Genomic DNA, 60,948 nt, shown 5'->3' on the forward strand with positions numbered 1-60,948 from the left:
CAAGAACTTATCTCCAGGGACCAATGATGAGACATCATCTCCAACTCTAAGCCACTTGAAGAACTTTAAATTCTCGATCTCTTTTAGAACACCTTGCTCCGACTATCTTTAGTCGTATGATTTCTTCTTTTCAGGTAAAACAAAATTGACCCAACTAAGTGCAGAAGCTGAATAAGTCATTATCCGATACTCTTAACTAAGTGCAAGATGGCTCAACGGCAACATATATAAGCATCACTCGTAATGAACATGGGGCTGATTTCCTTGAAGCACAAGTTAATTAATTGATTTCAAGAATTGAACGGAATGAAACGTTACCTAAAATTTCAAAGTTAAATAAAAGAAGTTTAAATCAAAATAAATGCAAACGTTAAATCAAAATAAAACACAAACGACGACCAGTTTACTCAGAGTCTTCGTCTGTCACTTCAATATCTGAATTCCCATCTTCATCATCTGAACCAGATTCATCGTTAACATTCACATCATCTAGGTCTTCTACTTGACCATGCAGATTTGTTAACGTCTCGACTTCCACGGAATCAACATTTATAATTGGAGAATCATTTTCAGACTGCATTGCAGTAAAATCTAAGTTTCCATCAACCAAAACTTTTCCTCTTGGTTGTATCACTATTGCTGCTTCCCATTGTTGTTCTCTTTTCCGAGTTACCCGCGGATATGGAACATAACACACTTGATCTGCTTGTGAAGCCAAAATAAAAGGATCATATTTTCCATAGCGCTTTGTAACATTAACATCGATGATGCCTGACTTGTTTCTCCTTATACCTCTTCCACTGGTTGAATCATACCAGTCACAAAAGAAAACCACAACTTTCAGCTCAACTGGTCCATGATAATGTAGTTCTATAATATCTCTTATTATTCCATAAAAATCAGGCTCGTCGCTCAATCCAGAAGATACTGTACCCTTCACACAAACTCCATAATTGGCAGTTTTTCTTTCTTTCCCATAATCATGTGTGTGAAATATGTAACCTCTTGAAAAATAAATTGGCCATGAAGTTACTTTTACCATTGGACCATGTGCGAGTGACTGCAACCAATTTGGGTACGATTTATCCGCACAATTGTCCTCCACCTATTTTCACCATCAAATACAAACATTTTTAGTATAAAATAAAATTTTAGCATGAATTAGTTATTGTAAAAAAAACTACTTATTTCTTACATGTTTTAGTAACCAGTTTGCAAAATCTTTTTCTTTAAGCTTGATAAGATTGTTATCACTTATATCCGGATGATCAGCAATCATTCTCTCATCAAACAACCTATATATGAATCTCTTTTAGAAACACCAAAGTTTTAAGAAATTGCTCTTGTTAAAATATAAAGTAAATTTAGATCTTACATACCTTTCAAATGGTCTTAACTGTTCGCAATTTAGCAACACATATGTATGTGCATGATGAAAGTCTTTTGTTTGAAGCCATATATCTTTCGCTTTACCGCTGCTTCTCCCGTGTTGGTAAAACATATCTGGAACATCACCAAGTTGGTGTGTATATTGATCATCACCTCCATCATAGTGTCGATCTTCTGTTCGACTCTTTGTTTTTATGTGCGACTCAAAGTAATGAGAACAAAATGTTGAAATTTCTTCATTCACATATTGTTCCACGATTGAGCCCTCTACCTTAGCCTTATTTTTGATCTTCTTCTTGAGGTGGTACATGTATCGCTCGAAAGGATACATCCATCTAAATTGCACAGGTCCTCCAAGTTGAGCTTCATGTGGCAGATGAATTGGCAAATGCTCCATAACATTAAAAAATGATGGAGGAAATATCTTCTCAAGATTGCAGAGGACCATAGAAATATTCCGATGCAACATCGCAACACCATCTTTATGTAAAGTTCTTGCAGAAATATCCCGAAAAAATGAACTCACGCCTGTAAAAAATAAATAATGATTGTATTCTAGAAGTTATAGCATAGGATTTAAAACATCAAAAGCAATAAAAACTTAAACGTGTAACGTAGTTCTAGTATAACATGGAGATCAAGCACATTAATACTCTCACATTAAAAGGAATCTGAATTCTACTTAGAAAACAAAGCTGCGTGTTCTTAATCACAAAACATTAGTTTAACTATAGAATAATAAATTAATAATATACTTACTAGATAAAGCTTCATGTACAGATTTATCCAACAACTCAGCAAATGCAATTGGAAGTAACCGTTGCATTAAAACATGGCAGTCATGACTTTTCATTCCGGTTAACTTTCCCCCAGATAGATCAACACAACCAGATATACTTGACGCATATCCATCTGAAAATTTAACATCTTCTTTCAGCCATTGAAGAAAAGTCTTTTTCTCATCAGCTTGTAATCTGAAAATTGGGACTGGAGCCTTTCCATCAGATGTTAAATGCAACTCTTTCCGGTTACAATACTCTTTCAAATCAAGTCGCGATTTGATATCATCTTTCGTCTTTCCTTGCACATTAAGTAACGTATTGATGATATTATCCCAAAAGTTTTTTTCGATGTGCATTACATCAAGGTTGTGAAGAAGTTTATGAGATTTCCAGTAAGGCAACTCCCAAAAAATGCTCTGCTTGTGCCAGTTGTGAGTATCACCATATCCTTGCAACCGTCTATGATTCCCTTCACAGTCAACTGTTTTGGGCAAACCGTTGACACTCTGCCACAGCTCTTCACCTGATAGCAAACGAGGTGGACAATCAGTCACATCCCTTCCTCTTATAAAATTTTTCTTGTTTCGCCGATAACTATGATCTAATGGAAGAAAACACCGATGACAATCAAACCAACTTGTTTTTCTACCATTCTTCAGCTGAAATGCATTTGTCTCATCCATACAGTAAGGACAAGCTAACCGACCATGAGTGGTCCATCCCGAAAGCATACCATAAGCAGGAAAATCGCTTATCGTCCACATTAATACAGCTTGCAATAAAAAGTTCTGCTTGGTAGAAATATCAAATGCTTGAACGCCGTTAGACCACAAATCTTTCAACTCATCTATCAGTGGCTGAAGAAAAATATCAAGACTTCTCTTAGGATGATTAGGACCAGGGACTAAAACTGTCAAGAACATATATTCTTGTTTCATACACATCTCTGGTGGCAGATTATACGGTGTCATTATAACATGCCATAATGAATAATTATGTCCTGACATACCAAATGGATTGAAACCATCTGTACATAACCCAAGATAAATATTTCTGGACTCTTTCGCAAAATCAGGGTATACCTCTTGAAAGTGTTTCCATGCTTCTCCGTCTGATGGGTGAGACATTTCTTTGTCCCTGGTCAAGTGCTCGGCATGCCATCTCATGTGTACTGCTGTACTTTTTGACTGATACAATCTTTTAAACCTATCAGATATCGGTAGATAAAACATTTGGCGATACGCAACTCTTTTTCTTCCAAGCCTTTTAGTTGGACGAAATCTATCTTTTTTGCAGAATCGACAAGTTTCTTCATTTTCAGCGTCTTTCCAAAAAAGCATGCAATTATCTTGACATACGTCAATCTTGTGGTATGGCAAACCCAGAGAACGCATAAGCTTCTTCGTTTCATAGTAAGAATCCAAAGAGATATTATCTTCTGGCAAATATTCTTTCAATATTTGTGAAACTGAGTCCATACAGCTTTGAGGCAGATTATAATCTGTCTTCAAATTCATCAACCGTGCTGCCAAAGAGAGTTGTGAAAAGCCTTTCTTACATCCATCATATATTGGATGCTTTGAAGCCTCCAAAAGATCATAAAATCTTTTTGCTTCGGGATTAGGTTCTTCTTCCATGTTCTGAACATCTGAAATCATCTCCATATAAGGATTTTCTTCTTCTGAATGATAATCATCTCTCAAAGTTTCTTCAGGCACGAAACTATTGTTGCCCAAAATATTGTAGTCTTCCCCATGAGAAATCCAAACCCAATAATTAAGCATAAACCCCCTGTTATATAGATGTCCAGAGACTGTTGTTTCTTTGCATAGTTTTCCATTCTCACATTTAATACATGGACAAAAAAGCTTCCCAGTCTCCAAAAACAGTGGCTGATTCATCGCAAACTTCATAAAATTCTCTAAACCTTGACAAAATTCTTCAGAAACTTCATTAGACGTTTGATTGATTCGCTTATACATCCAACTTCTCGAAGAAAAAATATCGCCACTAGAACTCATTGTGTTATTTAGAATTCACAAAACCATTCGAGATGTGATGGAAAATTTTGCAGAGGTGTGGAAAACGATGAAAACAAAGAAGATTTGTTTGTGACCTAAATATTTAGTCTATATTATTGGATTTTTTTTAAATACTATTTAATCACAAAATTACAAATTAGTTGTATTTTATAAACTCACGTGTTTTTCATATTTATGTTTTGAAGTAAACATTTTTTTGTTACCATCAGGATAAATAGAATTCCTTATAGGTCATAAAATATTTAACGTTAAAGAAGCCCAAATTATTAGTTTAGTTTATCCTCACGATAGAAACTATGCAATAGATATAATGACTTTACTAATTTTATTATTTGATGATTATTTTAGAGAATCTCATGTTTACAGATATAAATAATGGCTTTTTGAAAGTGAGGGAAAATCTTTTGGAATGATCCAATAACTGTCCACTATACGATATTTGTGTGATTAAAAATCACGTGTTTGATAAAAGTAAAAAAAATTACGTTTTTTTTTAACTTTGTAACCAAAATAGTCAGAAAATGTGATGAAGCTGCTTCACTTTTATAACACTTACTATCGTAATTTTAATCACAAAATATAGTATAAATTAGTGACAAATTCTGGTCGCAAAAATACTAGCAATTTGAACGACGAAATTTTTCGTCACTAATTTGTCATCAATTGTGACATTATTTTGTTACTTTTTATTATGTCACAATATTATGACAAAATAGTAACCATTTTGTAACATAATAATTTCGTCACAAATTTGTCAACAATTCGTCATAATATTGTGACCAACTATTTTGACACAAAAATTGGTCACAATAATCACATTTTCTTGTAGTATGTTTCCTTATATGAATGAATTTTATGTTTTTCTTTTATTAATATTTATGACAATTTCAGAAATGGATCAGAATACTAATGAAGCAAAATCCAAGAAACGGATTCGTGAAATATGCATACCAGATAGTGGAACAACGCACACTATTCTGAGACAAAAGAGATATTTCTCTGATATAAAACCGACAAAAATTGTCGTCAATACAATATCAGGTCCTGCAGACGTGATTGAAGGAACTGGTAAAGCAAACTTTACTTTACCGAATGGAACAAAATTTTCCATAAATAATGCTCTATATTCTCCAAGTTCTAAAAGGAATTTGTTGAGTTTTAAAGACATATATCTTCGCGGATATGATACTCAGTCTGCAACTGAGGATGGAAAGAAATACATGTATGTAACTTATGAGAAATGTGGCAGAAAACACATATTGGAAAAGTTTCCAGAGCTTCCTTCGGGGTTACATCATACTTATATCGATGAGATCGAATCAAATCTTGTAGTAGAACGGAGCCCAGAAGAGTTCACGTTATGGCATGATCGCCTTGGCCACCCAGAAACTACAATGATGCGTAAAATCATAGAAAGTTCACATGGTCATCCACTGAAAATCCAGGAGATTTCTCAAGGGAATAAAATGACATGTGTTGCATGTTCTCTAGGAAAATTGATCGTAAGGCCATCGCCAACCAAAATCGATAAAGAATCACCAAAGTTCCTTGAAAGAATTCAAGGCGATATATGTGGACCTATACACCCACCTTGTGGACCATTCCACTATTTTATGGTATTAATTGACGCATCCAGTAGATGGTCACACGTTTGTCTATTATCATCTCGAAATGTGGCATTTGCGAGATTTCTAACTCAGATAATCAAACTGCGAGCACAGTTTCCTGATTATACTATTAAAAGAGTTAGACTAGACAACGCTGGTGAATTCACATCCCAAGCATTCAATGACTATTGTATGGTAATGGGAATTGAAGTTGAACATTCGGTTGCTCATGTTCATACGCAAAATGGTTTGGCTGAATCTTTAATTAAGCGTCTGCAATTGATTGCAAGACCATTGATCATGAGATCAAAACTTCCAACCTCTGTATGGGGACATGCCATTTTGCATGCAGAAGCACTCATTCGGATCAGACCGAGTGCATACCATAAGTATTCCCCACTACAGTTAGCGTTTGGTCGAGAACCAAACATTTCCCACTTTAGAATCTTTGGTTGTGCGGTATATGTGCCTGTAGCACCACCACAACGTACAAAGATGGGACCACAAAGAAGATTGGGAATATATGTTGGTTTTGATTCCCCATCAATTATAAGATACCTAGAACCACAGACTGGTGACGTCTTTACAACACGTTTTCCTGATTGTCATTTTGACGAAAATGTATTCCCAGTTCTAGGGGGAGAAAACAAAAATGTTGGAAGTGATATAAAATGGAGTGTACCATCATTGTTATATCTTGATCCTCCCACTAAAGAGTCAGAGCTAGAAGTTCGACGAATTATGCATTTACAGAGTATAGCTAACCAGCTACCTGATGCATTTGTAGATACCAAGACGGTAGCTAAATCTCATATACCAGCTGCAAATGCTCCTGCTCGTATCAAAATGCCAAATGAACAAGAAAAGGAGGATGACACACGAGAGCCAAAAACACGCCTGAAGCGTGGTAGACCTGTTGGTTCTAAGGATAAGAATCCTAGGAAACAGAAGAAAACTGAAATATATGATGCACCCAAAATAGCAGAAAATATTTTGGAAGAAATAAATGATAAGGATTCTGATGAATCAGAGCATCATGAATCAGAGCATCATGAATCGAAAGATAATCATGAGATTTCTATTAATTACATCCATAATAAAAGGATATGGAATAGAAATGAACAAAATGACCTTGATGATGCTTTCTCATATATTGTGTCAAGTGAAATAAATGAAGAAATCGATGATCCAGAACCAAAATCTGTCTATGAATGTCAAAAGAGACATGATTGGGAACAATGGAAAAATGCAATACAAGCTGAACTTGATTCGCTTAATAAACGAAAAGTATTTGGATCTATTGTGCTCACACCTGCAGATGTGAGACCAGTTGGTTACAAATGAGTTTTCGTTCGAAAGCGAAATGAGAAAAATGAGATTACGAGGTACAAAGCTCGTCTAGTGGCTCAAGGTTTTTCTCAAAGACCTGGAATCGATTATGAAGAAACGTATTCTCCAGTTATGGATGCAATCACGTTTAGATTCCTGATGAGTCTAGCAGCTGATAAAAATCTAGAGATGCGTCTCATGGATGTTGTTACAGCTTATCTATATGGATCATTAGATACTGATATAGCTTATCTATATGGATCATTAGATACTGATATCTACATGAAAGTTCCTGATGGATTTAAAATGCCAGAAGCATTAAGTTCCAAACCTAAAGAGTTATGTGCAATAAAATTGCAAAGATCATTATATGGGTTAAAGCAATCTGGACGTATGTGGTATAATCGTCTCAGTGATCATTTAACAAAAGAAGGATATGTGAATGATCCTATATGCCCATGTGTTTTCATCAAGAAAACAATATCCGGATTTGTAATAATCGCGGTATATGTTGATGATCTTAACATTATCGGAACTCAAAAGGAAATACAAAAGGCATCAGACTATCTCAAAGGAGAATTTGAGATGAAAGATTTTGGACAGACACAGTATTGTCTTGGCCTACAAATAGAACATTCACAAAATGGTATATTTGTGCATCAATCCACATACACTAAAAGAGTGTTGAAACGATTTAACATGGATAAATCAACTCCTCTTAGCACTCCAATGGTCGTTAGATCACTTAATATTGAAAGTGATCCATTTCGACCACCTGAGGAAAAAGAAGAGATACTTGGTCCGGAAGTACCATATCTAAGTGCAATTGGAGCACTGATGTACCTTGCAAATTGTACACGGCCTGATATATCATTTGCTGTGAATCTTTTGGCAAGATTCAGCTCATCCCCAACTCGAAGACATTGGAATGGGATTAAGCATGTTTTTCGTTATCTCCAATGGACCATTGATTTAGGCTTGTTTTATCCTAAAAGTTCAAAATGTCAAATGGTTGGTTTTGCAGATGCAGGATATCTTTCAGATCCACGCAAAGCCCGATCGCAAACAGGATACGTTTTTACGATCGGAGGCACTGCTATATCTTGGCGTTCTCAGAAACAAACGCTCGTGGCTACTTCTTCAAATCATGCTGAGATCATTGCACTCCATGAAGCAAGTAGAGAATGTGTATGGCTAAGATCAATAAGCCGACACATCTGTTCAAGCAGTGGAATTGACGAAAATATAGAGCCAACTATTTTATATGAAGATAATGCAGCATGTGTTGCTCAAACAAAGGACGGATATATCAAAAGCGATAGAACGAAGCATATTCATCCGAAGTTCTTCTCATACACTCAAGAGCTCGTGAAGAAGAAAGAGATTGAAGTAAGATATGTCCAATCATGCGACAATGCAGCTGACCTCTTCACAAAATCACTTCCGACTTCGATATTCAGAAAACATGTTCGTAACATTGGAATGCGTCATCAGAAGGATCTATGACTGCTCATTCGAGGGGGAGCTTACGTAGTTGTACTCTTTTTACCTTACTATGGTTTTTCCCATTGGGTTTTCCTAGAAAGGTTTTTAACGAGGCAACAAAGACGTTAAGCGAGAGCGGATAGTGACACCGGCCCCCAAGGGGGAGTGTTACGAAAGACAAGAAAAGATGAGCCGCTTTCGTTGAAAATATAAAAGATGTGGGGCCCGCTGCGCTATTTGCACAGTAAATTTACTTCTATATATACGAACGTTTGCGTTCGTTTGTAAACACACCATCCTTCTACTTCAATAACACATCCTCTCTTCTTATCAATATTATCTCCTTCGTACGGGTATAAAATTTTGCTTTATTTAAATTCCTGCGATATAATAAAATTCCAGTTCTTTTTATAACATTTATTTAATTTTTCAATAGATAAAAACCATGTAATATAGTGGTTGACTTCATCGTTACTGTATGAGTGGACTGTATCACTAATTCACCATCCGTATTGAAGTTTGGTAAACACGTAAAGTACGTGTGCGAGTTATTAATAAAATAAATAAAATAAAATAATACGTAAGTAATAATTACTTAATTTAATAGAAGATTCAGAAGTTAAAATTTTTTACCATGACATTGTGTTTATCCTGTAACATTCCGGTTTGGTGCTATTTAAAAATGTTTAAAAATTAATTTAATTATCTATGTAACCAAAATACATGTACTTTGTCAGTTATACATAAAAAAGCTCCAGAATTAAATGTACTTAAACCGAAATAGTGAAAAAATGAATGATTTACGGTAGCCCTGGGCATTTCGGATATCGGTTCGGTTCGGTTCGGGTATTTCGGGTTTTGGGTAGTTCGGATAGGGGCTAGAGGATCTATTTAGTACTTGACATATTTTCGGTTCGGTTCGGTTCGGATAGTTTCGGGTTCGGTTCGGTTCGGATAGTAAATGTAGGAACCGAAAAATATCCGGAAAAAGTTCGGTTCTCATTTGGATCCGGTTCGGGTTCGGATAGTTCGGGTAGTTCGGATAATTTGGATAAAATATCGGTTATTTAGGGTAAAATATCAAATAATTAGGATGATTTAGATAAAAAATTTGGATATTTCGGATTACTTTGGATATTTCGGATAAAACTATCTAGATAGTTTCAGATACTTTCGGGTAGGTTGGATACTTTATAATAATTTAGTTATCATCAACTATTTTCATATACTTTTAATAGAATTTTAAATTAAAAATATATATTTAGTGATGTTATATGTATATATAATTAATATTTTTATATATTCGGGTACCCGTTCGGTTCTCGGTTCGGTTCCGGTTCGGTTCGGTTATTTCGGATATAAAAATATAGGAACCGTTCGGATATTTGAGGGTATTAGTCCGGTTCCGGTTTCGGGTATTTCGGTTCGGGTCCGATTCGGTTCTTCGGTTCCGGTTATTTTGCCCAGGCCTAATTTACGGTATCTTGTGACTAAGCCCAAAACATGAAGAAAAATTATATGATGATTACGTAGTAAATAAACAAATTTATTGAGCATTCGAAAAATTAAAGTGTCACTCGTCACACAAAATGAGATCCACGGGCCAAGCGAAAAACCGTGGAAAACCTATTAGCTATGAGCCTTCTCGGCGTTGTACTTTTTTCCAGAATAAACTTGTGAAGCTCTATCTGGAATCGCGTTCTTCCACTTTGACATAACCTAATAATTTAAGTGTTGCCAACAATATATATTACATACCTCTGCCAAAGCAACGCGGAGCCAACCAATAATGCAGGGAATAATCCATCCACAAGGTTATATTTAAAAAAATATATAGTTTTGGAAAAAAGAAACGAAGAATTCTAAAGATACGGTTAGGGAACATGGAACTGGTTGAATAATTAAAGGAGATTTACATACTGGAACTGGTTGACAAGTCATAGCTTATCCACATTAAAAATGTTGGCCAATTTACTGTAACTAGTCACGTGTTATTGTCCCGTACATGTCCTCTGCCTACTGTCACTTGCACTATTATTTTACAAAACAGTTTTGAACCGTACGTGAATATTGTTCGCCCCTTTACAGTGTGAACATTATAAATAGTAAAATAGAGTATCTGTATGTTCAAAATATGAAAACATGAACAAGAAGTATATCATTTATATATACATAATTTTTTTTTTAAATCAAGATTCTTCTGATTCAGTTTTGGTTTATCTAAGAACACATATAGGGTCCGAATGGTAACCACAGTATTGATAATATAAGCGGTGCAAAATTTAAGTGCAGTACGGTTTAACTGCGGTTCATGCGGTTTGCAGTATAAGTGCAGATTTGATAGAAAAAGTAATGCGGTTTTGATAAGAAAAAGAGAGCGGGTTTGATAGAAAAAAAAAATAAAATAAATTTATTAAATTTTAGTAAATATTAGATTTAAAATTTTAATTATTCAATAAAACAGTGAAATTATTATTTTTATTGTATATAGTTAAATGGTATCAAATGGTGAAAAAGATATGTATATTATACTCCCTCCATTTCAAAAAGTTGCATATTGTAGAAAAAAAATTGTTTGCAAAAAGATGTTTTTTTATATTTCCAATACATTTTTTTGTCAATTACTAATGAAAAATTGTGAACTTCTAAGAACATTAATTGCATTTTCTAAAATTTTATTGGTTTAGAAATATAAAAAATATATAATTACAAAAAACTATGCATTAATAACTAAGTTTTACTCATCCTGTATCATTTTAAGTGGGTTTTAAGGTTTTTGCACAAAAAATAAGAAAATATAAAAAATTATGTAGTTTATCTTGGTTGCATAAAAGTAGTATTAAATAATAGTAGTTTAACCAATAAAAAAAAAATATAATATTTTGTAATGGGTCACAATTTTTAAATACATTAAATTTTATTTAGAATAGTGAGAACATCACTTATTATGAAACAAAATTAAAATCCTTAAACATCATTTAAAGTGATACGAAAGGAATATTATGTTTTATTAATAAGAGCGAAAATCCTTTGCTAAAATAAAGAGCGAAAATCCTAAAACATATATTATTATGGTTACAAAGTAATTTGAGGTACAAAATACACTTTATTTAATACTAACTTATTTAATTTTGAAATGAACAGAAAATACTTGTACATCTTGTATATTTATATGATATGATGGTGTAGCAAATATTGCAGTTAAATTTATGTACAAAACTTTACTATTTACGTGATATTAAAAATACACATTTATTTGAATTTTAAAATGAAAAGAAAAATCTGTACTTATTAACATGTTGGAATTGTGAATGAGTATCTTAAGATAATGTACAACATATGTATTTAAAACATATTTTTATTGTAAAAAAATAAAGAATATAATTGCTCAGTGCATTTTTTGGTGAAAACGCTGCTTATCCATTCAAGTTGGAAAGGAACTACTTCAGAAGGGTATGGTAGTACAGATTGCTGATGGTAATGATACTAGAGTATGGGAGGATCATTGGTTACATGTTCTTCCTCCGATCATTGGTTACATGTTCTTCCTCCGGGAAAGCTTCAATCTCCTTGCCTGTTGCCTAACATGAAAGTTTCAGAGTTTATTGATCAAGAAACTCGAACCTGGAATGTCACAAAGATTAGAGATTACGTAGCACCTGAGGAAGTGGATCTTATTACTGGTATGCGCTTGTCTAGATATAGTCAGTGCGATAAGTATGTGTGGCCCTACACTGCAGACATGAATTATACAGTTAAATCAGGATATTGGGCTGCTACGCATTTGTTTTCTGAAGGGGAGCCAATTCAACAGCCTCCAGAGTCTTTGAGTATCAAAAGAGAAATTTGGAAATTAGAAATATTGCCTAAAATACATCAATTTTTATGGAAAGTGGTTTCGGGTGCTCTGCCTACGTACGTTCAGTTATGCACTCGGAGGATAAACACTGATCCAGTCTGCAAAAGATGCTGTATGGAAGAGGAGTCTATCAATCATGTGATGTTTCTTTGCCCACACGCATTAGCTATTTGGCATTGCTTCTGCTCAAGGTATTCAGTCACTGGATCTGAAACATAACTTATTATCTTTACTTCATATTCAGAAGAGTCCGACGACCCCTAAAGAACTGTCAAATCTATCCTTTTGGATGTTATGGTACATATGGAAATCGAGAAATGAATTTCTCTTTGATAAGAGAAATGTACACCCTATGTAGGATGTTCAAAGGGCTAAGGATGCTAATGAGGAATGGAATCTCCATTATATGACCTCAGAGTCGTTGAAAGTAAGAACTTCTAAATGCTCACAGCGGGAACCACCACCTCAAGATTGGCTCAAGTGTAATTTCGACTGTAGTTATAAGGAAGGTAATAACTATGCTGGGATTGGTTGGATAATCATAAATCATCAAGGAATTCATATTTGCTCTGGAATTGTGAAAGTGGATAATGTTAACTCCCCTTTACAAGGTGAAGCATTGGCTTTTTTATATGTTCCTCAGTATGTATGGGTTAAAGGATGGAGAAAGGTCTGATTTGAAGGTGATAATAAAGAACTGGATCGCATTGTTAATGAGATTGTGGTTAATCACGTCCGGTTAGAAAATATCTTACATGATATACGCCATTGGATATCGTTGCTACCGGATTGCTCACTAGGAAGTGTTAATAGAGAAAGGAATATGGCGGCTGATTCATTGGCAAAGCAATCTTTGATTGATCCTAATATTGTTGTTTTTTATACGATTCCACCGATTTGGTTGGTGAATTTCTTGTATTGGCCATATACCATTTAAAGTGCTAATAAAATCAATTGTTGTTAAAAAAATTACAGACTACCTAATTTGAAGTGCGTTATTAACTATTTATTGAACAAATTGTACAAGTGCGGATTTATCTTTTGGTTTTACAAAACCGCACGCCTCTTTGAAGAATGTTACGAATGGTGCAGTTTTACCAAAACAGCTCAGAAATCCGCACCCACTAAGTTACCATTCATAACCATAGTTTCATGGTCACTAAAACAATTAGCTGGTTGATCAATCATCAAAGCAGAATACAATTCAATCTCATCTAGACTCCATTAATGGGTCACATCACGTCTTAGTGAGCTCAGTGTTAGGCCAGCATTAACGCGGGTTTTGGATGGGGTTTTTACGCGTGGCCCCCCCAGATTTTGACAAAATACGGTTCCAAAGTTGCCAGATAAGAAACGGTGTTGAAAGGTTTTTTTACTGTTTGCGGACCCCACTGACACGTGGCAGCTCGCGATCGGTTCATTTTTTTTTAAATCAGAAAAAGAATAATAAAAAAATAATAATAATAAGAAACCCATTTTGGGTTTTTGCGTTAATCATGCCCTTACGCTCAGAAGTACATCAATGACCTACTACAACGACAGATAAGATAACCCATTTCATTCCATTCACATATGAAAGACTTAGAGATTGACAATCAATTTATCTGAAAGCTGATCCTGTATCATACATATGTATATCAAATTGGCAATACATTATTGAAGGCTCTATCACGTTCTAATTTGACTTGCCCGATGTATATGTGTGGGTCAGACGAAATATCGATAAATACGATTTTCAAATGTTCTGATGCCCTTCATTTCACGGTATTTTTAATATGTACTAGGGACCACGGTTTATTCAATTATATTATGTTGTTTATTTGCCATGACATGACACAGTGATTGACACAGCAAAGAAAACACCAAAGTTTTTTAAATAATGATAGCCAATTTCACAATGCGCCACTGATCATGACCTAACCTAACTGATGGACTCGCTTCAGTATTTTTTTGGCTTCTGTTTTTCGACGTCTTGTTTATGTTTTTGTTAAAGTTAATTGTTAAATGCAGTTTCTCTTTCTTTTTTTTAGTTCACCTTTAAATGCAGTTTCTAGAAATCAAATATCATATATCACTTTCACATACGCTAAAGACGCATGTTACAAAATGACCAATGGTAAAAGTTTTGTCGATGCTACATTATGATAATTGTATAGTTGCATAAGTTGCCCCACTTTAATAATTAAATTTTCATATATTCAATTGTTTTTGACGCCAGAAATTTAGGCTTCACTTATTTCGTATAAATCAATAATAAATCGTATTCTATTAACTCGTTATTGCGAGTCAGGAGAAGTACATTTGCGATCAAGATTGCTTGACATGATATGGATAGGAGACCGTGTTTTGTTAATCATATTGTGTGTTGAGAGTAATCTACTTGTTGTTTTCATTTGCGTATTAAATATATTTTTATATTTTCAGTTTGATTATCAAATTTTGTTTTTATGATCCTAGCTAGTAATCTTTTTAGTTATTAGTATTGACTGATATACAACTTATAAACTTGACCCCGCCACATACAAATAGTAAAAAATATACTGAATGATAAAATACAAATTGACAACTGGTTTTAAATTTATCCTAATATTAGCATTTTATAAATAAGTATTGAATGATATTTACATATTCAGTTTTCATGTGAATTGATATGCAGCTTTTTCACGGTTTTGTATTTTTCAGAAATATGACTAATCCCCCAAATACATACAACAGTTAAACATATACCAAATAAGAACAGAAGAAAACTTATTTAAACTAATTAATCTCACTAGTTTTATGATACGGCGATGAATGATATATCACTCATATTATCCACGTTCACGTTCTAAAACATGATTCAGAAATTTTTATCATTTATAATATCCTCAAATCTGTATGTTTTAACGTTTTTGAAAAGTACTAGTAATTTCACTAAATCAAAAAGGGAAATTTGAACGCATAACAATAGGAACACACGAAACAAAGATTCTAACCATTGCATACTTTAGGCTACGATATAGTCGCTATATTTATGTATAATGGCAAAAATACCCAACATGCGCGTGAAAAAACGTTGGATCCACCACTTCTTCCAATTTCACTTACCCCTGGCAACTGAACAATGTCTTCTCCCGTTCTACACTCAATAAAGCGATAACGAAGACGGATTTGGAGAAAGTTCACCTTTGTTTCACCTGTGAAACAAGGCGGACTATTTGTCATATCGTTGTGGGTTAGAGCGTGAGGCAACACTACTTCAAATTTTGGGTAGTAAGTGTCGTTGGTGGCTCCAATTTAGAGGAGAAAAGGAGGACATCACAGGAGGTAATTTTGATTTCATAGCATTATAGCACCCAGTTTCATTATCCGAGAAAACCTGATCGGGTTTTTGAAATCGATACCACCCTAGCCAATATATTGCAGATCTGTGGTTGAGGGGTGAATGGCTTCGGAGTATAAAGAAATGTACTTTAAAACTGTTTCACCGTTCGATCATACAAGAACAAATTAATCTTCTAAATTACTAGACTATTTGCTAAACATAAGTAGTATATACGTTGTTTGTTCTGCATATTTGGTAACTTGTCTTCGGCCAAGTTCTGTGTAGTTATTTGTGGCATACAAGCTGTCCTTTTGATTTATACATATTTGAAGTATACCATGGTCCATGTTTGTATTATGTATTGTCAATATTACGAATAAATTGTATAGCCTAAAATTCAGCAGATGTGGCCCAGTGACTATACTATTGTCATTGATAATGTAGTATTCCTTGACATGGTCAGCTAATGAACATTTGACCGATTGCCAATTGGCCTAGTTATGTTGTTGCATTTACTTTCTTTGTGTCTAATGTACATCCGGAAATGGGTTCGTTGTTATAATAGTCCTGATATTTTTTTTATAATGTATGAAAATTGTTCTACCATGTATACTGATGTAAAGACATACATACTAGATGAGCAAAGTATATAGTATAGTCACCATGGTGTCAAAAAAATGGTTCGATTATAGTCTACAAGCTAGGTGTGTCTCTTAGCATAGTTTACTACGCTATATGATATATGTGCATAGTATAAAAATATATATTGAATTGAACATTTCGTGATATATGTGACCATATTATATGCATGTTTATCGTGTGTTGCATTGCTTGTTCTCATTGACCTCAATGCCACTCAGTGCATGCACCAGTGTGCGACCGTAACGAAAAGAGGCATTTTAAACTGCAGTTATGCCATATGCAATTGAAGCATTCTCCACATTTAACCCACACCAACTCCCGTAATAATCCACTTGATGCTTGATATCTTGCATATTTCCATTGTCTTATCCATTCACCCATGTGCATTTTGATCATATAGACTAGGATTTAGCCATGTTTAGGTTGCATTTTGCATACATGAGCCTTTATTAGGTATTGGAGTACCACATGGAGTTCTTGGAGACATTTGGATGCATTTGGAGCTCAAAAGAGGTGATCTAGGTGATCATTAGACGAGCAGAGCATGGGAGCGACATCACGGAGCGACGCCATGAGGTCACTCCAAACTACCTCTCAGAGCGACCTCGCTGGAGCGACCCCGAGAAGTCGCTCGCCATTTCATCCCGGTGGAAGCAACAAACTGACCCGGAGCGACCTATCAGAGCGACCACTCTAGATCGCTCCCGAAGCCCAGAGCGACTTGGCCAGAGTGACACCCCGAGGCCGCTCGCATTTCTATCGCGTGACGACAACACAATGGAGCCGGAGCGACCTCTTAGAGCGACCCACTGAGGTCGCTCCCAAAGCTCGGAGCGACTTGTCGGAGCGACATGCCGAGGTCGCTCCGCGTCTATTTGTTGGCCGAATTCATGTTTTCTCAAGGGCCTTTTGGTCATTTCATTATGCACGTTTTTACTTTTCAAAACCTATGTTTTAAGTACCTTTCGTAGCCACCAAGGAGGATTATCTTTTGTTCTTAAGAAAAACCTTTGGAAAGTTCATCTCTTGAATCATTTTTGTTCATCTAGTTATTACAATTCTGTGTTTCCAATTCATTGTTGTATCCCTCTGTATGATGAATCTGAAATCTAAAATGTGTTTAAGAGGAATCATGAAGAGTAGTGAGTAATCACCATTTGAATTCATGGGTTAGGAAGATTAAGGGTGATTAAGTTAGAGCTAGGATGTTTTAGTGTAGATCATTCCAAAACCTTACTAGTAGAGTAATCATAATGCATCTTCTGAGTTAGTTTCTCAAAAGTTGATCTTTAGGCATTTTCCACCGAAAAGGTGTTCGATGAAATGCCTGAAACAACTCTTCTACTTTTAGCATATTTTGCCAAAGACATTTGTTGTTAGAAGTGCTAAGATAGCCTTAGACCTGTTAGCAATGATTGCTTTCATATTATTCAACCAAAGACATTTGTTGTTTGAAATGTGTTAGTAAATGAACATTCATCTAGACATAGAGTTTGTTTAGAATCGTGTCTAAGCTTAAGGTTGATAGTTTGATTGTTCGTCTGACATCCTTAGTTTGAAACTTGATCACCCAAGGTCTAATTCCTATGCTCATGAGTTCTCATTTTCTTTAGTTAAGAAAGTCAACTCATTTACCACTTTTATTATTCTGAAACTGAATCAGCTTTATTCATTAGCTTAGAAATCATTTGAAATCACTGGTTGCACTTAGATTGAGTGAGTACTTGCATTCTCATTGCTTCGAATTCTCTTAGAATTGGGTCGACAATCATTTATACTACAATATTTGTCTTAGGAGCCTTGAAAACTCCTAACATCAATGCTTCCCCTCTGTTTAACTTTCTTCAGCTGAGACATTGAACTTATCGCATTTTCTTAACTTTTTCCCTAAGCGCGCACTTTGGACTTCTATGTCCTCCGAATTTCTTGTATTATTTCGGATTTATTCTTATTTTTAACTAAGCGCAACGTATTTGTTTATCCTTAGCCACTACCAAGGCTTGATGGTTTTATAAGTCAGTACGGCATAATGCAAATACAGAGACTATTACATTACTAATGTAGTATAGTATCGATCATCTTGCTTGTATAAAGACATCTGAATCTGATGCCATACTATATTAAATATAGTATAGTTGCATGTCCGCGTTTTTCATACAAGTACATGCGTACATATATGTTCCCTCCGTCAATGATGTCATATTCCCATGTAACTCATGCCTCTTATTTTGTATTTTGCTCACAGTCTCTACGAAAAGATCTCCTTGGTTGGTTGACTATATGACCATATTATATACCATATAGTATAGTCTTTTGACCTTGGGTTGGTATAAAACAGAAAAAATAATTTCCCCAACATTACAGTCTGATTATTTGGTCCCCATTAATTGATTATTTGGTCCCCATTAATTCACAAGTTTTATCTCCTATTTTATTAGCCATGTACATTAATATACTTAGCTGTTTACACTGCTCGTATACATTTTATTCACCAACTGTCATTACCTTTATTTGCATTTGATATATGTGGGGTTCCATATTGGATCCGGTTAACTTTTTCCCTACACATACTCAAGTTTCTACAGCTCGAACTTAAATACCATATGTTTATTTGATTGTGCGACCATCCTCCATTGCATGAATCATACTTGTATTATTGTATTTTGTTTCTTGTGTGCCCATACTATATTACATATAGTATATATTTATATAGCAGAGACTAACATGAGTCACCCGAACACCATGGTCGGGAAATACCGATGGTTTAAATTTATTAAGTTAGTGGTTAGGATATAAAAGTGAGTATAGTTTTTGGTACAACACAATTAATCACATGGGTTCTCCTTTATTTATGCTTGCCCACGCACACGCGCTTGGAGGATTCTTTTCGGCAATTTTGGACCAGACCTGTCTCTTCTGTGGATCCGAACAGTAGCATGGGTATATTCTTCATTTTGTTGGCTCTTATGAATATCAGACAAATTCTCCCAATCAAAAATCTAAGACCAATTAATTGAGATGAAATGTTTGCATACAACTGATATTTACACTGAAGATGCCGAATTTATGATTTCACCTCATAGATAAACTTTGCAAACTGCACCAACCCATCCAAATAAGATTCCTACCTACGTTGTATGTTAAAGTAGCCATTGAAGAAGTTGTTCTACACTGGAAAACTATATTACATTAGGTGCATAGTCCCCGCGCAAGCGCGGGGTCGACTACATTATAGGTGTATTATATAGTTTTGTTTACGGAATTTTATTGTTTTTTTGTCTATAATGTGATTGATGGGACTTTGGATATTACATAGGTTGATGAGTTTGATATAAGAATGAACGACGGAGTCATATGTTGATATTTTTATATCTTATATGTTCAAAGTTGAAGGTGATGGAACTTGTTAGTGTTTACTTAGGTAGTTGTTTGTATATAAATCAAATAGTGCATGGAAAAAGATAATAAATTTGGATTTAAAATGTTAGGGTTTCAAAATAACTGGGCCTTGAATCTGTGGTTTAGTCTAATACTGAAAAAACTGTTAGGACTTCAACTCTTTTTTTTCTCTATGTCGGGAATGTGGGCACTAATTTCCCGATTCATGTAGGTAAAATTGTTTCTTAGTTTGTGAGATTGAAAAGTGTAGATTGATTTTAAGCATGATTGATGAGAGGTTTACTTGCATCAGCTTCGTCTGCCGTGGGTGTTGAGTTTCGTCGGCGCCAGATGTTAGACATGCAAGAGAGAAGATCTGAATATGTTAATTTCGTGTTTTGTTTTTTCTTCTCTCTTGTTTTGTGGGTTCCACTCTTTGCTCAGACTGTACAAAAGATGAAGTCTGGCTAGGCCGTCTCACTTCTCTGAAGTATTCCCTTGATTAACCTCCCACCAACATCTATCTTTTGATTCTGTCTTGAAGTCGAGGAGCTTCCAGAAAAATTAGCTTCCATCTGCTGTTCCGCTTGGAATAGAGAGTTCTGAAATGCCGCATAAAAAACATATTGGCAAATAACTAATGATTGTCAACAACTATCACTATACTAAATATAAAATAAATCAAGGTTTTTTGTTCTGCACAAACTAAAATCTTACAACAGGGTTGTCACGGTCTTTTTTCAGGAGCAAGATCTTTTTCTTCCCAGAAACCATAGTCAATGCAATTCTTGGGAGAGAGCTATCCATGACAGAGGCTAAAGTTGCGTAGATGAAAAAATAGACCAGAAACACAATAGATTTTTTCAGATAAGGAAAATATGGGATAAGTTTTTGACTAATTTTCAGTTGTTGGTATGTCATTCCACTTGAATTTGCCTGATTGTAATCTTGCTTGGAGCTGCCAAATATGCTATGTTTACCAATTTCTAGGTTTGTGTTCGCAATCACTTGGAGCACCTAGCAACCTCAAAACGATCGACTTTCACAATGGAATCTGCTTTCAAAGATGGCATGTAATGATTAGCACGTCCGACGAGAGTAAACCCATGAATCATGGAATCTGTAAATAGTATTATCCAACAAAGAATCAGGAAATAAATTAAAACAATTATGTTAAATAAGGGTGATAGATCGAAGATTAACTTACCTTTTCATCGAGGAAAAGAACCGTGATTCCCACAAACTCCCTGTCTTTCTTGAAGTTCAGGGAATCCCAGAAGCGGAGGAAGCCAGAGGCTATGCTCTGACTACTAAGGCCAAGACGGAGAGACTCGAAGGTTGAGCGACGGACGCCGGGACGCCGGTTTGACGAACTGGGAGGCAGAGAGAAACATTTTCTAGAAGATGGTTAAAGCTAAGAGGAATCAATGAGTTTTGTGGAGATGCAGATTGGGTTCATCAAAGATGAGAATCATATATATATGGTTTACAGAGGGGCTACAAATCAGGAACATTTATGATCAAGCGATTTAAGATGGGGACATGAAGAGTTCACCAGTGAAAAAATAGATTACGAACATACACACGGCGCAACTCTGTAACTCAGACTTGTTTGAGACAATGATGAAAATAACCCATATTAAACTACAACAGTTTACAATATAGGAAAACCATAATTGTTGCAACCTTAAGCTTTTTTCATATAACGTGATGAATCACATTTAAAAATGAAGCCCATAACACACTTGTAGGTCCGACCCTCAGAGGAAGTTGAAGAAGCAAGGGCTTCCGACCTTCATAAATATATATTAGGTTCGGCTATCAATGTACAAAGATATCAGTTAGCTTAGTGGTATAAATGTTGGTGTTTATATCTTAATAGCCCGGGTTCAAACCATGGGCTTGACACTTTTTTACACTTTTTAAAAGTGGGACCCACAAAACGATGACGTGGCACGCTGAGGAGTGAGCAAAAACTGATCCATTATAATATAGATTGTTGATGGGTTTAAGCCTTTGAAGGAGTTTTGAGATTGGGTTTTCAATGTTAATACTTCCCTGGATTGGGCTTTATAATTAGCCTTTTGTCTTTTCTTGAAGATGCAAACATAATTGAGCTGCAACTCCAGCTTTAGATCAGCCTGGCTTGTTAGTCGTTTATTCTTTTTTTTTTTTGGAGCAAGAGCTTCAAATGTAGTTTTAGGATACATATTTTAGCCAGGTTAATTATACTTAGGTATGTTTGTTTGCTTGTTAGTTAAAAAAACTTAATGGAGTTGGACCTCCTCTTATTTGAAAGCTGAGGTTAAAAGAATCCTTATTTGGGTCAAAGAAATAAAAACAAGAAACAAAAAGACTATACTTTCATGGATGATTAAATTTTAATTTATATAATTGGAATAGTATAACAAACCATAATGTTACGGTACACCATATACTAAACCAGTATTTTATAACAAAGGTTCCATCAAGAGAATTTGATATTGAGATGACGAAGGACTTTCAACTTCAGTAGAGCATCTATTCCTAACCTCGTTAGTTCTGTAAGAAACATGAGAAGGAAAACGCTTGAGTTGATAATAGCGAAACATCACTTTTCTAATCTCCATGCAGTATTGTTTTTTCAGTTTTTACTACTTTCAGACAACACTCTCTAGAAATAGTTTTTTTTTTCACGTAAGAATGTTTTCAATAGTATCTTCAGTGCATTTCTTACAACCACTTTCCATTTTATCCATACAGGTTCTGAGATACATCATGTATTTTGTTGGAAGGTTCTCGAGCATATTAAAATTGTAATCTTGCGAAGCCGGGAATACTGCCTTCGCAATACTGCCTCCACTGCATCCATCTCAGGACCGAGATTAACCAATGGTGGTTGTCACCATTTTCTTGGCCCAAACTTGGATACACAAGTGATACCAAAGATATGGAAAAAAGCCATGGAAATTTTCTTAAGCTCTATTATGTCTTATATTTTTTATAAACCTTTTTCTCCTATTCCTGTGATCTACAAGTGTGTATCTTAATATATAAAGTTGACTTGTGTGATGCGCACAGCCCTCCACCTCATCAAGGAGGAATGGGCGTTTTTCGACACCTGTCAGCTCCAGAGTAGATCCGTGTAGCCCACGCTCCCTCCCCCTTCTCGCGCGCGTCGTGTTGTCTGTACGCTCCTTCGTTGCTCGCGCGTCCCGGAGAGGCAGAATATATGGATGTTTGGGCTTAAGTATATTAAGATAGGCCCATAACATTTTTAAGGGTTATTTGCCCCTGCGTCATTCTTCTTCTCCCGTGCCTCCACCCTGCAAGAGAAACCATTGAAACCGTGAAGCCAAAACGTCCCAGAATCATAACTCTTACATTTAATCTGTGTTTTCCATTCAAAGCTCCACTCTTCCTTCATAATGATTTCGATCTATCTCTTCGTTCACCCTCAAACCGCCTCGGACTCAATCTATAAATATCGGCGCTCACACTACAAGAAAACACATGCTTAACGACGAAAATTAACGAGGAAAAACAATCCTCGTAAATTTGCGTCGAGTTTACGACGAATTTACGTGAAAAACTAAAGTCATCGTTATTTCCTCGTAACGTAACGACAAAACTGTTTCGTCGTAAAGTGGATGTAACTTTACGAGTATTTTACGAGGAAAAACTGTTTCCTCGTAAATACGACGTAAACTTTGCGTGGTATTTACGAGGGAATAGTTTACGTGTATTTAGCGAGGAAATTTTTGAATCCACCAACTTTATAGGTGTTACACGTTTTTTTTGCCCACCTAATTAATTTTCGTCGTAAATTCATAGCAAAATTACAACTACCAGATTCGAATTTTCCTATAAATATGGATGTTTAAACATCATTTTAAACACACCAACAACAAAAAACGTGAAAGAAAAAAAAATGGCTGGCTCTGGGAATATTTACGAGTTGCGGAAGTGGATGTATATGCATAGAGATGCTAACGGGAGAGTGACGAAAGAATACCTTGCGGGTCTGGAGACATTTATGCATCAAGCAGATTCAACACCGCTCGCCCAAGAAAGTGGTAAGATGTTCTGTCCTTGTCGGAAATGCAACAATTCGAAACTGGCAAACCGTGAAAATGTTTGGAAGCATTTAATAAATAGAGGTTTCACGGCAAATTACTATACCTAGTTTCAACATGGAGAAGGTTTTAATTATGATCAGAATGAAGCTAGTAGTAGTAATAGCAATTTTCAGGAAAAAGAACCGGTTGATCATCATTTGCATAATGAACATAGTTACCAGCAAGAGGAGATGGTAGATTATGATAGGGTTCATGATATGGTAGCTGATGCATTCGTAGCTCATGATGGAGATGAAGAACCTAATATAGATGCAAAAAAGTTTTACGAAATGTTAAACGCGGCGAATCAACCACTTTACAGTGGTTGTAGAGAAAGTCTCTCTAAATTGTCGTTAGCTGCTAGAATCATGAATATTAAATCTGATCACAATCTACCTGAAAGTTGCATGAACGAATGGGCGGACTTGTTTAAAGAGTATTTGCCGGAAGACAATGTGTCTGCTGATTCTTATTATGAGATTCAGAAACTGGTTTATAGTCTTGGGTTGCCTTCGGAGATGATAGATGTTTGCATCGACAACTGCATGATCTATTGGGGAGATGATGAGAAGCTAGAAGAATGTCGATTCTGCAAGAAGCCACGATTCAAGCCGCAAGGACGGGGACGTAATAGGGTACCGTACCAAAGGATGTGGTACCTACCAATTACAGACAGATTGAAAAGATTGTATCAATCAGAGCAGACTGCTGGAAAGATGAGATGGCATGCCGAGCATACTCAGACGGATGGTGAGATGACTCATCCATCAGATGCAAGAGCCTGGAAACATTTCAACAAAGTACATTTCAACGGGAGTTACTATTCTTGACCATATTAATACCTGGTCCAAACCATCCAAAAAGGTCCCTGGATGTTTTCCTACAACCACTGATAAAAGAGTTGAAGGATTTGTGGTCAACAGGGGTGAGGACGTATGACTGTTCAACGAAGACGAATTTTACGATGCGAGCGATGCTTTTGTGGACCATAAGTGATTTCCCTGCCTATGGGATGTTGTCTGGATGGACTACACATGGGAGATTAGCTTGTCCATATTGTAATGGAACGACAGATGCGTTTCAACTGAAGAATGGTAGGAAGACAAGTTGGTTTGATTGTCACCGTCGATTTCTTCCCATTGGCCATCCTTACCGAAGAAACAAGAATTTGTTTAGGCACAAAAAGGTTGTGAGAGACACTCCTCCTCCATATCTAACTGGAGAACAAATTGAAGCGCAAATCGACTACTACGGAGCTAACGAAACAGTTCGTTGGGGTGGTAATTGGCATGTCCCTCGTAATATGCCAGATTCTTACGGTGTTCATCACAACTGGCACAAGAAGAGTATATTTTGGGAGTTGCCATATTGGAAGGATCTTCTTCTGCGCCACAACCTCGATGTGATGCATATAGAGAAGAATTTCTTTGAGAACATCATGAATACAATATTGAATGTCCCAGGGAAGACAAAAGACAACATAAAATCGAGGTTGGACTTGCCGGATATTTGCTCAAGAAGCGAGTTACATATTAAAAGCAATGGACAAGTTCCCGTTCCGATATTCAGATTATCTTCAGAAAAAATGTCGGTGTTGTTCAACTGGGTGGCATCAGAAGTGAAGTTCCCCGATGGGTATGTTTCGAATCTCTCTAGATGTGTTGAAAAGGGTCAAAAGTTCTCCGGGATGAAGAGTCATGATTGTCATGTATTTATGCAACGACTACTGCCCTTTGCATTTGCGGAGCTACTTCCAACAAACGTACATGAAGCACTTGCAGGTACGTAGTGTATTATATCACAATAATTTACAAAATAATATATGACTAACAATGTGTTTAATTTTTTTTTGAATATAAAAGGCATTGGAGCATTTTTCAGGGATCTGAGCACACGCACTCTTAAAGAAGAAGTTGTGGAACAGCTTCAGGAGAACATTCCCATCTTATTGTGCAACTTGGAGAAGATATTTCCTCCCGGATTTTTTGACGTCATGGAGCATCTAGCTGTCCACCTCCCATATGAGGCATTGCTTCGTGGACCTGTACATTACGGATGGATGTATCAGTATGAGCGAGCCATGAAATATTTGAAGGGAAAAGCAAAGAACCTCGCCAAAGTTGAAGGTTCTATAATTGCTGGAAGTTTGACGGAAGAAGTTTCTCACTTCACATCGTACTACTTTGCGTCAAAAGTACGTACACGGAGAAGAGCTCCAAGAAGATATGATGATGGTGGTGTTGCGCCAACATATGCAGTTGCTGGTGTTCCAGACATCTTTAGCCAGATTGGGCGACTCGGTGGGAAGTGTAAAGAGGTTTGGTGGTCGAGTGAAGAAGACGCTCATAGTGCACACACCTATATTCTACTCAATTGCGAAGATCCATTGATGCGTTATTTTGAAAGGTAACATATATTGACACTTCGAAACACATATAAGTATAATTAATTGTATAATTGCGAGAGATTCATTCCTATAAAATGTGATTTTACAGCCTATTTGTTTCTCAAGTCGAAGAAACATTTCCTGGTATATCCACAAGTGACGTAGACAAAAGGAAAGATCAACACTTCATTAAGTGGTTGCGGAATCAGGTATTAACTAAAACTTTTTTTTCATACATTATCTGTATTTCATTAACATTCTCTTTATTTTTGCAGGTTGATTATGACGACGACGATGCAGATTATCCTAAGTGGTTACACGAAGTAATTCAATCTCCACTTGTAAAGGTCACCACATCACAGATGTATTTCACACGAGGCTATACTTTTCATACATATGACTATGGTAGACAGCGGGCGACCAGTAACTATGGAATATGTGTGAAAGGGGAAACAGATTTCTACGGGATCTTGACGGAGATTATTGAAGTCGAATTTCCAGGGATACTGAAGCTGAAATGCGTCCTCTTCAAATGTGAATGGTTCGACCCCGTCGTCAACAGAGGTGTTCGGTCTAACAAATTCGGTGTAGTTGATGTCAACGGTGGACGAAGGTACAACAAATTCGAGCCTTTCATCTTAGCTTCACAAGCAGACCAAGTTAGCTTCCTTCCATACCCTCGGATGAGAGATTCAGGTATAAATTGGTTAGCAGTGATCAAAGTTACACCTCGAGGACGAATCATCAGTGGAGAAGAACCACCATTGCAAGAAGAACAGATAAATGAAGTCGAGGAACCTGAACAAGAAATTGATGACATCCTTCTCATTGATCCGCATAATCACGAGTACGAAGATCTTACCGATGATGCCACAGACGAAGCTGTTGAAGACGAGTTTAATGAAAATGATGATGTTTCTAGTGATGACGAGAATGTCGATGTATCCGATTGACGTATTTGTTTTATGAATAAGATGAGGGAGTTTGTTTTATGAATAAGATAATGTGGGGTTTGTTTTATGAATAAGGTAATGCTGGGAGTTTGTTTTATGAATAAGCAAATGTGGGATATTGTGGTTTGGAATGGAAATAAAGATGGATTTTGGAATATATGAAGTAGAAAATAAGGAATATGGGGTTTCGGGTTTTTGGTTTCGGGTTTCGGGTTTTGGGTTTTGGGTTTCGGGTTTGGGCTTTCGGGTTTCGGGGTTTGGGGTTCTAGGGATATATGAAGTAGAAAATTAAAGATGGGGGTTTGGAATATATGAAGTGGAAAATTAAAGATGGGGGTTTGGGTTTCGGGTTTCGGGTTTCGGGTTTGGGGTTTCGGGTTTGGGGTTTCGGGTTTCTGGTTTGGGGTTTCGGGTTTAGGGTATGGGGTTTGGGGGTTGGGGTTTCGGGTTTCGGGTTTCTTATTCTAGGGATTTAAACATAACACTCGTTAATTCCACGTAAGCACAAATCGTCGTAAAGTCCACGCAGGATGAAATCGTCGTAAAGTCCACGCAGGATGAAATCGTCGTAAAGTCCACGTAGGATGAAATCGTCGTAAAGTCCACGCAGGATGAAATCGTCGTAAAGTCCACGTAGGATGAAATCGTCGTAAAGTCCACGCAGGATGAAATCGTCGTAAAGTCCACGTAGGATGAAATCGTCGTAAAGTCCACGTAGCATAAAATCGTCGTAAAGTCCACGTAAGACAACGAGGAAATAACGACGAAACCTAAAGTTAAATATGGGGTTTGAAATATATGAAGTAAAAAATTAAAGATGGGGGTTTGGAATATATGAAGTAGAAAATAAGGAATATGGGGTTTGGGGTTTGGGGTTTCGGGTTTCGGGTTTCAGGTTTCGGGTTTGGGGTTTGGGTTTCGGGTTTCAGGTTTCGGGTTTGGGGTTCTAGGGATATATGAAGTAGAAAATTAAAGATGGGGGTTTGGAATATATGAAGTAGAAAATTAAAGATGGGGGTTTGGGTTTCGGGTTTCGGGTTTGAGGTTTCGGGTTTGGGGTTTCGGGTTTCGGGTTTGGGGTTTCGGGTTTCGGGTTTCGGGGTTGGGGTTTCGGGTTTGGGGTTTCGAGTTTCGGGTTTCAGGTTTGGGGTTTCGGGTTTGGGGTTTCGGGTTTCGGGGTTGGGGTTTCGGGTTTCGGGTTTGGGGTTTGGGGTTTCGGGTTTGGGGTTTGGAATATATGAAGTAGAAAATTAAAGATGGGGGTTTGGAATATATGAAGTAGAAAATAAGGAATATGGGATTTGGGGTTTCAGGTTTCGGGTTTCGGGTTTGGGGTTTCGGGTTTTGGGTTTGGGGTTTGGAATATATGAAGTAGAAAATTAAAGATGGGGGTTTGGAATATATGAAGTAGAAAATAAGGAATATGGGGTTTGGGGTTTCGGGTTTGGGGTTTCGGGTTTCAGGTTTCGGGTTTCGGGTTTGGGGTTTCGGGTTTGGGGTTTCGAGGTTGGGGTTTCGGGTTTGGGGTTTCGGGTTTGGGGTTTGGGGTTTGGGGTTTGGGGTTTGGGGTTTCGGGTTTCGGGTTTGGGGTTCTAGGGATTTAAACATAACACTCGTTAATTCCACGTAGGATGAAATCGTCGTAAAGACCACGTAAAAAGATTTAAACATAAATCACGTTAATTCCACGTAAGCAAAATCGTCGTAAAGTCCACGTAAAGAAAAACACGGGCCTTTGTGATTCCTCGCCATTTCCTCGTAAAAAAAAACACGGGCCTTTGTAACTGCTCGCTATTTCGTCGTAAATTTACGACGAATTTGCGACGATATGTAATCTTATATATACACCCGACCGCTCACTCTTTCTTTCCTCTCTACTTCCTCTCTACTTCCTCTCCATTTCGTAGCAATGGTAAGCCTCTCTGATTCCTCTCTAATTTGGTTAGTTTAGGATAGATTAGGTGGTTAGTATAGGGAATTTAGATAGGTTTGCGGATTTTATGTTATTTAGTGTTGATTAGGTGGATAATGTTGGAAAATATATTGTTGATGTTAATTTTAAAAATTTCATTTTTTTTTCCAGGTTCGAAAAGGAAGACTTACTGCCCATTACAGAGAGATCTTCGGTGAGCCGGGTAGTCGTTTAGACCCGGCCTCTTCTTCCGCTCCCAGTTCTTCGGGCCAGGAGACTGTCCCCGAGACTCAGTACACTCAGAGAGTCTCTGGGTCTACTTCTTCTAGTGCACCATCGGCTCCTCATGTGCCTCCTCCGATGCCTCCTCCTGTGCCTCCTCCGATGGCACCTCCGATGGTCGCTGATATTCATCCTGATCTGATGGTGCCTCCGAGTGCTCCTTACTCGCAGTACACGGTAGAGGACATTCTCAGTCTGCCAGGCAGAGAAGGTTTACCAGTCATCGACCCAGACCGACCGGACGGAACGTTGTGGTATGTTGCATTAATTTTTTTAATTCGTTTAAATATCTTTTATAACATTAAAAAATAATTTATATTTTAAATTTGTATTTTCCAGGTGGGGGGTTGACGGATGTCTTGCATCGGACGTAACCGACACGATCAAGGGTTACTTCTCCATGGCACATCCAAACTGGAGTAAGACGCCTCACTACGTCAGAAAGACGTGGTTCAAAATTTACGCTGTAAGTTTCTATTAATTAATTATATATATTTTAATTTTTTCATGATTTATATATATACTTTCTAAAAAACTAATTGTTAATTTATTTTTTCCAACAGCAAAAATATAATTGGGCTTTGGGGATCACTGAGAGGGTGAGGAAGAAGTTTAACGCGAAAGCGAAAGTTCGCTTGTTGGACACGGTCTCCAACTGGAAGGGTGACTGGATCGTGAAGGGGTATGAGCGTGGCAAACCCGCTGAGCTCACCACGGACGTGTGGGATGGCCTCATCCGTTATTGGCGCCTTCCTGATTCGATTAGAATCGCCCAGGCTTGCTCTAACTCCCGTAACACGGTCGATGAGCACGGGAACGGGCCGATGCTTCACACTACGGGCCAAAAACCCCACGCCGGTGTCCGTTTGGAAATGGTAATTAAAATTTTATTAAATAATTTTTTTAATAATTATATTAATTTATTCTAACTTTCTTAACTGTTTTTTAGGCCAAAGAGACGGGACATCTCCCGTCTCTTATGGAACTTTACGAGAGGACCCACAAGAACAAGGCGGGCGTATTTGTAGATGGCAAGTCCGAGCAAATCTACAACGACGTAGTTGCTCGGGTTGAAGACCGCCAGACTCAGCTGACCCAGCAGTCTACCGACGGATTACCCGTCACCTTATCCACACTTGAAGTGGATAAGATTTACGAGGAGGTAAATTTTCAAAAAAAATAATTTTTAATTATTCATTTAATTTAACTTTAAATATTTACTTACAATATTTATTTTTTGTTTTTAAGGTTGTCCCTAAAAAAAAGGGACGGACATTGGGTATTGGTTCCGTCAACGATGTTCCGAGAGCGACATCGTCTTATGGTCAGCGACGGGATGATGAAGTCACGGAGCTGCGTAGAGAGTCCGCTCAGCTGCGTAACGAGTTGACCGCGACAAAATCTCGTATGGGTGGAGTCGAGGGCTTCTTAGACGTTATTGCGGCCACAAATCCGGAATGGGAGTCCATGTTGAGGAACATGCGACAACAACATCCCATTCATGGCGAGTCATCCGGCGACGTACATAACGAGGCGGATGTTACGAGGAGGAGTGATGAATTCTACCGGGCGATGAACGACCCTTAGTTTTTTTTTTTGTTGTTGTATTATATAAATTCAAAACTTATTTATTTATAAAATATTTTCATATGAATTTACTTTTATTTTGAATTTTAATTTATTATTAAATTAAATAATTTTAATTATTTTTTAATTATATTTTAAAATTCTGTAAAATAATAAAAACGAAGTAAATTCGTAGCTAATGTACGACCTCTTTACGTGGAAATCTTACGAGGAAATGACGAGAAACAGTTTACGAGTATTTTACGAGGAATTATTTACGAGGAAATAACGAGGAAATGTTTACGACCATTTTACGAGGAAATCATTTCGTGGTTGTTACGTGTATTTTGCGAGGAAAATCTTTCAAGGTATTTACGTGTAGATTACGAGGAACTGTTTTCGAGTTATTTACGAGGAATTGTAGCGACGTCCTTACGAGGAATTGTAGCGACGTCTTTACGACGAATCGTTCTACTTCGTCTTTACGACGAAATATATTCCTCGCTAAGTTACGACGAATTAGCGAGGAAATATGTGTTACGACGGACGTGTAACGAGCAAACGCGTTTCCTCGCTAATTCGTCGTAAAGCCTCTTTTACGACGAAATAACGAGGAAAACCGCCCTCGTTAAGATTATGTTTTCTCGTAGTGTCACTTTCCCTTCACCTCGCAACTGAAACGATTTGCTCAAACACACGATCTCCTAGAAGCAACATTTTCAGATGGCTAATTCATACACTTTGCTTGCGAATTTGAGAGTCGGACGATGCTCTAATACTGCTGAGGTCCGCTTGCTGAGGTTCTGGGAGGCCAGAAATATCAACAAAGGTGGTGAACTGATGAGTATTGAGATGCTGCTCATCGATGAGGCTGTAAGTATTCTTCCCCGATTTTATGTGTTCAAGATCCAAATTTTTTTGGTAGCGCGTTGTTCTGTTTGGAAAAAAATTTAATTGATTTAGACAAAACTTTAATTTTAATTTTTATTGTTTTTTGAGGACAGAAACATTTATTAAGTTCCATTTTAGAAAAAAATTGATTGATTCAGACAAAATTTTAATTTCAATTGTTTCTTGAGGCCAGAAACATAATTCACTTCCGTTATAATTTTAATTCAGAATTTTAAAGAAATTACCAGTTGCTTTTAAATTTTACCCGATTAGCTCTCTTGACAGTTAGGCTTATTTGATGAACTGATGTTTCTCTCCTTTGATATCAACAGGATACCCTGGTTCAAGGGTGTGTTTCTGCTGTTCACCAACGTAAGTTCAGGGAACGTCTTGCTGAAGGATCGGTTTACACTCTCAGCGGATTTGACGTTACACGCAGCAAACCAAAATTCAAGTTGAGTGATGGCCCTGTCTCCATCCGTTTCAATGAAGGAACTGATTTTGAGAAGCTTGCTGCCACTGCTAGAATCATACCTACAGAACATTTCCGCTTCCGAACACATGAACAGATTCTTGAGTTAGCAAACACCTCCAGACAGCTCCCAGGTATTTCTTTCCTTGATATAAGACTTTTGAAATCATTTCGCACGGTAATGTGATCGTACTATAATACCTCAGATGTTATTGGGGAGGTTCGTGCAATTAGGAGTACCATCACGGACCGTTTACCCGGAGCACAACGCGTGATGCTTACTCTTCGTATGGAGAGGTATTCTGTGTGTTATTGTATTTGTTTGTTATTATCGTTTACACTATCTACAATGTCTAACAATGTTCTTCATATTAATTGCAGTGATGTAAATGTTTGTGTAAGTCTTTTTGATTCCTTAGCTGTTGCGTTCCACACCAAGTTGGATGGATACGGGCGGGAGCCACGGATTGTCCTCGTCACCGGAATCAATCCTAAAATAGTCTTGGGTAAAAGAGCATTCCATTTAAAGTAGTCTCATTTGTCATAGTGGTTTTTGTTCTCTTAGATAACTCCACATTACTGTTGGCAGGCAAGTTATACTTGAATGGAACATCTGCTTCAAGGATTTTCTTTGACCGAGACCTCAGCTGGAAAGGATCGGCTTGAAAGGCGAGACCTTTGGTTTATAATCTACAGTAGATATTTTGGTTCCCTGTATTCTATTCCTTTTGATGCGTTTTCATTATTATCTTCTTACAGACTACCAGGTGGTGGAGCAGACGAGACAGGGTCTTCATCAAAGGTGGTTCATGCACAAAAGATCGAACCTCTCACCGTCGCTGAGCTTAACAAGTTTGTTCTCTCTGCTGAACCTCGGGTACAAACTGATACATTAGAAGTTACTCCCTCTTTAGAATTGTCTAATTAATCGTTTTTTTTTCCCTTTAACAGATCATCGAATTCCTTTGCACGGCTAAAGTAACTGGGATTCAACTTGGCGATGGTTGGTGCTACATTGGCTGCTCTCTCTGTTCAAAGAAACTTATCCGCGAGGAATCTTCATTCACCTGTCCCTCATGCAATGAAACCAATGCTGTAGCTGAACTGAAGTAATTTTTCAACTTTTAAGTTTATTGTGTCATTGAACCAAATGCTGAAATTCATTTATGTCCGATAGGTATCGGGTAGCATTTTCTGTTTCAGACCCGACTGGCACATCGTCTTTCCTTGGATTTGATAAAGAAGTTGCTAAGCTGACTAATGTGCTAGCTTCCGAAGCTGCGCAGATTGTGGTAATTCCTTTTAAACCCATTCCAGCGTTTACGATTGTTTGTGAAACTCAATACATTTGTAATGTTTTTGGTACTTTGGCAGGGGATTGGTATTAGTGCCCATGTTGACACTAAGCTTCCTCGAACTCTCGATAACATTGTTGGTAACACATACACTTTCCAGCTCAAGCTAACAGACTTCAACTTCACTGCAAACCACCAGACCTTCACAATCTCACGCATGTTTGCTGCACCAGAGATAGCTCCCACCCCAAGCTTTGCTGTGAGTGATTTCCCCTTCCCCTTATCAAAAGATTCTCATGTTATAAATATTAAATCAGCGACATTGCTATATATGTTGGTTTCAGGAAACCGAAGAGGTCCCTCAACCTGTAGTCTCTCAGACCGTGGCACGAGTATCTTCAGCCAGTGGTTCAATTGGCAGCCGTGAGGCAGCAGAAGAGGAACAGTTTGCTATGGAAGAGAGTGCACGTAAGAAGGCACGTGTGGAATGAGACCTTTTCCGATAACTTGACAACCACGTTTCTATTTTATCACTTTGCTTTCTCCAGTTTGAACTTTGCTTTTATTTTTTGGCTTTCTTATGCAAGACAATTTCTCAGTGGTTGTTAATTTCCATTTTTATCTATGCAAATCTTTTTCACGATAACAATTTGCATGGCTTTTCTTTAAGATGAAGCTTTCGCCTCTTCTTATGAGTCAATGTGGAGGAATGAGTTGACATATAGCATCGTCGGAAAAAAATATTATCTGGTCGTTGAAAGACTTTTTAAAAGTCAAGTTAACCCGAAATTGATCATGAAAAAAAAAACATTTACCGATGGGCACCTCCAACACACTAATAATTACGAATATTCAAAGCCATTTTTGCATTTTATTCATTGCATCGCGTCCATACGCATATTCATATATATATATGTGTAAAAAAATTTTGTGTATTGGAAACTTTTTTTGGCGCTAGAAATGGAAAAACTTAAAACAAATGGAACACCTATCATTTAGGATATAAATTTGAAATGCTCAGACTATGAATAAATTGACAGAGGCACAATATGCTTAGATCTATTTCTCAGGCGTCCATGACTCTTTCTCTCATACAGAAGTTGAATGCAGCAACTTTAATATAACTGCAACATATTCATTATGTCTATCCACCTCCCATATTCAGTCTTTACTCCTACGCTCAAACTGAAACCACGCAGCCGTTACTCACAGACCCCTTCGTTTTTACTTTACAAATGTAATTGTGACCATCATTCCGGCTCTCTATCATCTGTACTTCGACAAATGGTGAAGACTCAAGAAGAACTTGCACGCAAAGCAACTGAAGTTAGTTCACTGAGAGGACATGGATTATCTACACTATCCACAGCAGGGTCATCCTCTGCAACAAAGAGAAGCCGCAAAAAGAAAAATGGTTAGTCGTAGCTATGCCATCATTTCCATATCTTCCAATGCTTTTCCTACAGACTGACCTTTACTCTAACTTTCACCAGTATCGGATCAGCGCCGCCCCTGGCTACAATCTCAATATATTCCCATCGCTCCTGCCAACCTGCTCAGCTTCAGATCAGCCGTTCACCGATCTACTGGTAAACAACAATCTGCTGCTAGGCTTTTTAAGTAGGACACGAACATTTGAAACTCAGTTTCCAAGTTTTTAACTTTTCCCAGTGAATAATGCGAGACGGAATGCAAACTTACCGCAGCAAGACATACAGCCTAGACAAGCACCTATCCTTCCTGATCAGATTGACGACATTGATGTTGATTCCCCTGAACAAGGTATAAACTGACTAGCTCATCGATTGGCTAAACGCGTTCTTGTATTAATCCTAGCTTAATGAACTTGCGTTTCAGTTACCGCAAGGGCAAGTAGAGCCTTGCGAATAAAGAAACAGAAATCTAAAAGAATAGCCACTCGGGATAAGAGTAAGATATCTCACAAATCTATACACATTATACAAGTTTACAGGTAATTAAAACAGCTTAACCTCTTTTTAACAGATGTTGCATCTACAAGTGGAAGCCGTCCAGGTATGAGTTGAACCTCTAATGTTCATGAGCCACCCACTTTCTGTTCCCATTTAAACTAATGTTTTTTAAACAAAAAATCTGCAGCTAGGTATCGACGCCCAGTTGTTAACAAGTGGGACTTAGTGAAATGCCCGAATTGTCAGGCCATTGTTTGGATTGCGGAGGCTGTTGTTCAAGAGACATAGAAATCCCCCAGAATGTTCAGCATCTGTTGTTAGCAGAGCCGGCCCTGAGTGGAAGCGGACCAAGCAGTTGCTTCCGGCCGACAAATAATAACTATATTTTCGGCCGAAATTTGACAGTAAGTTCCTTTAGCTAATTTGGTCATGGCACTATGGTTAACTGTCCAAGGTGATGAGTTCGAACGCTTCCCCCATCATAATACAACTATTTTTTATTCAGTGTTAATACTTAATACTAATCGGCCCAATAATTTTTTTTTGCTTCTGGCCCCTAGATTCCTAGGACCGGCTCTGGGTCAAACCCACCACAAGATAGGATCTCTGCTCCACCCTGACGGAAAATTTCCACAGTATCTCCAGCTCTATATAGTTGACACCGACAATGAAGTGGCAAACAGGAAAAAAGCATTCTCAAAAGGTACCTCAGCTTTAGAAATTGACGACAGGTTGGTTGCTGACCTGATCAAGATGCTGGATGAAAATAATCACCTTGCTAAAACTTTTAGACATGCTCGAGATCGAGTCCTATCTGGTGGGGCAGTAGAATTTAGCGTGAGATTAGTGTACCAGAAGCATCGCGGAAGACAGTATGACCTGCCTACTGCAAGTGAAATAGGTGGTCTTTTAGTTGGTGATTCCACAGCTGAATCAGCAGGAAAAGATATTGTTCTTGAGTACAAGACATCTAAGCTGCAAAGGATAAGCGATCTACATCCTCTATACATGAGTCTTCAGTATACGTTGCTTTTTCCGTACGGAGAATATGGGTACGACGAGAGGATTCCGTATCAACACACAGAGCACTCCAAACTAAAGAGAGAGTACATGACCATGAGAGAGAGTACTTTGCCCACCAGATCCAGACAAGGCCATCAGAGGGCATGACTATTATCAAGTCAGGGAGATTGTTTCATCAGTATATTGTAGACGTTTACACCGCAACTGAGCAGGAGAGGTTGAGGTTCATCAGACTTAACCAGAAACAGCTAAGGGCTGAGTTATATACAAACGTTTGTGATGCATTGGAGAGTGGAGACACAGACGCTAGAAAACTTGGCAGAAAAGTCATCTTGCCTCCTTCTTTCACCGGAAGCCCTCGATATATGTCTGAGAAATATCAGGATGCCATGGCCATTTGTCGCTGGTATGGTAATCCTAATGCGTTCATCACATTCACGGCAAACCCAAATTGGGTTGAAGTGAAAAACCACTTGGAAGTCTACGGAGGTGATTCACCAAACAACAGACCAGACCTTGAATCTAGAGTTTTTAAACTCAAGTTGGAGGAGATGATGTCAGACTTCAAGAAAGGCGTCTTCTTCCCCAAACTAGCCGCAGGTTTGAAACTAAAACGTTAGTGTGGTCAATAAATTAACGTATACTTAAATAAAATTTCCCATGTTAGCCCTGTTCTTTTCGTGAACGTGGCGACCAACGGCTGCGACTGAAATTTAAGCTATTATCACGGCAAAAATAAGTCAACCACATCACTTATGTAACAAATCCAGCATGTTTTTTTGACGCTGAATATTTCAAAGAGTAAAATGAACGCTGAATAACTCAAAATAAATTTGTATCCAAAATAAATTTTACACGAAGATCAAATATATCTAAACTCGTGGTATTATAAACTGAAACCAATCCAAGCTTATATATGTAAAATCCAAATGAAATTTAAAAATGGAACTGAGAAACCTGAGCTGAACCCAAACAGATATTCAGAAATCCAAACCTAGTTCAGGTGCCACAAAATAAAAGATTACAAAAGATTTTTTCTTTGTTTTTGAATGGGACCCCTAGAGAGTTTGGGAATTTATTTTGTTACAAAAAGAAGAGGGAACTGCCAGTGAATTTATTATTCTCGTTGAATTGACTCCGGAAGAGTACATGAACCAATGAACTTTGACATTTGTTTGAGGATAAATCCACTTTCTCCACCAACCATTAGCATCACAAGGTTATGGAATGTATCGCATGAGGGTCCACAGGTGATGCAACAAAACCGCGTCTTCTATAGCAAAAATCCAAACTCATCCACTCTCTACTACTTCCTTTTATTCACTACACTTCTTTTCAATATTAAACACACAATCCAGATTCTGACTCCTCCCTTTAGATTCTCATTATTATAATCATGATATTACTATTTAAGTGAATCTACAGTATCTCCATTTGAGATAGAACACTTGTTAAACCCACACACCACCTCTGAAGTTTCCTGGAAGCTGCACTTACAGAAGCCTTGAGATATTCAGTTATTCAGTTATTTTAGATATTCAGATATTCAGTTATTCAGTTATTTTAGCCTTGAGATATTCAGATATTCAGCCTTGAATAAGCCTTGAGATATTCAGTTATTCTACAAAGGAGGAGTAAAATGAACGCTGAATATTTCAGCGACAACTGAATTTCATCTTTTGTTCTTCCGGCAGTTCACTCGCGGCCACTTCAATTTTCCGTACCGTTTAATTTGCTTAAGTCGCACTGTATTTTCTCTGCCGCTGCCGCTGGTTCCGCGTTCGTATAAAGAACAGGGCTGTTATCTTATAAAAATAACAACTTTAAATAAAAAACATACTATATACTTTTAAAAATCGGAGTTTATAAGCAACAATATTTGGTAGTAATATATAAGAAGTTAACATATGAGAAGGTGTCAGAATTATGCTATACTCAGATTACGTTTTTTGAAAAAAAAATTACAACCATAATAGTTAATATATTTACTACACATACAAACATGTCTACCTTTAAATAGTAGATATAACTATTAACATTTATATGTAGTCTACCTGACGTAAATGATTTTTTTAGCCTGAATGGACCACTAATTATTCATCATTCGTTAATTGTCTAACGTTTCTCTTTGTTAAACATGATAGTCGTCTACACGGTTGAGTTTCAGAAACGTGGCCTCCCCCACGCACATATTCTTCTCTGGTTTGAAGGTTTGAAAGGAGAAGCAACAGCTGAGATCATTGACAGGTACATATCAGCGGAACTACCGGACAAGGAAGCAGACCCTGAGGGTTTTGAGTTGGTGGAGCGACACATGATCCACGGTCCTTGTGGAAAACAACGACCTTTGTCACCATGTATGGAAAAAGGAGAATGCACAAAAAATACCCCAAACCATACTCCAACAACACAACCATTGACAAGTCTAGTTTTGTTGTTTACAAACGTCAGGTCGATACAAGGGCATCAGTTTTAAAAGGCGATATTGAATTAAATAACCGTTACGTCGTCCCTCATAACCTTTCTCTCCTTAAGAAATACAAATCACACATCAATGTTGAGTGGTGCTGCAAAACAAGTGCAATCAAATATCTGTTCAAGTACATAACTAAAGGGGTGGATCGAGCACTGGCTCGGCTTGAGCAGACTGGTTGTGAAGACAAAGCAACGCTTGATAGGAAAAGAGAGCATCTTGAACTGGACGAGATAGATAGATTTTTGGGATGTCATTACATTTCAGCTTGTGAAGCATCTTGGAGGCTCTTTTCTTTCCACATTCATCACAACCAGCCTTCCGTGATGAAGTTGAAAATCCATCTCCCAGGCAAGCAGAGACTGCTATACGACCAGAATAAGAGCTTAGAGGAAGTCCTTTCAAAGGAGGATATCGAGAAGACAATGCTGACTGCGTATTTTGTGGCTAACGAAAAATACGAAGAAGCCAGAGAGCTATGTTCAGTTCCCATCTCGGTTTGTCTACCACACTGACGATAAAACTTGGACACCAAGAAAGCATGGAGCATCTATAGGCAGGCTTCCGTACATACATCCTACTGCAGGAGATGACTATTATCTGAGAATCCTTCTCAACGTCGTTAAAGGCTCCACGAGCTTTGAGCATCTCTGTACCGTGGGCGGTACAACGTTTAAAGAGTTCTGCGATGCTTGCTATGCACGTGGCTTACTAGACGACGATAAAGAATGGCATGATGCAATTGTTGAGCCTTCCTACTGGGCTACTGGACGTCAACTTAGGAGGTTATTTGTCCTCATATTGATCTACTGTGAAGTTGCAAACCCCCTGAAGCTTTGGGATCATACCTGGCAGATATTGGCAGAAGATATATTGTACATGAAGCAGCGAGAATTTAACTTCCCTGGCTTGATTCTTCCGGATCTACAGCTGCAACAATATACTTTGATAGAAATCGAGCGACTCCTCAAAAAAAATGACAAATCCTTAAATGATTTCAAAGGGATGCCAAAGCCAAACGAGAGTGTGCTTAGAGAAATCTCAAACACTGTCTTGCGTCAGGAACTGAATTATGATACGGCGAAAGAAGCAAGCGAGCACGAGAAACTGTTTGCCACTATGAATGAGGATCAACAAAAAGTTTACAATGCCGTAGTTTACTCGGTTGACAATCAATCCGGGCAACTGTTCTTTGTCTACGGTGCAGGAGGGACTGGGAAAACGTTCTTATACAGAACAATTATAGCAAAGCTGAGATCAGTCGGGAAAGTCGTCATCCCAGTCGCTTCAGCAGTAATTGCAGCTCTGCTGCTACCTAGGAGGGAGGACAGCTCACTCCCGCTTCAAACTTCCCGTCAATTTATCTGATGAGACAGTTTGTGAGATTACAGCAGGATCTATGTTGGCTACTCTGATTGCAAAATCTGACTTGATCATATGGGACGAAGCTCCAATGGCTCACCGTCAAGCGTTTGAAACTCTAGATCGCACGCTTAGGGACTTACAGTCTCTGCATAATCCAGAAGCAGCTAATAAACCTTTCGGAGGGAAAACAGTGATATTTGGTGGTGATTTCAGGCAAGTTTTACCTGTTGTTCCTCATGGAAGTAGACAAGACACCGTTAAGGCATCTATTAGCAAGTCCTACCTCTGGCCATATGCACAAGTTTACACGCTAAACACCAACATGAGACTCAGTCAAGCAGACAGAGAATTTGCAGAATGGATTCTCGAGGTGGGGAATGGTACGGCGCCAATTGTGGAGACAGATGAAGTAAGTTATGATGGTGGAGAGGAGGTTCTAATTAAAGATAAATTCATGCTGCCGAGGTCAGATAATCCTCATCTAACTGTATCAGACGCTGCTTACCCTGACTTTGTTAAGAACCATCTTACCCATGCTTACTTGACAGAAAGAGCTATCTTAGCTCCAACAAACGCAAGTGCCCATGAAATTAACTCTTATCTACTGTCTAAAGTTCCTTCTGCCGAAAAAGAATTTCTAAGTTCAGACAGTCTTGCCTTTGAGAGTACACCCGAGGATGACTGGACAAATAACTACCCTCAGGAGTACTTGAACTCACTGGACTTTCCAGGTCTGCCACCTCACAAACTATGTCTGAAAGTCTGTGCTCCAGTCATGATGCTCCGCAACCTCAACCAAAAAAATGGGTTATGCAATGGAACCCGGATGATGATCTCACGCCTTGGCCACAGGGTTTTGGAGGCTGAGCTATTAACCGGTACTCATGTCGGGGAAAGGGTCTTGATTCCAAGGATTCAGCTTTCACCAACCGATACTATACATCCATTCACGTTTCGCAGGCGGCACTATCCAATTAGATTGTGTTATGCAATGACAATAAATAAAAGCCAAGGCCAGAGTCTGAAGCAGGTAGCCCTCTATCTCCCAAGACCCGTTTTCAGTCATGGGCAATTGTACGTTGCTCTCTCTCGAGTCACAACTCCGGAAGGTCTACGAATTCTAGACGATACAGAAGGTGCAACTAGAACAGATGCTGTGACCAACATTGTTTACAAAAAAAATTTCAACAACCTCTTGACAAGTAAGTACATGCTATCATGTTTTAGTAAAATAAGCTAACACGAATTAACAATATATATATCCTAATCTTCCATGCTTTCCTGCAGGCAACAGGTGCGCAACTATTCCAGTTACCAACAACCCCAGAGACGCCCACGGTCGTCTTCATGAGATGGAGTCGGGATAAAAAAAAACTCTTTTCATCACCATACCCAGAGCGTTCCAATCTTTTAAACAAGACATATACTTACGCATTTCTCATAGCTTCGTTCCCGAACTTATATATTCTCTCACTCTTTCCGCAGTTTGGATTGAATCGGAGCCTCAAAAACTTTTCTTTCTAACCTTTTGACACATAGCTGAGTCCAGCTCCGTCGAATCTTCTCTGGTTTTTCCTTTGGTAGGTGATCGTTGCGTTTCCAAAGACGTAATACCAAGGGAAAGTCTTTCTGACTCTGTCTGCCCTTTCTGATTGTTTATTTCCGTCTCCGTTTATCTTTCGTCAGTAGTCGTTAAGTTTTGAGATCCGTAGATGCCTTGCCAAGCACGCCCCTTGGATAATAGTTAACAAAAAAATAAAAGACAAAAAGGAAAAACAACTAAAAGGAATAGAACCAATTAACAATATTATGTACTATGACTCAGCTATACAAATAATGTCTTCTTCGATTTTTAAAAAATATTAGCGGTTTACCAAAGTTTTTTCTTAAAAAAACAACACCCACCAATATCGAATGTTCGAACTCATGTCTACGTTAATCGGTCCAATCAAGAAAACACCTAAAGCCTCAATCAGCAAGTCATACCTCAGGCCATTTCCTGAGGTTTATACTTTAACCATCACCATGAGAGCGAGACAAGCTGACAAGGACTTTACCGAATGGATTTTTTAAGTTGGTCATGGAACTGCACCCACCGTGAACACAGAAGGAAGAAGTCATGAGGACGGCGAGCAAGTTATAATAGGAGATGAATTCATGTTACCAAGCTCTAATTATCCTCACAACTCTAAATCAGATGCTGCATGCATACCCAGTTACTGCCTTCCAACTCGGTCAAAAATGTTCTGCTTCAAGTAGCATATAATTAATGGAATCATAGGTAACACAGTTATGAGTATGTTCGTGGAACATGATACCCCTGAATAACTAATTAATAAACACCAAAAGAAATATACCGTCTAAGATCATCACAATTTACTTATATAGTTTGGTTTCTGTCTTATTATTTTAAAACACAGTCGTTTAATTAACAATAGAAAATATCTACGGGTTATGTCTTATTATGTTAAAACACAGTCGTTTCCATTGAATGAGTGCCCAGCCGAGTTAAAATATCTGAATTATGATTGTCACAGGATTCATTGAGTTCATGACTTTTAAAGCACCCAAGCGAACGTTGCTGTAGTATGTACTCAGCCTTTTCGTTTAATACAGCATTAAAACGTAGCTGCAATGAGAGTTAAAAGGAAAACATGAAAATTTAAAAGAAGAGAACAACAATACAAATTATGGATTTTACAACCCCAATTAATTATTTAATCGCTCTATTTCCTTTATAATATGTAAAACAACCCAAAAATAACATAGATTACAACGCCCTATATACGGAAAAAATTACACACAACAATTATTCCTTACTCAATAGAATAGCTATAAGAACAATGGATTAATAAATCAAACCAAAACCTGAATATTTAAGCACCGGTCTTAGCCATCTTCTGCATATAAACTTAAAAAAATATACGAAAACCGTCGTCCGAGGGAATTAAAAGTGAGCATTAAACTACAACACCGACTATGTTTTAATTGCTTATTCGCTTTACCAGCAATTAAAATTTAACAATCGGTTACAGGCTTACACTCATGGAATTCAAAAGGCACCCTAAAGTTATAGTTTCACTATAAACCTATCGACATCTCCACCTAGAAAACAAAAAATCTCTTCCACATAACGCAAAATGTCTACTGAAAACAGTTTATCTCTAATCGAATCTCTACCCCAAGAACTCCTTGCTGAAATTCTAGCCCGGGTTGCTTCATCTTCTGTTGAAGATATAAGCCACTGCTTAACTGTCTCACGGACGATTTCTTCCGCCGTGCAAGATGATCACGTCATCAAACGTCTCAACCTACGTCCACAGGCGATGAATCCCATCCTAACGTGTTATCGTTATCAGCATCTTATGGTGAAGGCTATCAACAGCAACAATCCGGCTGCTCACTATATTGAAGGTATCAAGCAGTTCTTCGCCTACGACAACAGGACCGTTGGGTTACATCACCTAAGAAAATCAGCTGAAGGTTCCTACGACAATGGTACCTATCTGTATGGCATCGTTGTTTCATGCATGGGAAACATTGAAGAAGGAAAAACTATCTTACGTACCCTTGGGTGGGAGGCAAGCAGACGTCGCACTAAGCGTGCTTGGAGAGAGGTGAAGAGGTCAATGAGGTTTGTTTATGTCATTTTGAAGCCTGAGTACACAGCCACTTTGAAGAGCAATCAGCCACCGCTCACCTGCCACAAATGACAAAAACGACAAGGACAACATCTGTCCAAGCTGTTTCCACTACAAAATGATGCGGAGATTCGTTGGATTCGTCATGCAAATTATCTAAGAAAGAGTAAATCAGTATCAAGTGTGTAAAGCAGCTACGGGAGAACCACTCTCAACGTTGCGCACATGCCAAACTATCCTTATTTCGATTTAGACATTTGCATTTCTTTTTCAGCTTTTGATTACATTTCGAAGTACGTAAACTTTTTTTTTTTAAACACTTTCTCATTTTATGATATTCACAACTAATACTTAAAGCCACAGCAACAAGAAATATCCCATAAAGAAAAGAAATTTTTTAAAAAAGCAACTCCACCGTTAAACCATCTTAACCCAACACAATAACCAAATCGATTCCGTCAAATATGACGTTAATAAGTGTTATCATTATATGATGCATAAAATTAGGGATCACAACTTTAACTTGCCGAAAATTTCAGAAATCAAATCAATCTCCCGATAAAAAAATTGACAAAATATCACACTTACTAACCCTACAAACCATCTAAAACCCTACCCTACTTTAGGTATAAAAGATCGTCCAACGCAACCACAAATCATAGAAAACCAAAAAAACTTTACAAGTCTTCCAATGGCTAGAAAAAGATCACTCTCAAAGCTAGAGCTAATGCCCATTTTCAGCCAGATTCAAATAATTCTCTTCGTAGCTAAAGACTCAATCGAAGCATTCCACAATGCCCTCATGGCATTCCCTGGTCTTGGCACAGCTGTGCGCAACCCCTTGGTCCTATAACACCTAAATATCCGATCTATCACCGTCCAATCACTGTCATCGCTTACCATGTACCAAAATCTGCTGAACATTTGCGTTTCTGCGGGTAACTTGGAGGCGCATTACTTACGTGGAATGCAAGAATATTTCCAAAACGAGAACATACCTGCTGGGTTGGCACTCCTCCAGATTGCAGCACAAGGTTCGTATGATAATGCTATTTACCTTTATGGTATAATAATGCTATGTAGAGGAGATCCGGACATCGGGAAACCACTATTGGATTCACTAGGATGGAGAGAAAACAAAGCACGGTCCGACGCTTGCTGGCAAAGCATCAAAACATCTCTCCATGGAGTAATGGTCAAAAGGTTTGAAATTTACATCACAACTTATAGGGCCACAAGGCATACAATAAATTGTCACAGAAACGACATAACTATCCGTTGTGAGACATGTTATTATTTTAAGCAAATGAAAAAAATTGTCTTCATTATCTAAACAAATGATGTAACTGATGCGGTTCCTATATCGACTCTAATATTATAAAATTTAAATAAAGTTTCCTTTATACTAATACATTGTCTCTTATGCAAACGGATGAAAGCTACATAATTCCAACGAGTATAATTCCTAGACAGGATCAAACATGCTCTGATTCCACACAACTTGATACCTAGGCTTCTTACCATTTTAAACAATTTTATAACTGTTCTTTCTATTGCTGTGCGTTTAGGTTTTTTTCTTTATAACCCATAGTTTGTCTTATTGTATTTTATGGTTACGTTAATAGGTTAGAGTTGATTTTAATACCTAATTGAAACAGAAACATATGTTATAACTATGATCAATGGTGAAATTCTCAAATATGAAATGGGCTGCGCCATTAGTTAATCAAAACAAACTATAGAGTGTGATTAACCACAAGCCAAATCTGACAAGCCCAATATATTACTTACCTTAATTGGCCCAGAATGCAAGTCACGCCAAGATAATCTGACTCTGGCCTTACGCGATTTTTAAAGCGAGGGAAACTCGAGAGTCTTCCTCTTCCTTCACTCCACCCTTGTCTCTTCGAATCTCATCGCCATGGCTACGCCGATCAGTTCTTCTACCATTCGATCTAGACGGCGGAGGTTCAGTGAAGTCGACTATTCCTTCGGAGAAAACTATCGCAGCCGCTCAAAAGTTCCATTCGCATCATTCGATTCTCTCCGGCGCTGTTCCGATCATCGGAAATAAAACTCACCGTTTTCCTAATAACGAAGCCGCTTCCGGGTATCGTTGTCTTTCTCTTCGAGGCTTTGTGGTTCAAGGTTCTTTTGACCCTAAGGATCGCTCTTTAGATGCAGCGTTTGAGGTTATCGATAGTGTAGGATGGGCTTACACTGTGATGCATGTGCATCCATTCTGTCCTAGGGTTGTGAGAGAGTTTATCTCAAACCAACCGTTTGATGATGAAGGTGTTCTTATTCGGGGACACGGGTTTCAGTTTAGCCCTTCGGTGATCAATCGATTGATGATGACACCATCAGTTACTCAGTCTTTTGGATGGAGGGAAGTTGTTCTGAAGGAAGCTATCTCACACCTCACTGGAGGCGAATGTTCGGGATGGACGGGATTCAACCTCAACGCTTTGATCAATCCGTTCCGAACTCTTTATCGTGTTTGTGAGCTGAACTGGCTTCCAGGTCCTGAGGTTGATTTGATGATCAAAAATAGACTACGCCTTCTATATGCTGTTGCGAAACGAAACCCTATTAGCTTTGGTCATCTTGTCTATGATCAAGTGATCGAGATGACCCGCTTAACAGACTTGGATACGAATTTGGTATTTCCAAACCTCATCTACCAACTATTGATGCTTCAACATGAGGTTCCTTTGTTGCCAGGCGACGAGGAAGCAATAGGGAGAGGGTTCCCTATCCATGGATTTGCAGGTGATACAAGTGGACCAAGAGGCCATAGGAGGCTGAATTAGTGTAGTAGCGAACTGGTTTTTTGTTAGGTTTATAGTCCTTCATGGTGCTTAATTTTTTGGTTTGACTATTACATGTTCTTTTTTTGTTAACTCTATGACGGTTATGTTTAAGTATGGGTTTATTCTCTAAACCAAAGATGTATAAGGAAAATATTGGCCCCAATGGAATATGATCAGTGACGTTTATCTTTGCTGGGTGTTTGTTTACTTTTAAGAGCCGTACATGCCTTGACTCACTCAACTTGGATACAACTTAACAGAAACATAAGAAAAACCCAAACATATAGGAACATAACCAAATAAAAATGCAAATTGAACTATAACTAAGTTATACAAACAATGCCTTCTTCGATTATACATTGAATTTACGGTTTTCCAAACTTTATAATAAAACACAAACACCATGTCACACGAGATGGTTAAGACCATACCATATATTACTCCAAGATACAAACCATTCCCTCATTTATCGTCCCCAAAATATAAACACTTTCAAAACACAAACTACCGGTAAAGACCATACCAATTTAAATACTTTTTAGACATGCAAAACCGTTCAACTGCACTCCACTACATACACTCCTAACACCTAAATACCAAAACACAAGATTTTCAAAACTGAATCAAACAAATATCCCCAACCCGGCGCGTAGCGCCGGAATACCCCTAGTATATAATAATCCACTGGTTTTGGATCCATTTAAAGGTGATTTTGGTCGAAAGGATGCCGTTTTGGAGAAAACTCTATACTGTCTGAAGGTAGTATATAGCTATGTGTTATGCGGAAAATATTCTAAATAGCTTGACGTAATTAATTTCACAAATTAGATCCTAGCTAGGATCATAAAAAGAGAGTAACTTAATTCTTGTAAGCCAAATAAATACTAGTTAAGATAACCCAAGATACCGCGTTAGAATTAAGAAAACGAGCTCATAATTTTTTTGATTTTATATTATATAGTTAAAATAGTATAACAAACCACTAGTTTAGAATACATCCTATAATAAATCAGTGTTTAATAACAAGGTTGAATCAAGATAATCAAATCTTGTCATTGTGAGACTTTCAACTTCAGCCGAACATTTATCCCAAACTTTGTTAGTTCTAAAAGAAACTTGAGAAGCAAATCGTTTGAGTTGATATAATTGAAACATCAATTTTCTAATCTCTATGTAACATTCTTTTCCAACGTTTACAACTTTCATACAACACTCTCTGGATATAGTTTTTTTCCGTGAGAATCTCTTCAATAACATCTTCATTACATCTCTTATAACCATCACCCATCTTATCCATGCCGTTTTCTAGATACGTTGTAAATTTTGGTGGGAGGGTCTCGAGCATGTACATATTATAATCTCCAACTACATACATTGTTTTAAATTTATTTCATCAAATGCCTTGTTAGTGTAAACCCCGAGGCTATAAACATTAATGAAATTTTGTGTTTAAACCATGTCTTATTCCATTTGGCTATATCCAGAACCAGCCATGCATCTCCCAAATCCCAAAAAAAAAAACATTTTTAGAAGCATATATGTTTTCTGCAAATAAATGTAAACAGCTTTGTCTAGTCAACGTCTTATAAACCTTTATTAATTAGAAGTACACAGATCTTTAACAAGCAAGAAGAAGAGAAAAAGAGAGAAGGGAATAAACCAACAGAAACATGAATCAATTTGACGGTGAATGTGGATCCAATCTCAATTCAAATAAATGCTGTCCAAGACAGCAAAACCAGCCGCAACACCACCTTCATCTGATGACGAGACCTTTGTGCGCATCAGATAACCGCTCTGCTCGTTTATTATAACTCTCTCCTTGTTCCTACACGTTTGCTCAAAGATTATGCCACAACATATTAAGTAGAGAGACTCAATTCAAGCTTTATACCAAACTCTTCGTTTCTACTCTGTACCTGAGGTAAGCGCCATAGATTCCAAGTTCTGATATAGCTTGATCTTTATGGTAAACGCCTTCTCGCACCAAGAACACATTTGAGACTTTTGGGAATATCCTCTGCATTAGGATATACGCAGCGTTCTCTTCCTCTCCTTCTTTCTGCAACCTCAGAAGATTTTCCCTCACATCATCTCCATAAATGTTGTTACCTGAAAGAATCCAAGAACATAAGCTTAGAATATGAGGGGGAAGTACAGTAGGAAGACTCCAGGGGACTTCAACTGGGTTATATAACCTCCTCCTTCTCTCTGAGGCTTCATAACGAACAACTCAGGCTTTTCAATTGCTTTCTTGATGATTTCTGGATCGTCCAAGCTCCAAAGTCCAGCAAAGCATTTCCTCAGCTTAGCAACGTCATCTTTGTTGTCCATAAACCTGTTTATTCGAATGTTCAGTTTCAACCTCTCTGCAAGATAAAAAAGATGATGATCCGTTTTACCTCTCGAGAACACCTGGTTTTGCGAGTTCTTGCTGGATTTTCTTGGTGCCAGCTAAGTGATAAGCTATAGACGGGCATTTAACTGCTGAGGACTGCTCTATAAGCAGCCTAGCATTCCATTCCTTCAAGTTCACAATACTGATTCAGTATATTCTTAAAATGGTCAAGCCACAAAATGGGAAAGAAGATAGTTTACTTACTGATTCAGACGGATAATCTCTGGGAGTATAGCCTGATCTGTAATAAACCACCGAGACTTCTTGGCCATCACTGCAACAAAAACAAAAGCTATTTCACATAGTTTTCAACAGTAAATGGTTTTTTAAAAAAACAACTACTTACACAATAAGGGTTCCATCATCTTGTACACTCCCTTCTGTTTCGACTTCTGCTAAACTCTTCCTGATGGTTACAATATTGTGCGTGTTTTGAAGTTAAAGAAGAGCAAACAACACCTTATATAGTATTAAAAAGTCAAGATAGAGCCTCAGGAAAGCGGAGGAACAAGGCATAAAGAGGATATTTTTCTCTCAATACGCTGCTTAGCCAATGCTGATCGTACATGTTGCGTTCATCCGGCTGCACAACTATCATGACTACCGCTCTGAAACAAAGAAAGATTATATCTTTAAACATGAAACTTTTGGAAATGAGTTACTTGGCTCTAAGGCTAACCTTGGGTTGTTGTACTCCAACCAAGCTTTAGCCATTGCGTCAGCAAACTGGCTGTTGGATGTGTTTTTGGGTACACGTTCAGAGTCTAACCCAAGATGATCCCCATGAGATCTAAGCAATGACCTGCAAACAAGAGAAAGAAGTAAAAGAATGTAAACCTTTAAGCTAAATCAGAAGATGGTGTAGTATGGGAGATAAACGCACTGGTGTAGCTCGGTAACAAGACGACCAAAGCCTGGAAAGGAACAGGAAATAGTATTCATCTCTATCTGAAGAAGCGATTTTGTTTCTTCGTCTAGCATATAATCTGACCGGTGTAAACCCAAACGAATGTCCTGCAAACACAAACACAGCCAAATGAATGATTGTTACCAATGAATCGAGGAAACCACAAGTTTAACGTAAAAAGACCTCTTTCTTGTTGCTTTCTAGCATCTTGGAGTGAATGTCAAGAAGTCTAGATGTAAAGATGTCGGCTTTTTTCGTTCTGCAACATATAGAGAATCAATCAAATATAGCTACTTTTAATCCAAAGCAGACAGAGAGAGAGAGAGAGTTTAGATGAACTAAAACCTGGAGAGACTATCCTGTATGAATTGGGCATCCAAGCTGACACGATCAACCAATTCATTGAAGATGGGAGCAACTTCACAAGCTTGCTTCCAGTAACTTTCTGGGAACGGAGTTGGCAGCAATGAAATCGGGGCGTGCGTCATCCCAACCCCTGGAACTGTTCCTGATTTCTGTAAATCAAAACTTTCTCATCAAAACCTTCTTCTTTCTATCATACCATAACAAGTGATATCTAAGCTTGATTCAGATGGGATAATTCAAATTATCTACACAAGACTCAATACAGATGATCAAAGTTTGAATCTTTCCTCCAACTTTACTGGAACACATCATGCCCAAACCTCATGATTGTCTGATTGAAACATCAAAAGGCGGGAGCTTGAGAGTGGGGGGACAGCAACTAACCTGATAAGTTTTGTCACCGACGACGAGCCCGTGAAGGGAACACCAAACGAGAGCATCGTAGACCAGTTTCTGAACAAACTCATCGTCAAAGTTTTCGACTTGGAACATGGGTTTCTGTGATTCCATCGCAAGTGATCTCCCACACGCCTCAAAGGGACCAATGAAAGTGGAAGAAGAATAAGAAGAATGAGTTAAAACTTAAAAGAGAGAATAGCAGCCACTGCCCATTTGCAAGCCTTTTGGAGGATCACATCACGTTTAAAACATGTTCGTCTGCCAAAGATCACTACGACTTTTCCAAGGAATAATATTATTCTAATTTAACATCTGAGATCTCTCTCAAGAAAAGTAAAAAATCTCTAATTGTTTGAACCAAATGATTTTAATTTAAGAAAAAGCGCTTAATACAGTACTATAATATAGTCCAGTTAGAGATGCTTTTTGAACATTAGGCAGGAGTGGGCATATTAACCGAAACCCGAATCCGAACCCGAATCGACCAGAAAAATCCGAACCCAAAATCGAACCAAAGTTAAACAAAAACCCGAATAGGTTTAGAATTCAACCAGTCCGGATACCCGTACCCGATTGGTTATATCCGATACCCGAACCAATTACGTATATATATATATATTACTAATCCTAAATTTACATCTTCCATTCCCATTCATATTTCCTTCTTCACCTTCTTCAACATATATGTTCAGTACATACTTAAACTCATTTCATGACCGATTACATGTATGAATCACTATACTTTACGATTTTGATTTATGTTTGATTACAAGTAGAATTTGCGATTTGTTTTCTCTTTGCGCTTTACACATGCATGAGCTCAAACGTTCATGATTATCCATGTTTGATTTATGTTTGATTTTGATGTTTCTTTGATTTTGATTTATGAATAGAAATTTTCTATTCAAGATAATACAAATAGAAATTATACGAAGAAACATTCATGATTCTTTACCATTTTCTATTCAAGATAATACAAATAGAAATTACACGAAGAAACATTCATGATTCTTTACCATTTTCTATTCAATATAATACAAATAGAAATTACACGAAGAAAAAGAATACAGACTCGTATTCCTCAACGTAATAACGTAATAACAAATCAGAAAGATCATAAATCTTATATTAAGTTGTTCAATCTTCTAACTTCAACAATATTGTTTCTGGTCTCACAAAGTCAAATCAAGGATACATAAAAAAAAATTTATTATTTGTTGCACAGTTCAGTTATACCCGAAATAATCCAAACCCGAACCTTAAAAACCCGAACCTGATCCAAAGTATAAAATAGCCCGAACGGGTTTTGTACCTTTCCATCCGAAAACCCGAAGCACCCGACCCGAATCCGAATCCGAACCCGAACGCCCAAGCCTATTGAACACTATCCAGTTTTTTACTCAAAAAAAGTAAGATTTCAAAGTTTTTGTTCTCCAGCATCTACTAAAGAACCACTGCTTTGGCAACAACATTTAAAACATCTTTATGAAGTGGTCACTGGTCAGGTAGGTGAGAGTGGTTAGTAGTTGAAAACTTGTCGTCTAAGCTGCAGGACCTCGTTGTATACAAATTGAATTCATTTGGGGATATAAACTATAAGTAATGGAGCCAACAACACAACACAACTTTTATCTTCTAAAAGGACCCCCAGCTTTTGACTCCTTAAGACAGTTTGTTACACTAGTTGCCTGATCATAAAGAATCCACCAATAACTTTTAAGTAGAAGAGATGACAGAAGCAACAAAAGAAAATGAAAACTGGTTCCAACGAGGTTTTTAGAAGGCAAAATTCTCTTTCTGATGTCTTTGCACTTATTAATAATGGTTCTGGAGCATAAACGCAAAGTGGATTTCTCTAGGGCCTAATCAGATAACATTCACGCTTTAGTTGCAACAGAGACTAGAAGAAAATGCCAATTGTGTAGAGAAAACCGACTCGGCCAAAAAATATCAGAGGGCGGGTTGGATTTTATCCTTTTTCGGAAATTCAATCCGGCCACAGAGACGCCAGTAAGCTCCTGTGTGGAACAGAGACTTCTCAAAAACCCAGATGTCACGTACGAGCACCTGCAGAAGCAACAAACTTGTAACTCACTTGCAGGTAAGAAATGTTTTTAAACTTCCAAGTTAATTACAGTAAGAAAACTATAATTTTCTAAAGTACTGCCAACTAGTTGTAGCCTAGAAACAATCATAGCTTCCTCCTGATGCCCCTATTGTAAAAATGAAGAGAAAGAAATGATTCAAGTACACTTTACCTCTTTCTTCTTGTCTCCAGCTACTACATTGCCTTTTGCATCGTATGCTTCAAATTTCTGAAGATAGTAATGATATCCAGAACTCAGTACAGCTTCAAATGCATTAGATACAAACTGGTGACTAAAGATAACACTGACCTGCTTTGTCAGAAACTCAAGTGTCAGTTGTATGAATGCTTTACTAAGGTCCGTCCTGTCGATGCCGATCTGAAGAGTTGTCAAAAGGATGAAAAAAATATAAAGGTGAGCTTGAAAAATCCACCAGTGTCCTGTTGCTTCAGATTCAACAAATGTATTGTATAATCACTTGCCAGTCGAGCTTGCAAAGTTTTGATTTTGATGACCGGCTCAACCATTTCCCAGTACACACTACCCCACATGGCTTCTCTTTGTTTAATTTCGTTCTTCAATGCCTACATTAAAAAAGAAACCAATAATTGAGCACAGTCTCTTATGATACAAACACTGATAACCAATTCGTTGGAAAGCTTACAGAATACATCCTCTCAGTGACGTTTTTCCTTATAGTCTTCTTGTCACCATTGGCCATCATAATGTTAATCTGAAGCAAAAACAATGTAGCTAACTCAAGATGAATCTTCAAAAACAATTCACTATAGAACCAAAACAAAGTGTACAAGTACATACCTCTTTGTATAGCTCTAGTGCTTCTATGTAGAACTTGTTCTTTGAGTACCCAGTCTTTCTTAACTTTGCGATAGCATAGGCACTTCTTAGCTGCAAATTTAGAGTTTCGGACATGTTATTAGTATATGTTAGGAACATATAATCCAGCCTAGATAATGGATGGAGATGTTTCAACCTCCCGTACGAAATCCTCTTTGGTTCTTTTCCAACCGCTTCTTGTGAAACATCTACAATTCAAAAGAAAGTAGTTAGCAACTCAATTCTAGGAGAAAATTTATGCTCTGACAATACTTGGGACTTCAGAAAGTGACTACCAGTGAAAAATGCAGAGACTCGGGCTCATTGTTGGCATTAGAACAGCATTTTTCAAAACAAAAAATTGAGAAAGTAAGTCAAATGCCAAACTTACCTTCGCCACCATGGGATTTTCTCGTGGAGTGCATAGGGTTCGTAAACAAATCCAGGGCTTACCATGGACACTCTAACAGCTCCCTGCATTCGTAAATAGTGATGTGGTGTGAGACATCAAACCATAGGAAACAACTAACATTTGAAAGAAAGAAAAAATGCAAGAGTGAGGAACTGAAATTGAGTTAGTTAACACACCGTTTTCTGTAGCTGAGGTGGAGCCTTTACTTGCGTTGTGGCAAACCTTTTGTCACTGCTAAAGGGAACAGACTCTGCAATCTAAGACACACACACGAAAGAAACAACAAAAGATTAAAAGTTCAAAACCAGACAAAAAATTCATCAATAAGACTTGAGATAATTTTGGTGATTACCATTGTAGATCGAAGCAAATGTGGGCTGGCAGCGTTGTGGCTCTCGTATAAGCTTGAATACACGCTTTTTCCAAGAGTGTCAGGAACTGGACATGTCAAATTACATTACTAAATAACTCATAAAGGATCAATTCACAGTCAAACAAGTGGAGAAATTGGGATCTGGATTCACTACCGTGACAAAGAGAGGAATGGAAGCTCCTCCAACGCCCCAATCTGAAACCATCTCCAGCTTGATTCCAAGAGAACTCATTTCCACTCCGAAAACTGGAAACAAAAGATAAAAATGGATTCTTTTTAAGCTAATTGCAAGTTAAATATCACATCGAAGCAATGGAGACTGGATGCAGAAGCTAAAGATCGAATCTTTTTGCGCTAAACAGAGCTTCGTAGATTCCAAAAGGTTCAACATCAAACGATTCACGCATTTCCCAACGCAAATCAAAGGAAGAACAATCAAGTTAGGAAGCTGCTTACGGAAGCGAAGAAGATTCTGTTGATCCAGCTGTTCTCAGCAGTGAGCGAACTGTCTGAAACCTCCTCACGAGCGCCATTTTCGATCTCAAAGAAAAACCCTAGCTTTCATTTGATCTTCAACTCCCATCCTGTTCGACTTCGGTCGACGGGGTTTAAGGTGGATGAGATTCGCTACGTCGCGGAGCACTGTATCTCGATGTGCCTCTCTTCTAGACTGAGTACGTGTCCCAACTCTGGAAACGCAGACGCGAGTTTCAAACGATTAGCTAAAAAAACATGAGCAGGTTGCAACAACACAACCGCAGAAAAACTTTTTTTTTCTTCGCCGAAAAACATATTTTGATGACCAAACCGCGACAATGGAGACCAAGTGAACCAACAGAAACGGAAACGCCTAGGAAAACCAGCAAAATCGCGTTCTAGGACGCGTTTAAAAGAATCTTGGTTTCTGTTGTTCATTACATTATACAGTACAATAACGAAGATCACATCACGAAAGGCAAAAAGAGAACAGAACATGAATGACTCAAAAGTGTTCCAAAACAATGTCCATTTGTCTTGTTTGGTTTTAAATTCTTCATTGAGCGTTTCACTTTTTTCCTGTTTCAAGAAGAAGAAGACGCCTTTCAGTTATTGGACCGTCAGAGAAATAGCAGCAGATCGAAGCTTCAACTCATCTTCTTTCCATTTGGATTCCGGTGCAGCTGCTCCAGCTATAAATACCTTTTCAAGAAACACAAACAAAACAAAATGATTCCATGAGTCATATGAATATGAAACTATGAATCTAATCTTGAGTTTGCAGCAGAGACCCTCCCCCTGTTCACAGCGGCTACTAGAGCAATGCGTTCTTCATCTCTCCCAAACTCGTAGAGGTAGTAATTTCTACATCCAAAGATAAAAACAAGAAAATAAACTTTCATAAACAGATGAAGAACATAAACTCCCGGAACTGATGGGACTATAGTTCAAAAGGAAACTTGCCTGAAACCTTCTTCTTCCTTAACCTTGATTGTACGAGCAGAGTAAATGGTTGCGGCACCTGCTTGTGGTTGAAGCTATTAACAAACGATGACCAGAACCAAAAAGACGAAGAAATATGAAAGAATCTCAAATGCAAGACTGTAAATGATTTTCCAAGATGCATATGATTTAGAGAACCTGGAACAAAGATTCTTGCAGCTTCCTTCAATGATCCCAGTTCAGATATATCTTTAGCCTATTTGAATCAGAGAGAATCTGATTAGCTCTCCGGCAAAGTGAACTTCTCAAAATTCATTTTCATAAAACTTGCAAAAGAAATGTTTTTGTGCAAACCTCTAAGAAAGTGATCTTAAGGGAATTTGAAGGGCGAATGACCACGCTCACAACTTCTGATCTGCATCATCAACACATTGATTTGTCACACAAGTTTACTAATGAACCACTTGTAGTTGAATGGAACAATTTACAGAGGGAAGAGGGAAAACAATACCCATCAGGAGATGCGAAACGGGCAGCAAAAGTCTTTGGCTTTGCCTTGTCCCCATAGAGAGACAACCCTGCAGAGTAATCCTAAAACATGAGGTAACACACCATGTCAAGAAACGAAAATAGACTTCATTACTAAGATTGTACAGATTATCAAACGCACAGTGCACTTTAACCAGACTCTTCCACGACATGTAAAATTGGCTAGAACAACCACTGATCTAGACTAAACTTGGCAGCTAAACAAGTGTTCTCACTAACTAATTAACCAGAGAAGCCACAAAGACTCAAACTTTCCAGCCAGAAACTACCAAAGTCTACAACTTTAACCAAACGAGCATGCCTTTGCACAGTCTATCGTCCAATGTCAAGGAAGATACTAAACGAAACTACACTCGTTAATTAGCATTCACAAGAGATACACACCTCAGGCTCCGTGAAGTCGATAAACTGAGGTGGAACTCTGATCGAGAACCCATCGCCAAAGTACTGGAACCAAGAGTTAGTATTGGCAATGGCGAGTCTAGCCGGTTTGGGAGACTTCGAAGGATCGGCTAATGACTGCAGAAGTGGGTTCTGGAATACGAAGGAGACGAAACAGAGAGATGCTGTTCTAAGCACCACATCTCTCCTAAAGGTGGGGACTTTAAGAGATGCAGACGGTCCTAGCAGAAAGAGACTCTTAGGTCTTTTAGGGTTTTGGGGTTTGAGGTTTGGGGGATGGAGAGAGAGGAGGGAGTGAAGTAGAATGGCCATGTGGAGATGACGAAGAAGAAGAAGAAGATAGAAGAAGATTTCATCATAGCTTGTAATGGATAAGAAGTTGTAACTAGCCGAAGATAACTAGGAAGAAAAAGGGTGCAAGGCGAAGGGTATAGTAGTCATTCCGAAGTTATTTAAGAGTCATTTATTCATACGGCCCAGATCATTTCAGGCCCATTGAGCCCAAAGTTCTATACTAACTGCTAAGAGATTCTCCGAGCTTGACACGGCGAAGTCATGGCGGCGGGGGAGGCAGAGTCACAGTACCTTCATGTACTCTCTGCTTTCCTCGCAATGGAACCGGTGGACTCCGTCATTTCTCTCGCGAGGTATAACACCACCGTCACTTACCGCCGTCTCCGCCGTGAGCTTCTTTGTTTAATTTGTTCCGGCGTTTCATTCTTGCTTTCTGTATGTACTTTTTATGTAGAGAGTGTTCCGGAGGATCACTTACGGAGAGTGTCCAAAGGTTTCTCTGGGAAACTTGCGTTAAAGCTGTAAGTAAAGTACACTCTTGTGCTCTCGTTATGCCACTAGTCAGAGAAAGTTAGAAGCTTTAGGTTAAGATCCGGCATCCCTTTTCAAGATTGAAACTTGAGTAGTATTAATGTGTATGTAGGCCGCGAGTGGTAACGCATCATACGCGAAAAGGTTACTGAAGAAACTCATAAATGAAGTTGAGTTGGAGAAAAGTGAAGTGTTAGATGAAGTGTACGAAGAGTATGCTCTTCACATGTCAGCGGCTTCTAAGGTGTAGTTTTTTTTTTGTTGTTATTGAGGTTTTCGTGTTTTTCGTTATGTGTGGAGAATAAAAACTAAGTTTCGTTTGGTGGTTAGGAAGATACACTGGTGAAAGAAAACATAAGGATCACCAAGTTCATCTCTTTTCTTTTCCCAGAAGGTGAAATCCTGTCTTTATGAATCTTTGTTATTGTGATGTGTTTGCTGACTCATCTGTGGATTGTTTTTAGTAGGTTTATACAAATATCCAAGTTGTCCAAGTTCAAGAAAGTTAGTTGTTCCGCTGCAGTGTTCACTGAACATGCTTGAAGGAGATACCGGGTAAGAGTCTTTCTTTGACTGCCACAGATTCATTTAGATGCGCGAGTCTCTTTCTACATCGCTCACCGTGTGTCCTGTCTGTTGAGCAGGTGTTCAATCTGGCCCTCAAGTTTGTTTTTGTCAGAGTTTGTTCTGTCATATCCAGAGTTATTCACGGATAGATCCTGTTTTGAGGTTAGTTTGACATCATGAAGTTTAAGTTCTGATCAATTCTGTTCACTTCACTGATTTTGATGGGGTCATGTTTAGGTTGGTTCTGGAGTTGGTTTGGTCGGAATTTGCCTTGCACATGTAAAGGCAAAGAAGGTATCCTTAATTGCTTATTTCCATCCTTCTCATCATATAAGTACAAAGGCATGTTGAGTCACAAAATTTCTCTTGTGCTAGGTGATACTTACAGACGGAGATCTCTTAACTCTCTCTAACATGAAGCTTAACTTGGAGAGGAATCACTTAAACTATGAGGACGAGCTGCTCAAACAACACGGAGAAGCTGAGAGTACAGTAAGTAGGAGTTTCTTTCTGCTTTCTGATTCAGAGTATATATGATACAGTTAATTGATTGTTTCTCCATTAAGCAGCGAGTTAAATGCATCCATCTCCCATGGGAAACTGCAACGGACAGTGAACTGAGCGAGTATCGTCCAGATATTGTGTGAGTAAACCAATAACCATTTGTTAAAACATGTTTGCTTATGTCACTAACCCTTCCGTTCGTATCAGTCTAGGCGCAGATGTAATCTATGATCCTTCATGTTTCCCTCATCTACTTCGGGTTCTAGTAGCCCTTTTAAGAGGACCAACCAAAAGAGACAATGGCTCTCTCGAGACTGAAAGACGCAGCCCTGCTGTGGCTTATGTAGCATCTGTGATCCGCAATGCAGACACTTTCAATGCGTTCTTGACACTTGTGGATCAAATGGATCTTTCCATCACAGACTTGACCGAAGAACTTAAGCCTCCGTATGAGCTTTTACCGTATATGCATTCGTATGACCGCTCAAGCGTCCGGCTCTTCTCAATATCCTCCAGATAATCTGTTAAGCATTTTTGTTACTTTATACAACTGAAACTGCAGATTCTTTGAAACTTGTTCCTATATGGTAGTTGGTTGATCAGGTCAAAGGTTTGGTTGTTAAAATTGCCGTGAGTGTTTCATCTCGTTGTAGCAAAACAACCGCTAAACACTATCACTGCTTGTTACTACAAAACGTTAAAAGAGTTTGGATTTGAAGAAAACTTATCATCTTGTGATATTCTGATACGTTTGAAGCTAGTAGACTGCCAATACTTTACCAGTACGTTACGGGTTAGCCCAATAGAAAAGCAAGACAAGAGAAGCAAGTTGGAGGAAAGGATCTAGAAGAGTAAGGAATGCATAAAGTAGACAAAAGCACATGGGGTGCTTTGTCATGAGGTGTGGGTGTGTGCATTGCTTCTTGCTTCTTGGTAGTCATATAGACAAGAGGACATGGGGTGTCTCTTAGTATTAGGGTTGTACGTGTGTGTGCAACCTAGGACTAGTATAAAGTAAGAGTAGGACTAGTATAAAGTAAGAGTGAGTAATGGAGAGGGTGTCTCTCAATGAATCTTTCCTTATAACCCATATCCAATATTGAAGCTTTCTTATTTCACTTTCACGAGTTCTTAAAGTTTGAGTACAAAGTGTGGTTAGAACCGAGTGACCAAAGTCCAATCTAAAGCTCACCAAGAACTTAAGAAAGGAGAAATCAAGACTAGAAAGTGATCTAAAAGAGGGATCACCTTGAAAAACAAAATCTCAGGGATAAATGTGCTACCTTTGTAGCTTTGCGAGAGAGATAAGATAAAGATGACTGAAATTGTTTTCTGATTATTTTCTGAAAGCTGTAGACAGCCGGTACATAAAAGGGATCACAAACGGTCACATACGACCTATTTGCTGACTCCACAAAAGACAAGAACGAATGGGACAAACCCCAAATTTATTTGAACCAAAATGAAATTTAAAATAAAGCATAACGGTTTGATGTGAACCTGTCACACTACTCCCCGTTTCAGAACATCCTTATCCTCAAGGATCAAAATTTGAGAACTTGGCGATGAAGTCTTGATAGAACTCCCATGCGGCTTGAGTTGGACTGTAACCTTTCCACTGCACAAGAACCTTAGTAACCGCTGCATTGTGATGTTTCACCATTTTCTTTTCCAGAATGCATTCGGGTTCCTTTGCGTTTCCCAAATCCTAATAGTATTGTGGCAATGCAGGTGCTCCAGATGGGGGGTTAGGGCAGAGCTTCAGCTGACTGACATGAAAGGTGTCATGAATCGCAGTACCAGCAGGCATGTCGAGTTTATAAGCGACAAAGCCAATCTTTTCCAGAACACGAAATGGGCCGTAAAAGCGGGGTGAAAGCTTGTGAGACATGTTCCTGTTCTTGAGGGAGTGCTACCTATAGGGCTGAAGCTTCAAGTACACATGATCACCCCCCTTGAACTCTCTGTGAGATCTGTGCGAATCTG

The 60,948-nt window shown here is 38.1% G+C and overlaps 8 protein-coding genes and 1 long non-coding RNA gene across 11 annotated transcripts; 6 read left to right on the forward strand and 3 right to left on the reverse strand.

The window, feature by feature from the left end:
* The first annotated feature begins 14,907 nt into the window (after positions 1–14,907).
* Positions 14,908–22,868, forward strand: LOC125589610. Its single transcript, XR_007325780.1, has 2 exons — positions 14,908–15,799; positions 22,560–22,868. It is a non-coding gene; the product is annotated as an uncharacterized LOC125589610 (long non-coding RNA).
* An 8,859-nt stretch (positions 22,869–31,727) lies between these two features.
* On the forward strand, positions 31,728–33,937 carry LOC125589611. The gene is made up of 7 exons (XM_048761906.1): positions 31,728–31,886; positions 32,237–32,510; positions 32,583–32,673; positions 32,758–32,882; positions 32,966–33,485; positions 33,554–33,668; positions 33,751–33,937. The coding sequence occupies exons 1-5, from the start codon at positions 31,737–31,739 to the stop codon at positions 33,040–33,042; spliced, it is 717 nt and encodes a 238-aa protein (XP_048617863.1). The 5' UTR covers positions 31,728–31,736; the 3' UTR covers positions 33,043–33,485; positions 33,554–33,668; positions 33,751–33,937.
* Positions 33,938–36,768: 2,831 nt separating this feature from the next.
* LOC125590635 lies at positions 36,769–40,466 on the forward strand. The gene is made up of 4 exons (XM_048764273.1): positions 36,769–37,225; positions 38,770–38,872; positions 38,995–39,595; positions 39,639–40,466. The coding sequence occupies exons 1-4, from the start codon at positions 36,769–36,771 to the stop codon at positions 40,464–40,466; spliced, it is 1,989 nt and encodes a 662-aa protein (XP_048620230.1).
* A 31-nt stretch (positions 40,467–40,497) lies between these two features.
* On the forward strand, positions 40,498–41,830 carry LOC125590636 (ATP-dependent DNA helicase PIF1-like). The gene is made up of 2 exons (XM_048764274.1): positions 40,498–41,665; positions 41,751–41,830. Exons 1-2 carry the CDS (start codon positions 40,498–40,500, stop codon positions 41,828–41,830), a joined length of 1,248 nt encoding a protein of 415 aa, XP_048620231.1.
* Positions 41,831–43,603: 1,773 nt separating this feature from the next.
* LOC111212653 (F-box protein At2g35280-like) lies at positions 43,604–45,835 on the forward strand. The gene has a single exon (XM_022714229.2). It carries the CDS (start codon positions 43,604–43,606, stop codon positions 44,174–44,176), a length of 573 nt encoding a protein of 190 aa, XP_022569950.2. The 3' UTR covers positions 44,177–45,835.
* Positions 45,836–48,483: 2,648 nt separating this feature from the next.
* Positions 48,484–51,302, reverse strand: LOC106411061 (glutathione synthetase, chloroplastic). Its single transcript, XM_013851740.3, has 12 exons — positions 50,973–51,302; positions 50,568–50,737; positions 50,406–50,481; positions 50,199–50,329; positions 49,995–50,117; positions 49,843–49,923; positions 49,662–49,742; positions 49,520–49,589; positions 49,320–49,441; positions 49,116–49,255; positions 48,837–49,029; positions 48,484–48,745 (listed from the first exon to the last, which is right to left on the reverse strand). The coding sequence occupies exons 1-12, from the start codon at positions 51,096–51,098 to the stop codon at positions 48,622–48,624; spliced, it is 1,437 nt and encodes a 478-aa protein (XP_013707194.2). The 5' UTR covers positions 51,099–51,302; the 3' UTR covers positions 48,484–48,621.
* A 1,415-nt stretch (positions 51,303–52,717) lies between these two features.
* On the reverse strand, positions 52,718–55,408 carry LOC106348666 (39S ribosomal protein L45, mitochondrial-like). Its single transcript, XM_013788448.3, has 12 exons — positions 55,153–55,408; positions 54,851–54,942; positions 54,676–54,761; positions 54,500–54,580; positions 54,303–54,385; positions 54,069–54,120; positions 53,894–53,983; positions 53,739–53,807; positions 53,557–53,658; positions 53,384–53,452; positions 53,246–53,302; positions 52,718–53,054 (listed from the first exon to the last, which is right to left on the reverse strand). Exons 1-12 carry the CDS (start codon positions 55,227–55,229, stop codon positions 52,938–52,940), a joined length of 975 nt encoding a protein of 324 aa, XP_013643902.2. The 5' UTR covers positions 55,230–55,408; the 3' UTR covers positions 52,718–52,937.
* A 145-nt stretch (positions 55,409–55,553) lies between these two features.
* Positions 55,554–57,475, reverse strand: LOC106411302. Of its 2 annotated transcripts, none has more exons than XM_013852044.3 (7): positions 57,049–57,475; positions 56,627–56,706; positions 56,470–56,530; positions 56,314–56,371; positions 56,137–56,194; positions 55,965–56,037; positions 55,554–55,875 (listed from the first exon to the last, which is right to left on the reverse strand). In XM_013852044.3, the coding sequence occupies exons 1-7, from the start codon at positions 57,376–57,378 to the stop codon at positions 55,783–55,785; spliced, it is 753 nt and encodes a 250-aa protein (XP_013707498.2). In that variant the 5' UTR covers positions 57,379–57,475; the 3' UTR covers positions 55,554–55,782. The 2 variants fall into 2 exon arrangements, with proteins under 2 accessions (XP_013707498.2, XP_048617866.1); XM_048761909.1 differs by having other exon boundaries at positions 55,554–55,865; positions 57,049–57,450.
* A 66-nt stretch (positions 57,476–57,541) lies between these two features.
* On the forward strand, positions 57,542–59,702 carry LOC106411372 (protein-lysine N-methyltransferase EEF2KMT-like). 2 transcript variants are annotated; one of them, XM_013852121.3, is made up of 10 exons: positions 57,542–57,713; positions 57,815–57,881; positions 58,004–58,135; positions 58,222–58,285; positions 58,356–58,446; positions 58,536–58,620; positions 58,696–58,752; positions 58,834–58,950; positions 59,028–59,101; positions 59,170–59,702. In XM_013852121.3, exons 1-10 carry the CDS (start codon positions 57,622–57,624, stop codon positions 59,480–59,482), a joined length of 1,092 nt encoding a protein of 363 aa, XP_013707575.2. In that variant the 5' UTR covers positions 57,542–57,621; the 3' UTR covers positions 59,483–59,702. The 2 variants fall into 2 exon arrangements, with proteins under 2 accessions (XP_013707575.2, XP_013707576.2); XM_013852122.3 differs by having other exon boundaries at positions 57,543–57,713; positions 58,359–58,446.
* The last annotated feature ends 1,246 nt before the right edge of the window (positions 59,703–60,948 follow it).

The sequence above is a fragment of the Brassica napus genome, chromosome C7 (assembly GCF_020379485.1).
Source record: "Brassica napus cultivar Da-Ae chromosome C7, Da-Ae, whole genome shotgun sequence".
NCBI lineage: Eukaryota > Viridiplantae > Streptophyta > Magnoliopsida > Brassicales > Brassicaceae > Brassica > Brassica napus.

Bases quoted from the DNA above. Each gene is read 5' to 3' on its own strand.
- LOC106348666 (XM_013788448.3), bottom strand. From the start codon at position 55,229: ATGGCGCTCGTGAGGAGGTTTCAGACAGTTCGCTCACTGCTGAGAACA. The intron at 54,121-54,302 runs GTAAGTTTGGCA...TTTGAATTGTAG, and splicing joins AAAATCCCATGGTGGCGAAG to ATGTTTCACAAGAAGCGGTT. The intron at 53,303-53,383 runs GTCAGTGTTATC...TACTATCTTCAG, and splicing joins TTGAGTTTCTGACAAAGCAG to AAATTTGAAGCATACGATGC.
- LOC106411302 (XM_013852044.3), bottom strand. From the start codon at position 57,378: ATGGCCATTCTACTTCACTCCCTCCTCTCTCTCCATCCCCCAAACCTC. The intron at 56,531-56,626 runs GTATTGTTTTCC...TTGATGATGCAG, and splicing joins CGTTTCGCATCTCCTGATGG to ATCAGAAGTTGTGAGCGTGG. The intron at 56,195-56,313 runs GTTCTCTAAATC...AACCACAAGCAG, and splicing joins TGCAAGAATCTTTGTTCCAG to GTGCCGCAACCATTTACTCT.
- LOC106411061 (XM_013851740.3), bottom strand. From the start codon at position 51,098: ATGGAATCACAGAAACCCATGTTCCAAGTCGAAAACTTTGACGATGAG. The intron at 49,256-49,319 runs GTAAAACGGATC...TCGAATAAACAG, and splicing joins AAACCAGGTGTTCTCGAGAG to GTTTATGGACAACAAAGATG. The intron at 48,746-48,836 runs GTACAGAGTAGA...GCAAACGTGTAG, and splicing joins ATCTATGGCGCTTACCTCAG to GAACAAGGAGAGAGTTATAA.
- LOC125590636 (XM_048764274.1), top strand. From the start codon at position 40,498: ATGTTGGCTACTCTGATTGCAAAATCTGACTTGATCATATGGGACGAA. The intron at 41,666-41,750 runs GTAAGTACATGC...GCTTTCCTGCAG, and splicing joins TTTCAACAACCTCTTGACAA to GCAACAGGTGCGCAACTATT.
- LOC125589611 (XM_048761906.1), top strand. From the start codon at position 31,737: ATGGCTAATTCATACACTTTGCTTGCGAATTTGAGAGTCGGACGATGC. The intron at 31,887-32,236 runs GTAAGTATTCTT...TGATATCAACAG, and splicing joins TGCTGCTCATCGATGAGGCT to GATACCCTGGTTCAAGGGTG. The intron at 32,511-32,582 runs GTATTTCTTTCC...ATAATACCTCAG, and splicing joins CACCTCCAGACAGCTCCCAG to ATGTTATTGGGGAGGTTCGT.
- LOC111212653 (XM_022714229.2), top strand. From the start codon at position 43,604: ATGTCTACTGAAAACAGTTTATCTCTAATCGAATCTCTACCCCAAGAA.
- LOC125590635 (XM_048764273.1), top strand. From the start codon at position 36,769: ATGACTATTATCAAGTCAGGGAGATTGTTTCATCAGTATATTGTAGAC. The intron at 37,226-38,769 runs GTTTGAAACTAA...TAAACATGATAG, and splicing joins CTTCCCCAAACTAGCCGCAG to TCGTCTACACGGTTGAGTTT. The intron at 39,596-39,638 runs GTTTGTCTACCA...ACACCAAGAAAG, and splicing joins TATGTTCAGTTCCCATCTCG to CATGGAGCATCTATAGGCAG.
- LOC106411372 (XM_013852121.3), top strand. From the start codon at position 57,622: ATGGCGGCGGGGGAGGCAGAGTCACAGTACCTTCATGTACTCTCTGCT. The intron at 58,136-58,221 runs GTGTAGTTTTTT...TTTGGTGGTTAG, and splicing joins ACATGTCAGCGGCTTCTAAG to GAAGATACACTGGTGAAAGA. The intron at 58,951-59,027 runs GTAAGTAGGAGT...TCCATTAAGCAG, and splicing joins ACGGAGAAGCTGAGAGTACA to CGAGTTAAATGCATCCATCT.